The sequence below is a fragment of the Lepidochelys kempii genome, chromosome 5 (genome assembly GCF_965140285.1).
Source record: "Lepidochelys kempii isolate rLepKem1 chromosome 5, rLepKem1.hap1, whole genome shotgun sequence".
Classification (NCBI taxonomy): domain Eukaryota; kingdom Metazoa; phylum Chordata; order Testudines; family Cheloniidae; genus Lepidochelys; species Lepidochelys kempii.
In genome coordinates this window covers 103,396,974-103,461,272 of record NC_136384.1, presented here as the reverse complement: position 1 = coordinate 103,461,272, position 64,299 = coordinate 103,396,974, and the positions used below count along the sequence as shown (strand labels likewise).

Here is a 64,299-nt window from a genome sequence, read left to right as displayed (position 1 = left end):
GTATTCTGCTGTTAAATTGGTCAGGAGTCCTCAAGGGGTGGAGGACGGGACAGAAGATGTTTAAACACTGTTTTTGGTTCTGTTTCTCCCCATTGGTCTGAATTATCCATGACATTCATACTACATCACATCAAATCCAAATCATTAGAGGAATGCCTCTGCTTGCACTGACAAGAGGATGTTTGGATTCTGATGTCAGCCCAGTTCTGCTGGGTATCAGGTATCAGGTGTTGTCCCCAGTGTACTTAGAATTCTTCTTTGCAGCCAAACTAGTCTAACATGCATTTTGCTAACTGGAACTGGAGCAGCAAAACAAAGAAAACAAATGCCTCATTTTCTAGCTTTGTAGGTGAGAGAACTATAAGTGAAGATTATAATGCTGGACACTAACGATTTTAAACCAGCTGCCTCAGGAATCTGCCAAGAACTTTGCTGAATATATGTTCCTCATCTTAGCAACGGAGCTAAGACTTATCACACATCTGCCCACCTTTATTCGAATGATGCTCCTTCTGATCTGACAGCTCAGGCATTATCAGTTTCATCTAGAACAATTTACAAACTTGGAACCTAATCCTGTAAACCCTTCATCATTTGATCAATCCCACTGAAGACAATGGGATTATTTGCATGTATGGACCACTTTTGTGGTAAGAGTTTCAGGAGTCTGTTCTGTTCCTATAAAGGAAGTTGAATTCCCCATTGAAATGCAGTATTTGGGTACAGTACCATAACGCAGTTTAGGATACGGTTCTACTTAAAATTTGTCTTTTAGTAAGTTATACATATTCGGAAATGGCTCCTCGCCCAACTCCCTTATTCTATATAGACTGAAATATTACATATTTTGGGGGAAAGTGAGTAGTTAAGCATGTTAATATTTGTATATACAAACACCCATTTCATCATTGTACTGGAAAATATAGCTGACCTTAATTTCCTATGGAATTTGAAGACAGTTTAACAGCCCCAATTGTTTTCTGTGTTAATTAGTGTGAACCTGAAAAAATTACATGCCTTCTAAGAGAAAAGAATCAGTCCACACTTACTGAAAAAAAAATTCCTTCCAACTGGTGTTCAGAAGAGTGTTACAAGACACATACATAACTCATGAGCAGAGGGTGGAGAGAAGACCCCCTCCCACATTATAACGAGCAAAATAATAATAATAAAATCTCAAAGAGGGAGAGGTTCACAGGTTTGCAAACCTAAAAACCTGTGTTATGCTTTAAACCACCTCAGCACATAACTTTTTAATGTTCATAAACGTGGTAACTGCAAAGGAACACTGAAGGCCATTAACCTGAATGTGTGCCAGCCAATATGTCCTCACTGACTAAAGGGGCAGTCACACCTGAACAGCTGAAAATTAACCATGCCCTTTTAAGCTAAATGGAGTCATGCCACTGGCTCCATCTCTGTTGTTACATAACAGATAATAAAACTCCAGTGAGGCATGGTGCTGGCACATAGGGTCTCAGGAATGTGGTGTGATTTTTCAGAATCTCTTTTGGGAATAGTCATATAGGTGAAATGATTATGATTATGCTATTTCTATGATTGTATATTCAGCTTGGTATCTGAAGTTATGAATATTAGCTATGTTTACTACATGCTTGCTGCTGTGGTAACTCCCACAAGGTATTTAGCCAGCACATGAAGGGATAAGTCAAGTTGAATGGCCCATTACGGAACACTTAGCTCACAATGGACTCTCAGAAACACCTGTCTACACTTCATGGACTTTTTGTGAACGGTTTAACTAGAATATGGGTGGAGGTGATGGACATGTAACTTGCCCATGTGACTCCAAACACCATCTTTCACAGTAAGAACAGATTTCCCTTTACTTGGCACTTGGCAGAAACTAAAATGCCCTGGCCTGGAAACGTCCATTTTGCCTCTTTCCTGCTCCAGCCTCTGGACTATGAACATATATTGATGGGAGCATTCTAACCAAGGGACTGAGGACTTTACGGTAATCTGGAGCCTTCATATTTCCTTAATCCTTTTCAGATGGATTTATGAGTTGGATATGGTACAGAGACTATATTCTAGCCTCATTGATTGCTGATTTCTCCCTTGCAATGGACAAAGATCAGATGGCTGCTGACTTTCTCACATGAGTCAACAGCCTTTGATACCTGTAGTATAAGCAACATAGCCCTTGCTTGAGTAGTTTTGTTCTTTCCTCGCCAAATGTCAAAGCCTGTTCCCATTGAACTCAATAGCAAAACTCCTTTTGATTTCAATGGGAACAGGATTTGGCCCCGAGAGATCAGAGTATGTGATTTTGATCAATTGCTTATCTGTCCAGAGACAGTTCTCATGCACGTTCTGCCAGGCCGATTTTGATTGCCCCTCCTGTATGTCATGCTGAGGAAAATAATAAAACAATTTGGGCTGTAGTTCTATCATGCTGCACATGGCACACACCGTTCTGTGCCTCTTTTCCATCAAACCCCGATGGCGCAGCATCTTTGCTTTCCTAGTGCCTGGCAGAGAGCAATACTTAGATAAAGGCAAGCTGGCAGAAGCTTAGTCTGGACATAAGGGAGGCATTGATAGGGTGTTAAGGGAAAGTGGGGTGATTGTCCTTCCTATCCTTCTTTCATTTAAGACACTTTCAATTTGGGGTGCTGCTGGATCCTCAAAGTACAGGTGGCACCAGGGGCCCAAAGCATCATTTTACAACTGCATCTGTTTAACAGATGCAGTTGTAAAATTTTAGACAGGTAAGGGGGTGTCAGAGGAGACAGGGAGAGTGTGGGGCCCCCGGACTGGGGGAGGAGTCACATGGAGGGTCACGTGCCCTCCCTTGTGTCCCTTCCATGAGTGCAGTACCAACAAGAAATTATTTCTACTTGTACCACTGTTTAGGATGCGGGTACAAAGCACTGTTCACTCAAGTGAGTACAGATAAGAACGGTTACTTTGGGAGGCAGCACTAGTATTATGTTAGCGGCCAGATCCCGCGCTCTCAGGAGTCAATAGGGACGTTAAAACAGGAGCAGAACCTAAGCGGTAAGTCTTTATCAGCTAGTTATAGGGGTTTTTGAGTCACATGACATTAAAACCAATGGAAGTCATGGCTCAAAACATCAGGCACTACTCTGAGGTCTTACTTCTGAGCTGATATAGTCTTTATTCAGGACACACGCCCATCGACTGCGATAACAGTCATGCTCAAATAAGGAGAACTGGGCTGGGCTTTCACCATGCATCTCTCACATGGTTTAGAAGATCATCCTTTTTAAAAAATAATTGATATAAAGAAACAGAACGACATTCCTAACCATACAGTACTGCTAGGTCTGCTCACTTAACTACCTTACTTGGGTTCCAAATTCAACTTTGCCAGCTTTTTACATTGTAAATATAGAGCCATATTCTGAGATCTTTACTCAGGAAAAACCCTTTGACTTCATTGGTGGGGTTTAGGGACCTGCATCAAAATGGGTGGCCATAACACGCCATCAATTTTTAAACAGAACTGCTCATTGTAATGGCCATTATAAGGACTTCTGGATTTGCCCATTAGTAAGCAATTTGTTTTTCTTGCACCCTCTTGAAATCCCAAAGCATCAATTGGTGACACAATCCCTTTTCTTCACTGCGTTAGATGAGTGTGTATCTATCTGAAGCACAGATCCCTCCCTTTCACTTTCTCCCTTATTTTCCCAGTGGAGAAAAGGGACTCTCTAACATAGTGGAGAAAGTCATAAAAAAAATCAATGGCTGGAAACTGAAGCTAGACACATGCAAATTGGAAAGCAGGCACAAATTTGTAACATTGGAACAAACTACCAAAGGAAGTGGTGGATTTGCCATGTCTTCCCATCAAGACTGGGTGCCTTTCTGAAAGATGTGTATTAGCCAAACAAAAGTTGTTTGGCTCACTACAGAGGTAAGTGGGTGAAATGCAATGGTTTGTGATATACAGGAGGTTAGACTAGGGGATCTAATGAATATATATTAATCTATTAATTCAAACTGATGAATGTAGGGAAACATGAGATGGAAAAGGTGATATGTATCCCAAAATAGGAAGACAGAGATATCTAGGTGACATTTTGTTAGGAGATCCTCCTGTCTGATGACACAAACATTGGATGAAAGTCACATGGATGGAGAAGATCAGGGGAAGGTCCTCTGAACCACTTAAGATCTGCCTAAAGGTTATACAGGGCGTCTGCTGCCTGAATGGCCATGCAGGGGAAGCTGTGCACATTGGCCAGTGCAGAAGTCCATGTAAGGGAAAGGACAGGGTGGGCCGGGGAATGGCTGCACATTTGTTTTACATGATCCAGTTGCCCTGTGCCCCATGTGACTGAGGTGGAAGCTGCTATTGTTGCCCATATGCTGCAGGCTTGAGGGGCTGCACACCATCCTGGCCATGGGTTGGGCATGGCTTTCATCTCAGTGTGAGTTTTGCCCAAGGAAAGACTTCAGGATTTAGTCCTTTAAGTTTATGTAAGGCTGCATGAATTATATAGCAAAGGAAGCTGACAACAAATGAGAGGCGAAGAAAACCAGAAGATGGAAATAAGCCACTGGAATTCTTCCTTAAAGGGACATTGCATTAATTCAGATTTCATTATGGGTAGTAAGAACATAAGAACAGCTAGTATAGTCAGACCAATGGTTTCTCTAGCCCCATATCCTGTCTTCTGACCGTGGCCAGGGCCAAGTGCTTCAAAGATAATGACAGAACAGGTAATCATCATTCCCGGTCATCCACTCCCAGCTTCTGGCAGTCAAAGGCTAGGGACACCCAGAGCATGGGGCTGTATCTCTGAGCATCTTGGCTAATAGCCATTGGCGGACCTGTCCTCCATGAACTTACCTAATTCTTTTTTGAACCGAGTTATAGTTTTGGCTTTCACAACATCCCCTAGCAATGAGTTCCACAGGTTGACTGTGAGTTGTGTGAAAAGCACTTCCTTTTGTTTGTTTTAAACCTGCTGCCTATTAATTTCATTGGGTGATCCCTGGTTCTTGTATTATGTGAAGGAGTTAATAACTCTTCCTTATTCACTTTCTCCATACCATTTATGATTTTGTAGACCTCTGTAATATCCTCCCTTAAATGTCTTTTCCAAGTTGAACAGTCCCAGTCTTTTTTATCTTGTCCCATGAAAGGATAGTGAGGAAAGTCTTGGCACTGGACTGAGAGTCAGAAGACCTGGGTTCTATTCCCAATTCTAACCACTATCTTCCTGTGTCCTTGAGCAAGTCACTTCACCATTTTGTGCCTCCATTTCCCCACTGTAAAGCAGGGATAACGGCCCCATCCAAGCAACGTGCTTTGAGATATAAGGATGAAATGCACTAAATACAAGCTAAGTATTTTATTACATGTATGCATATGACATACCTCTGCTACGACAACCTCTTTAGGATAATATGCTGTATCTAAGAGTTGGAAAAAATGCAATGAGCAGCTCATTGATTAATATTGTTATTGCCTTGGGAACAAATCTGATAAAGGACTTTATTAAAGCTTTAATATCTTTTAGAAGGAGAGTGTTTGTACAAATACTTCACATTAGGCCTTTCTCCAGCAGCTGGAAAATTACCCAGTGAAAAAAGTGAAAAAACATAAGTTAGTAGGAATTTTGATCTCTGCCTGTATTTCCCTTTAATATTTTTGAACAAACAAAAGAGTCAGTGAGTCATATTTTACTCACCAAATTGCTCAACCACATTTCAATGTAAATCTGGGGGCTATGTTGTACAGTCTTAGGTCCAGAGATAGTCAGTTTTGTATGTCTTGTTATGTGTGATGCTAGGCTTAATCTTCAGGCCTTAAATTAATCAATGTATAATGTTTAAGTGAGCAAGCCAAACAGATGTAGGTTTACTCTTTATCTGAACTCAGAAGCTGATAGAAAGAACCACAACCACTTCATCAGCTATTCTTCATTCTATTCTTCATGCCATGGGACCAAAGCAAGCCCCTGCTCTGAACATTCCCAAACTTTGTGGCTTTGGCCCATCATATCTACTTCATCCACACATGGAATAAGAAGTTAGTAGGGGCTGTATTTGCCTTTTGTTATTTATCCCTTAAGGGCATGATCTTGCAAGATGCTGCACACTTTCTGGGAGTGGCTGAGCGCCTCCACCTCCCCAAAGGTGCACAGCAAATTGCTGGCTTGGTCCCTAATTTAGAATCTAAAAGTCATTAAAATATCAGCCTTTTTCCTATACATTCATAATGGAAGGAAAACAAAACCTGAACTTTGGGGATTTGGATAAAATGGAACTTGGATCCAAATGGACCTGCGTTTGGTTTTGCAGAACCCAAACATGACTTCCTCAGCCCATCTCTGTTTTTAATTCATAGAATATTACTTACAGAAAGCTAGGAAAAGGTCACAGTAAGGGATTGATCTTGTTCCAATTAACTTCAATGGGCATTTTACCATTGACAGGGAAATGTATATAAATCAGAAATTGGGAATTGTAGAAAACTGATAAAGGAAGCAAAACTTACTAAACTTAGACATTTTTAAATTAGCTAGTATGGATAACTTGCACCCAAGTGTTTTAAAAGAGCTAGCTGAGGAGCTCTCTGGAACATTAACATTAATGGTCAATAACTCTTGGAACAGTGGACAAATTTCAGAAGTCTAGAAGAAAGCTAATGTGACCATATTTAAATGGGTGAACGGGCCAACGTGGGTAATTTTAGGCCTGTCAGCCTAACATCAAGCCTGGGAGAAATAATGGAATGGCTGATCAGGTAATCAGATAATAAAATGAAGGTGACAGCTAGAGGCGTTCTGTTATTTTCTTTGTTGGGCCTGTCCTGGAGTAGGTAACTTCTGGGTACTCTTCTGGCTCTGTCAGTCTGTTTCTTCACTTCAGCTGGTGGGTATTGTAGTTGTAAGAACTCTTGATAGAGATCTTGCAGGTGTTTGTCTCTGTCTGAGGGGTTGGAGCAAATGCGGTTGTATCGGAGAGCTTGTCTGTAGACAATGGATCGTGTGGTGTGGTCTGGATGAAAGCTGGAGACATGTAGCTAAGTATAGCGGTCAGTAGGTTTCCGGTATAGGGTGGTGTTTATGTGACCATCGCTTATTAGCACTGTAGTGTCCAGGAAGTGGATCTCTTGTGTGGACTGGTCCAGGCTAGGTTGATGGTGGGATGGGAAAGTAATATAATTAATGCCAATCAACAACGGTTTAGGAAAATAGATCCTATCAGTCTAACTTGCTTTATTTATTTTTGTACGAGACTACAAGTTTGGTTGATAAAGATAATTGTCATTGATATAATATATTTAGACTTCTGTAAGGCATCGACTTGGTACTATCCAACATTTAGATTAAGAAATTAGAATAATATAAAATTAACATAACACATATTAAATGGATTAAAAACTGGCTAACTGACGGGTCTTGAAGAGTAAATGGGGAATCATCACTGAATGGGTATGTTTTTAGTGGGGTCCCACAGGAATCAGTTCTGGGCCTTTGTTATGTAAACATTTTTATCAATGACCTGGAAGAAAACACAAAATCACCACAGATAAAGTTTACAGATGACACAATAATTGAGGGAGTGATAAATAATGAAGAGGACAGAGCGATCTGGATTTCTTGCTAAGCTGGGCACAGCAAACAATATGCATTTTAATATGGCCAAATGGAACATTATACATCTAGGAACATAATAGGTATGTCATATTTACAGGACAGGGAACTCTGTCCCGGGAAACAATGAGTCCAAAAAAGATTTGGGCGTCATCACGGACAGTCAGTTAAACATGAACTCCCAGTGCAACACTGTGGCCAGAAAGGCTAAAGTGATCCTCGGAAGAACAACCAGGTGAATCTTCAGTAGGAGAAGGGAGGTTGTATTACCTCTGTATTTGGCAATGGTGCAACTGCTACAGAATACTGTGTCCAGTTCAATTCAACAGGAATGTTGATAAATTGGAAGAGCTTCAGAGAAAAGTAATGAGAATGATTAAAAGATTGGAAAACACATCTGCAAATAATGGCATGGAGGAGCTCAATCTGTTAGCTTTAACCAAGAGACAGTAAAGGGGTGACTTGATCATGGTTTATAAATCCCTATACAGGGAACAACATTTTGATAATGGACTCTTCAATCTAGCAGACAAAAGTCTAACAAGATCTGATAGCTGGATTTTGAAAGCGAGACACATTCAAACTAGAAATATGATGAACATTTTTTAACAGTAAGGGTTCTTAACTACTGGAACAATTTACCCAGGGTTGTGATGGATTCTCCATAATCTGATAATTTTTAAATCAGGACTGGATGTTTTTCTAAGAGAGATGTTCTAGCTGAAATAGAAATTAATTATGAGAAGTCCTATGGGCTCTGTAGTACAAGAGGTCAGACTAGATGATCTCAACGATCCTTTTGGGTTTTATAATCTGTGAAGATCAGGATGCACATATTTTAGCTAACTTAATGACAATCCCTTGAATGTGTTTTTGAATGGGACAGATGTGGCACAAATTCTAACCTTAGCCTCTGTAGGACTCGTTTACTTTGAAAATATATGACATATCCATTCTGTGCGAAAAATCAAAAGGTGAAAACTGTGCTAAAATGCTCATTTCTAATACCCACTCAGGCATGAACTGTAACTGAGTCGCTCAGATCCTGTGTTCAGTGTTAGTAGAAACTTTTCCCCTGACAAACATTCTGACTGTGTAGTCACACTTACATATAAGCAAATCCTGCAGCCCTAAGTCAAGCAAAGCTTTGTTTGGACCTACTGAATTCAGATGCCTTCAAGAGTGTCTAAAACAGAAACAAGTTGGCTGTACTTTTTTTAAACTTAAGTGAAGCAAAAATCAAATCAAATCAACCAATCAATCCAAACTATTGCACACGTCTCTGCCTGCAGCATTCTGGGAAGTATTTTACACCTAATCCAGATCGCATTTACAGACTAATGGAGACCCTCTGTCCTGAACATGGTAACGAATGACCCTTCAGAACTGCAGTCTGACCTGATGGAATGCATTAGCTTGCTAAAACAAAAGGATTTTCCCTTATAGAGGGAGGCCAAAGGAGCTTTATTAGCATTTAAGTGCAGAGTGACTGCAGGGTAGAGGTAGAGTGTGAAGCAATACAAAAAATAAATCTAAAGGGCTATCCTGCTCCTCCCGTCATGGGAAATTTGCCATGGATTTCATTTCTAGAATACTGTTACCTTCTGCACAGTTGGCAAACACAAGTGACCAACTGAGCTCACCCACATTATTGTGTCAAATGGAACACGTTGCATATATATCATGAAGGTTATTAAAATTAAGGCCCTGATCCTACAGGACGGAGGGGCCTATATTTACAGCCTGCAACAGTGAGCGCACATTGGCGTACATGCCTTCCACATTTGGTGCATGAACAGTACTGTCATGGTGCCACTAAAACTCTGGTTACAAGATACAAGCTTGCAGAGAATTTAAGACTTGGACTGAGAGTCAGCAATCTTGCGTGTAAGCAGCAGGAGGGCAAATGGTACAATCGCTCCAGCTTGCTTCCTGGGACTTAGTAAAGGCCAAGTCCTGAACCCAACACGTAGCCAGTATAAGAAGGTTCTGCACTGGGAGAATCAGAGATGGAAGCCTCCCCCACAGACTACTACTGCAGCCTCAAAGCTGCAATAGCCTCAACAGCCACTGGGCTCTCCACTGCAGTTCACAGTCTTAAATCACCCGCTGTCCACCACAAAAAACACTTCTCTGCTGCCCCCAACCTCCCACCAGCGTCAATGCTCTGTGATACACAGGGAAAGCAAATCTGTGCAGTACTTTGCTGTATTCAGAAGCATTTCAGTCCTGGGAGAGAGAGTAAAGTTTGCACCCCCTATATCATGTCTAATTTAATTAGAGTGGAGCCCTCTCTTATAGCACAATCACTTTCCCCCCTTCACTATACTTGGAGGAAAAAGAAAAGGAGTACTTGTGGCACCTTAGAGACTAACCAATTTATTTGAGCATGAGCTTTCGTGAGCTACAGCTCACTTCATCGGATGCATACCGTGGAAACTGCAGCAGACTTTATATACACACAGAGAATATGAAACAATACCTCCTCCCACCACACTGTCCTGCTGGTAATAGCTTATCTAAAGTGATCATCAGGTTGGGCCATTTCCAGCACAAATCCAGGTTTTCTCACCCTCCACCCCCCCACACAAATTCACTCTCCTGCTGGTAATAGCCCATCCAAAGTGACAACTCTTTACACAATGTGCATGATAATCAAGTTGGGCCATTTCCTGCACAAATCCAGGTTCTCTCACCCCCCTCCCAAAAACCACACACACAAACTCACTATCCTGCTGGTAATAGCTCATCCAAAATGACCACTCTCCCTACAATGTGCATGATAATCAAGTTGGGCCATTTCCAGCACAAATCCAGGTTTTCTCACCCCCACCCCCACCCCAATACACACACAAACTCACTCTCCTGCTGGTAATAGCTCATCCAAACTGACCACTCTCCAAGTTTAAATCCAAGTTAAACCAGAACATCTGGGGCGGGGGGGGGGGGGGGTAGGAAAAAACAAGGGGAAATAGGCTACCTTGCATAATGACTTAGCCACTCCCAGTCTCTATTTAAGCCTAAATTAATAGTATCCAATTTGCAAATGAATTCCAATTCAGCAGTTTCTCGCTGGAGTCTGGATTTGAAGTTTTTTTGTTTTAAGATAGCGACCTTCATGTCTGTGATTGCGTGACCAGAGAGATTGAAGTGTTCTCCGACTGGTTTATGAATGTTATAATTCTTGACATCTGATTTGTGTCCATTTATTCTTTTATGTAGAGACTGTCCAGTTTGACCAATGTACATGGCAGAGGGGCATTGCTGGCACATGATGGCATATATCACATTGGTGGATGTGCAGGTGAACGAGCCTCTGATAGTGTGGCTGATGTTATTAGGCCCTGTGATGGTGTCCCCTGAATAGATATGTGGGCACAATTGGCAACGGGCTTTGTTGCAAGGATAAGTTAGTGGTTCTGTTGTGTGGTATGTGGTTGTTGGTGAGTATTTGCTTCAGGTTGCGTGGCTGTCTGTAGGCAAGGACTGGCCTGTCTCCCAAGATTTGTGAGAGTGTTGGGTCATCCTTTAGGATAGGTTGTAGATCCTTAATAATGCGTTGGAGGGGTTTTAGTTGGGGGCTGAAGGTGACGGCTAGTGGTGTTCTGTTATTTTCTTTGTTAGGCCTGTCCTGTAGTAGGAGGATTACTCTAGCTGGAAGTACAGTTTGCATAATATGGCACATGGAAACAATTTGTGACAGTAATTCTACACTTCATTACACATGGAGCATTGCCATAGCAAAGCGCAGCATAAGCAGGTCATGCGCATGTGTGTTTTTTCCTAAATATACTAAAAATTCTCTTTAGATTTGCAAAACTACTTCACAGGGATTGCCATACAGAATCAGACAGAGTGCAAGAACTTTAAAGCAATGCATCATGAAAGCTGATGCAAACTTGCAGATCTCATCATTTGTAAGCACAGAAATATGTCTCAGTGCCTTGAAATTAAGTTCACTTGCCTCTAGCATCAATTGGGGTAGGGTTGAATGTCTTGTCTTTGACAGGTTTCTTGAGACCTCTATGTCACTAGTTTGAGTTATATACATTCACAGTCTACAGTGGCTTGGATCCAAGCAGCTGCACCTTCTGTGTTCCCAGGAGTCAGGACACAATTTCATGTGGATGCTAGTGCTTGGCCTTTATCTCCTCCATGGTCCTCTGGCCCCGTCTAGCTACCCAAGAGGGCAGTCTGCTTTTCCATCGGAGGGCACAATATAGCTCCATGTGCAGTAGTCACAGCAGCCTTGTCTGCTAGAGGGAATTAACTCAGTGACAAAGAGTTGTCTTTGGAAGTTTCATTGTCATATTTTTCCAAAGCATGAAGGTAAAACCAACCTGCAAAATAAACACCACCACCTCTAAACGCCCCCGGCCACCAACATTCTAAGGCCCCTGCCAAGTGATGCAGGTTATGGAGCTGGAAAACTGCAACAAAAAATTCTTAAAATATTCATTCTTTCATGCAAAAATGTATGTGACACTTACCTTCTCCATCATGTCATATGCAACCACAAGCTGGTACAATAGGCAATCTTCCAATTTCTTTAATGCAACAAGGGCCAGCACTTCAGAGACAGGCATGCACAAATATCTATATGCATGACTAATGTATCTGCACAAATACCAGATGTATGTGTGCCAATCAGATATTTGTGACACACGTAGCCAGTCAAGCAGATAACTGGAAGTTATTTATACACACAGACCTATTTTACTGGCATATGGTAGGTATAGGCTCATGTTCTTTATTTGGCAAATTGGGCCATTAAAATTCTTATTCAACTTAAAATTCACATATAGGTTGGTGGGTGAAAACCAACCATGGACACTAGAGATTTGAAGCGGTTACCACCTACTGGACTGAGGCTTCAGGCACTTGCTGGAACCAATTAAGGCAGACAGGCTAATTAGGACACCTGGAGCCAATTAAGAAGCACCTAGAATCAATTAAGACAGGCAGGCTAATCAGGGCACCTGATTTAAAAAGGACGTCACTCCAGTTAGTGAGGTGCGCGCAAGGAGCTGAGAGTGAGAAGGCGTGCTTCTGGAGGACTGAGGAGTACAAATGCTATCTGGCATCAGGAGAAAGGTCCTTGATAAGGATACAAAAGGTGTTGGGAGGAGGCCATGGGGAAGTAGCCCAGGAAATTGTAGCTGTCACACAGGTGTTACATGAAATAGTGTAGACTGCTGTGATCCACAGGGCCCTGGACTGGAACCCGGAATAGAGGGCGGGCCTGGGTTCCCCCCATCTCCCTATTGGATACAGGAGGTGTTGACCTGGACTGTGGAGCCCATCAGAGGGGAAGGTCCCTGGCCTGTCCCCCGACCCACTACGTGGACCAGCAGAGAGTGTGGGGATTGTTCTCCTTCCTTTTCCCCATGCTGGCCAGTGATGAGGTTAGCTGAGTGAATAGCAGGTTTGAGCCACTAGCAAAAGTGGCCAAAGTGAGGGCCACCATGAATCTCTGAGGCGAGCAAATCCGTCAAGAAGCGCAGGACAGAGGAGGAACTTTGTCACAGCATACAACTTGAATTATCATTACTCCATGGAAGTGGTCCATCAGAAGTGAGGCAGATTGCCTTCCCACAGCTCATGCTATGCCTGGTCTATGTATAAACAGGAATCTGATCTGTAGAGCTGCCAAATCAACACCATTCACATAAGCGCTAAAATCAATTTTAATAAAGTTCTTACCAGAGTGCCCTGGAGAACTGGTGCTTCTTCTTCAAAGATTGGCCGATCTGTGAAACTGCCTAGCCTTTTTTCTACCCTATTTTATTTCCCTTTAAAGCAATGAGCAAATGAGAGTCATTGTAAACATTCCACTGTCAAGCTGCACAAACCAGTTGTTTTGTCTGGGTGGGGTTATGGGCTAACACTCTAATGCTACGGTTTGGTTGAGCGCAGGACACTTTATGACATAATTACTTCACTGCTTAGGAATCTGCTGCCTGGTCAACTTGTGGCACACCATGTTTGCGGAGAGTAATTTTCAACATCTTCTAAAAATCGTTGTTGTAACCATCCAAAATCTTTATTCAGGTGGATTCCAGAAGCCTGAGTATCACTCCAAATTAGTAACTTAACTAGGGTTGGATCTGTACTTTTACTCCTATTAATCACATCTTGTACATTTAAACTTCTAGATCATTGGTCCCCTGTGTTTAAGCAGTCATCCCAAATATAGTACCTTCAGTATAAATGGATGGTAGCTTATCAAAGAATCCACTTCAAAGGAGGACATTTATTTTCCCGCAAAACTTCAGACATGTTATTGGTTTGTATTATAAATTTTTTTGTATAAACTGCACATTGTTGTTCTTTTACTAAGGTAAATTAAAACAAACATACTGGTAAATCAGTACACCTTATTTACAGTCTAGTACTTACAGGTTAGAAGAGATTAAAACCCAAGTTTCCAAAAAAAGACATGCCACACATAATTTGGGTGTGTATCTCATAGTAGCTGGGTATGGAGATAAAGAGATATAGGGGGCTTGCAGCACTCACTTGCTACCCTCAACTCCCTTATAGGGCCATCCCACCATGTGACATAGGTGAACAAATGAAGACTGGGAGAGATAAAGATGATGCATATATTTTAAAAAAAATCTGGGTATAATTTACCAATACCCGGCTGACTGGGTGCTAACCCTGTCACAGAGGATACATACAGCAGCAAGGAGTGGAATGTACAGAGAATATTCCCAGCCAGCACTTTGGAATAAAGTAAGAGCTGCTCCAAACAAGCCACACAGCCTTGACACCAAATTCAGTGCATACTAGGACAGGATTTTGGGAGTTTAGGGTCTGATCCTGTCTCTGCTGAAGTCAATGTGGAAGCTTCGTTGATTTCAGTGGTGCAGGACAAGACCTTTAGTCCATAATCTGTGGCTACCCATGCAAGGCAGACAATCAGATAAATACTTCATGGTGCAGTCTCAGTGCTTTGATTCAATGAATTGAAATAAACTGGGGCATAAGAGCATTGGGCACACAATACTTACAAAAGAGAGATATCAATAATGTCTGATCGTGCTCTCTGAAACTTTCAGGGAGGCAAATCAGGTTAGAACCAACAAACTCACTAACATTAAAGGAAGAAGACAGGGAGTCTTGTAACTGTTTGCATAAGTAGGAAGGATTAATCATGCTGACAAAAACAGTATTTACCAGACTTATGATGTCTGAATAACTATAGTCCTGCTATGTGTTTTTCAGAATCAATTTTTTATTCACAATGAAACCAAGAGCTTCCCACTACTTACCTGTATCAAGCAAAATGAGCAATGTACTCTTCTACTTAGACTGTCCCCCCCCACCCAGTAATTCCAAGTAATTTCAGGGCTGTACTCTCTACTAGTAAGTTTTTCAATATATTCAAAAGTGACAGTCTGGGCGGCATATATCTCATTGTGGATGCCATTTTCATTAGGGGGAGGAGTGGCAAGCCCACAGCACCTTGAGATGAGAATATCTCGTGTCTTCCCCAGAGGCAAAAATGATAATATGTAACCATTATATAGCTGTTCAAGATGTTACACAAGTAATCAAAAGCCATGAGATGGGTGCATATTTAGGTTTTACAGATGGAGACTGTTTTTGCCCAAAGCTACACAGCAAGCCTGTAGCAGAGCTGGGACTAGTCTTTTGGAGTTCCAGATTCTAGTGTTCATTGAATTAGACTTGCCATCTCTTAATTAACCAAAAAGTTACTACCTGGCAGTTTAAAACACACAACATAGAACTCTAGTGCCCCATCAAGGTTCTGAAGAGTAAGGACACAATTCCACATAATAAATTACACAGCCCAGCAATAAAACGTTGAGTTACATGATTTACGTCATGTGACACACGCTGCAGCATTTTGTGACATGTCCTGAATATCAATGAAGGCATGAAATGCTTTTCAGATATAGTAATATCAACAAGGCTGTGCCATGGCGTACACTACATCTCAGCTCCCTTCACTGATGTGCATGACAGGGTACAAAATATTACAGCTTTATGCATCCAATGAAGTGAACTGTAGCTCACGAAAGCTTATGCTCAAATAAATTGGTTAGTCTCTAAGGTGCCACAAGTACTCCTTTTCTTTTTGCGAATACAGACTAACACAGCTGTTACTCTGAAACCTGTCACTTTTCACAGTAATTTCTACACATTGTATTAAAAAAACAGAAGAAAAAGTCACCCCTATTTTGCTCTTCCCAGAAGTTTTCCAAGGTGATAATTATCGCATTCATATCAGTTTAGAGGAGCGGTTTATCTTTTGAAAATTCAGGGTGCTAGTCTGGGGAAAACAAAATTTAAAAGGGGGAAAAAAGCCTCATTTAGAAAAATCAATGCAATTTTATTTTTCTAAATAAATGTGTAGGCAGATTGCTACAAAAAACACAATTTCAAGTGCAGTACATAATGAGTATTGTTGCCTCCAATAATTTACAGCACACTATTAATCATATACCTAGCCTTCCGTTGAATTCCTATGTGGGTCCAACATGAACCTATCATGTTACAGATGCATTTCTTACAATGGTAATGGATAAGGATGTATTCTCATGATCTTCTAACGGTGTAATACTATATCAATCACAGCATATTGCATCAATATAGTTTATAAAGGATTATGACCATTGTAACAGCCAGTGGTTGTTTTGAAATAGTTTTATTTTAAATTAGTCATCCTCATTGGTTGTCATTCTGAGGAAAACTACTTCAATTTGTGGCCATGTGCTTACTACTTTTTCCTTGTATAAGAGCAGTCCAATACTAAACTAACATATGTGCATTAGCATCTACCACTTACCTCTGGTGTGTGAAAAAAATCTTTCCTGATGGGATATTTCATCATTTGGAAATTTGAAAGATACCCAACAAACATTAAAAAAGGAACCCCAACCAAACTCCTCACCCACAAAGATTGCCGCCACACACGACAATACCCAGATGTGATACATTTAGTCCACCAAAACTCTGTGGCTATGCAATTGTGTTGCCACCTTTCCCAAATGATCAGAACAGTCCTGTTTTGGAGTGTTTGGAATACTGGATAAGCAAACAAACCCACACAATTTTTCTAACAGTAAAATAAAGGATCTGAAATAAAACAATTTACAAATCAGACACCTAGTCAAAAGATCTCTCGCCCCCCCCACACACACCTCCGGGAGCAAGAAAGTTGAACTACATCAGTATAGGCAAACATCTTTTTACATATTCCAATTTTTAAAAAAGTTTAATGGCAAATATTTCTTCTATATCCCCACGCCAGGAGTTCACTGAGCTTGAACAAAGTCCATAACATCAGTAAGAGATTTTCCACTGTCTTATGGTCCTTATCTAATGCCCACTCAAGATTCAGACCTTGATCCTGCAAACACTTATGTACACACTTGACCTCATAAATGCAAACAGTTTCAGGAAGGGCCATGCAACTACTCATATGCATAACATTACGTACGTAAGTGTTTTCAGTATTGAGGCCTTTGACAAATTCTGTATATGTACAACTTAAAAACAACTATTGTTCTAGTTTGAGTTCAGTTTATTTCAATGTTGGTATTTCTTTGATGGGGCTCTGTAATCCCCCCCGCCCCATACACATTCTGACAAATTATTTGCTCTGCAATTCTCTTTTTGGTCATCTTTGTTAAGGTCTCCTTCCTTAACTCCTCCATAAAAAGGTAAAACTGTCAATACTTTTAAAGACAGTTGCATACAGCAACCACCACATTAGTCTGGGGGGAAAGAAGGAGAAGAGGTCCAACCATCTTCTATGCACGATGCTAAACTACATCTCTGCTGTACTCGTTTTGACGTCAAATTTTCGTAAAAGCTGCGGATGTTTCATCATTTGATTGTCTTGCTAAGGTTGGAAAATCCAATGCCAACACATGTCATTAAGACTTTCTCTCCACCCTGGAGCTCTTCGTGAGATGGCTTGGTTTCTATTTTGAACATAATCTGGAAGAAGCTTCTCAAATGTCGCAGAAACTCAATTCTGAAAAGGAGAGGGGACAAGTGAGTTTTTTCTCTCTGTTTTTTTTTTTATTAAAAGAAAAGAAGTGATCTTCAACAAATCAGTTACTCATCTGGTTAACACAGCGGTCTTGTCCTGTAAGTAGAGCACAGACTAACATTCAATGAGATATGCAATGTAGTTGAAGCTGTGTCTGTCCCAGGATTTTAGAGAGACAAGGTGGGTGAGGTAATATCTATTATTGGACCAACTTCTGTTGGTCAGAGAGACAAGCTTTTGAGGTCTGTGTGGCTTGAAAGCTTCTCTCACATTCTGGCTACTTGGTACAGTGGTAGGAAAATGGGTGTTTGGGTTTGAAAAAAATTGTATTCGTATTATAGCAATGCCGAGATAAAGGCTCCAACTGAGCCTGGAGCTGCAAAAAAAGATGAAAAGACAGTCTTTGCCATGAAGGGTTAATAATCTAAATAGACCACACAAAGAGTGGGAGAGGAAACTGAGACACAGAGGTGGCATAACCTGACCGTGGTCACACAGCAGGTCAGTGGCATAATCAGAACAGAATCCAGTTCCCATGTCTCCCAATCTAGTTCCCCATCTATTCTGCCCCCCCAAAAATGTTCAGTGCTAAACTTTACCGGAATTTCTGAAAAATACTTTTGAGGGTAGCTAAGGAAATTCAAAATGTTTTGTGGGAGGAAATATAGCAAACAGATTCAAAAGCACAAAGCTGATCAGTTTTACAAGCTCCCCACTGCTAAAATACACACATCTTTAGAATCTAACAGTATCGCTTAAAAAAAAGAAAAAAGAAAAAAAGAATTCAGATTCTGGACTTCTTTTGGAAAAATGTGTTTACACCTGAAAATCTATTTTTTCAAGTGTACAGGTCTGAAGAGACTTCTCTATGGAAGAGACACAAAACAGATTAAACAAAGCAGCTCTAAAGAGGAGACAAACTGGAGTGGATATGACAGAAAAAATAATGAATGGTACAAAGAAGGTAAATGGGATGCGCCTTGGGGATAGTCAATGAAACTGAAGGGCAACAAAATGGAAAATTGATAATTGCTCACTATGCAATGCTTGCCCTCTTTTCTGAAGCTGGTACCAACCACTGTTAGAGAGAGACAGGATACCAAAGTGGATGAATCGCTGGTTTAATCCACAGGACAACTGCTAGGTTCCCAAGATTCTCCTCTCAGATAAGCTTAGCCTTTGGAAAGAGGAGACCTGCACCACTCCTGAGCCTTCTTTTGGCAGGTAGCCTAGAAAATGCCATTGTCCTAAGAGCTTTAATACTATATTGATCACACTTTTGAGATCAAATTCCTTTTCAGTTCTGTGTCCCCTGATGCTATTTTAAGAAATAGTTCCTGACACAGAGGCAGCACGAGGCAAGAGAGACACAATCACTGCCGAAGCACCACAAGACCTAAGAAAGTCCCAAGGCACTCCCCCAATAGCGAGATGGTCCAGAAATGGTGGCAGCACTGGGAGCACATTGTGGGGGAATGGAGGAGACAGAGCAGAGTAGGCCATTCTTCAATACAAGAAACTTCCGAGAGCAGTGAAAGCAAACAGAATTTGGCAGGAAACGGCAGAGAACTGTGGTCTTCCTTTGGGACAGTGTTTACTAATCCTCTGCTGTCTTGTCATGTAAGTACGAGGGGTGGAAATTAGGGAAAAGAGGGAGGAGGAGAGGCTGCCAGTGTCCACATGCACTTGCAGTTCCTCAGGCATGAAAGCCACCTCCAGGCGCAGCCTCGTCAGTCTGCAAGGGGGAGCAGAGTGCAGCCTGGTGTGCAGCATTCCACTTCTCCCCAAACTTCAAACAAAAGCCACTGCCTTGAACGAAACAACAAGTGTTTACAGAAGCAGTGTCTTTCCAGGAGGCTGCAAAGTGAAATGACGTGAGATACATCAATTGCACATGCACTTAAAAGTGTTTTATGGGCAAAGCAGCTTGTTCTGTAGTTCACTAAATTATCGCTGCCACAGAAGTCATTTCACTGACAGTCATTTCTGCTTGAAGTGTAAAAGTTAGGCCTACTTTACACTTAAAAGGTTAGCTCGACCTTGTATGTGGCTCAAAGCTGTGAAAATTCCATGCCCTGAGCACCGTAGCAAGGTCGACCTAACCCTTGGTGTAGACAGCTATACCTATGGAAGAATTCTTACGTCAACCTAGCTACCACTTCTTGGGGATTAACTACATAGACAGAAAAACCCTTTCCATCCACTGTAGCAGCTGTAGTGTAGACATACCCTTAGATGCCAAATGACACGCTGTCCTAAGGCTAGCTAAAGGGGCCTAACCCATTAGAAGTGTTGGTATATTGCACAAACACAGCTTCTATCCAACCATTGCCTTCATAAGAAGGCAGCTCTATTACAGAACTTGCTGTCACATCTTTTCACTCCAGGCTGAGTTACTCCCCAATACCACAACTATGAGGACAAGAGTCTGTTCAACATTTAAATGTCTATATATACACATTTCCCAGACATCAGCCAGCCAATTACAGTTTATGTTCCCTTGTGCATATTACGGAGCCATTAGACAATCACACCCTCCTATTTTTTGAGGCTGTTCTGGTTAAAACATGATGCCAAATCCCAAACAATGAGACGATCTCAGGAAGTGGTTTTCCCCCCACCAAAAAATGCAGATTAGGGTCGACTGAAACATTTTGTGAATTTGTGTTGATTTTGTCATTGTTTCAGCTGACATTTTGATTAAAAATAGAATATAAAATTAATAAGGCATGCATTAAATGGATCAAAAACTGGCTAACTGATAGGTCTCACAATGTAACTGTAAACAGGGAATTGTCCTCGAGAGACTCCGTTTCCAGTGGGGATCAGTTTTGGACCCAGGCTATTTAATGTTTTTATCAATGACCACGATGAAAACAAAATCAGCACTAAAAGTTTGAAGAGGACATAAATATTGGGGGAGTGGTAAATAATGAAGAGGACAGGTTACTGATTCAGAGCGATCTGGATTGCTTGGTAAACTGGGCACAAGCAAACAATATGCGTTTTAATATGGCTATGTGTATAGGTATACATCTGGGAACAAAGAATGTAGGCCATATTTACAGGATGAGGAACTCTATCCTGGGGAAGAATGACTCTGACAAAGGTTGGGGGTCATGGTGGATAATAGCTGAATGTGAGCTTTCAGTACGATGCTGTGTCCAGAAGAGCTAATGAGATCCTGGGATGCACAAATGGGGGAATCTCAAGTAGGAGTAGAGAGGTTATTTTACCTCTGTACCAAGCTCTGGTGAGACTGCCGATTTAATTCTGTGTCTAGTCCTGGTACCCGCAACTCAAGAAGAATGCTGATAAATTGGAGAGGGTTCAAAGAAGATCCACAAGAATGAGTTCAGGATTAGAAAACATGCTTTACAGTGACAGACTCAAGAAGCTCAATCTATTTAGCTGAGGGGTCAGCAACCTTTCAGAAGTGGTGTGCCAAGTCTTCATTTTTTCCCCTCTAATTTAAGGTTTCGCATGCCAGTAATACATTTTAACGTTTTTAGAAGGTCCTTCTCTATAAATCTATATTATGTAACTAAACTATTGTTGTATATAAAGTAAACAAGGTTTTAAAAATGTTTAAGAAGCTTCATTTAAAATTAAATTAAAATGCAGATCTATCAGTTTAGTGTAGTGGTTCTTAACCTGGGGTCCGAGATGCCCTTTCTGGGGGTGCGAGACATGCGAGATTTTTTTAGAAGGTAAATCATCGAAAACACAAATTAAGCATAGGCACCTAAGTACAACTACTTTGTTTCATCAACCCTATGTATTTCTTAACATTATACATTTTTTAACAATTACTGTAATATACAAAGTTTTCACGTTTTCAAGTTTTTAAGCTAATTGTAGTGTAATTTTTGATAAGGGGTGAGAGAACTTATTTTAACAACTCCAGACCATCAGCGGGCTGAGCGGGGCCAGGTGTAGTGTATTAAATTGCTCCCCGCAGGAATGTGCTACTTACAGTGTACTACTTACGGCTCAGTCCTGGTGCTCCTCAAGTAGTACATTCCTACGAGGAGAAATTTAATACACTGCACCAGTGGACAGAACTGCAGGCCGGCAGCAGGCTGAGCAGGGGCAGTGGCCAGGACTCCAGCTGGCAGCAGCATGCCAGTAAAATCAGCTTGCGTGCTGCCTTTGGCATGCGTGCCGCCGGTTGCCAACCCCTGATTTAGCTTAACAAAGAGAAGGTTAAGGGGTGACTTGATTACAGTCTATAGGTACCTACATGGGGAACACCTATTTGATAATGGGCTTTTTGTTGTAACAGAGAAAAAGTATAACACAATCCAGTGGCTGGAAGCTGAACCTAGATAAACTCAAGACTGGAAACAAGGCGTACATTTTTAACAGTGAGTGTAATTAACCACTGGAACAATTAAGCAAGGTTGTGATGGATTTTCCATCGGTGACAACTTTTAAATAACTGAGCCAGAGTTTAGGGGTCTATCACAAGAGTGGGTAGGTGAGGTCCTATGGCCTGCAATGTACAGGAGGTCAGACTAGACGATCATGGTGGTCCCTTCTGGTTTTAAAGTCTATGAATCCTCCCCAGAGTGAATGATAAATTCCCCTTTCCTTTTCCCAATGGCCATTTCCGGCAGGAGTAAGACTTCCCTTTCCCTCTCTCCTCTTGGTCTCCTGAGCTGTTTCACTGTGTGCTGTGGTTGCCACCTCCTCCCCATGACACAACTGTATGCTGAATAGCGTATGCTAAATTGTGAAAACATCCTAACCTTGTATGATCTGGGATTCACAGATTCATAGATACTAAGGTCAGAAGTGACCATTATGATCACCTAGTCCGACCTCCTGCACAACGCAGGCCACAGAATCTCACCCACCCACTCCTGTGAAAAACCCCTCACCTATGTCTGAGCTATTGAAGTCCTCAAATTGTGGTTTAAAGACTTCAAGGAGCAGAGAATCCTCCAGCAAGTGACCCATGCCCCATGCTACAGAGCAAGGCGAAAAACCTCCAGGGCCTCTTCCAATGTGCCCTGGAGGAAAATGCCTTCCCGACCCCAAATATGGCGATCAGCTAAACCCTGAGCATGTGGGCAAGACTCACCAGCCAGACACCCAGGAAAGAATTTGCTGTAGTAACTCAGATCCCACCCCATCTAATATCCCACTATTGCACACACCTAAATCCGTGGTATGGCAGCAGCAGTGCCCCACTTCTGATTTTAAAGTTGTCTTGGCAAAGGGAAAGGCTCCTAGACTCTGTGGAATCTGGACTATGAATGTGGAGGAAGGATCTATATGGCTCTATGCCAATGTATCTTTTCTTCAGCCCATTTTACTTAGGAGAACCACGTCAGTAACTGAGCCAGAGGTGGCATGCCTGGCATGTGAGCACCCCTCCCCCCAATTAACCTGGTAGAGTCCTCCTTCACATGGGGTCAGGGGAAGGGACCTATTCCAAGGCATTGTTCTCATTCCCAACACCATAATCCACCAGCTGCACTGCACTAGACAAGGGAACTATACTGTAAATATCATTTATCAAATACGTAGCTTGGGATTTTTCAGTGTGAAGGTGCTAAATTCAAGACGCGACTAACATAGCAGCAATCAGTTGGACGGGGACATGCGGGGTGGGGAAATGGAGCGGAACTCAATAGCGTTTTGCTTCTCAGCGTTATTTTTTAAAATGTCTCATGCATCTATGCTCAGTAGCTGTGGAGACTGATTTCTCAACCCTTAGATGGTAGCAGCACAGAAGTTGCAGACAGAAAAAAGAAACCTCACATGATCTCACATGAAACGTGCTGATCTCAATAGAAATCCTCCTCCGCTGCCAAAACTCTGCACTACCGTTACAAGAGCTAAAGTAGCTGAAATCAGTCCACTTAAAAATTACTGCTTTACAAACTTTGTGGTTTAAAAAACTGTAAAACATCAGATTATTACACTCTAATCACCGATGTTGGATGATATTACGGAACACTAAGTAGATACTCACCTTGTGATGGTCTACTTCACCCCTTCCATAAAGATAATCCTCCATTGCTCCCCTCAAAATCCATACAAACGCCCTTCCACACAACTCTGGTGGATCTGTTGGTTTCTGAGGTATCAGGGTTTGCTAGCAGTTATGCAGTTTGTAGTTCTCATGTGATGGCACCATCATTCTTCAGTTATCACAGTACTGTACCTTTCACATATACAGCACCGGTACCATGATAACCGAAAAAGGACAGTTCATGTTCTAATTGTTTGATATCATCCCCGCACATACACATCTCTCCCCTTCCCCTTAAAGAGGCACAGTTTGATCAATTCAATCTCTGGTAACTGCTTTGGTCTAGTCAATTGTTCATCAGCCAACTATGGTAATAGGAAAGCAGCATGCCTTTTGCCCTTCTGTGTCCCAACCAACATTGGGGGAAAACACAGCACTTCTCTCTCTTCAGACTGGTAACTGCCACAGACCTTGAAAAACTGTGAGAAAAAAGGCCAAAGCAAAAATAAAATGCAATCCATAACAGTTCTGAGATCCCAGGGTCCCAAGTGTCTCAATGAGATACATCCTTGAGCTGTTTCTCTTTGACACTCATGCCATGAACTGGATACGATCTTGGTGTTAGTCAGCCATTCAGAATACATTCCATTATGTGCACAGCTACAACACAGGTCATTAGGCAAAACAAGACAGCTTATGCTAGGTAACAAAAATGTAATTGACGTGTATACAATCCAAGACCAAGAACCAACAACAAACTGGTCTCTGAAAGTTTAATTCTCTTGGAATCTGAGGGAAAATAGGAAAGTAAGGAAGTCTTCTTCCAGTGTGTAAAAATAAACATTAAGTAACTTATGATGTGCTGATCATAAAATGATCAGCACACATATGTCTGTTCATAGCCACAAATGAAGTGTTCTGCACAAAAATACCTATTATTCTATTAATTGCAAATTAAACAAGATTTGGTATTTAAATTAAAGAGAACAACTTACGTGTACGGAGACAGAGGTCCTAGTAGGACTTTGGAAACATCAGGCTGTCCAAGGGTCATGAGGAGCAGAACTAGGCTCTGGTTTGTTGAATCCACACAGCCTCCCTGTAAACACAAACATTTTAATTATTAATCTTTATACAAACCAGAAAATAGGAAAAAAGATGGAGGAATGTTTACTTAAAACACAGAACTATCACAGCTCTCACATTTCAAGGGTCAAAAGATAAAATCCAGATTTTGTAATAGTAACTAACTTCACAGGGCATATTTGGAAAGGGACTTGAGTTAAAAAGCATAGTAAGGAAATTATTTTTCTAATACTATTGATTATGAAAACCCAAAGAATCTCTAAAATTTAACAAACAATGTAAATAGAGGAAAAATATATTGGTTTTGCATTTCACTCATTTTGGTCAAGTGAAAATAGACTAGTCTCTGTCAGGTGCATGTGCACTAATAGATTACTGAAATGCTTGGGTTATAGCTCTTTAGGTAAATGTTTAAAATGGGACACAACCTTGAAAGCTATTCAACTTCAAAAAAGTTAGTTAAAAGTAGTTTCAGGTATTACATCTGCCCAACCCCCGGCTGCCAATTATTGTGGTTGTGCAGACACATTTTCCTGTTTTCAAAGAACATTTCTCCCTCCTGGTGTTGCTATGTGAAAAATCCACACAACTACAAGTAACACAGACTACGTAGAATGACACAAAGCGCTATCAAATGTGCAAAACAAAAGCCCTGTGGGAAAATAATATTTTGCTCCCAGGCTCAGCCTCTCAAATTACACCCTGGCAGCTTTACTTAGGGCAGAAATAGGGGAGTGCGCTGTTTTGAGTGAAGCATAATGCCTTTATATTGAATTATTGGCTGAGCATTCAGCATATGAATCTACAGCATCATCCAAGGTTATGTCTGGGAGAACAGCTGAGCAGTACACAACCCCTAGAGTTCCTCTGGCTTTTGAAAGTCCATTGTTCTCGCCATTCCTTGGGCTTGTTGCAACTTGACCTGGCTAGGAATGTAGGCAAGAGTGTGGAATCTCCATTAAATTTAGAGCAGAAGATATCTGCAAACAACTGGGCATGGCAGTTGCTCCCTTGGCTTTCTTATTCAAAGAGCAGACATAGTTTGGAGAAATATTTGGATATTTTGAACAAAAGTATGTCAAGGAGGGCATTTATGAGACTGTTTTCAAACTATGAAGCTAACGTGTTTGGGAGAAAGGAGTTTTGCCCATGCAGGTCTAGCTAAGTTGAAGATCTACCACACTACTTACTTTCTGGTAACTTGTTCAGTTACCTGAGAAACAAAGGTCTAGCCCCATTTCTGGCTCAGATGCCTGCACTGGCTCAAAAGCAAGAATACTTGTGACAATGTTTCTATTATAAGCGGGTTGCCCTATTTGCCTGTTTTAGCAGTCAACCAAGTATATGAAAGAGAGACTCCTTATGACCTAAATGAAATACTGCATTTCTAACCCTTGTTAGTTTATTTTTGTATAATGTTGCAGGGACTGTGACTTTAAAGTTGTAACTGATTCTGAGGCAAGGCTGAACTTGTGTTTTTTGTTTTTGTATTTTTAAAGAACTTGTATTAATTTTATTGAGTTGTGTTGATTTTAAAACTCGTATTTATCTTAGATGTATTGTACTGTGTGCTATGTTCTAAGGCTAAGAGGCTATATTAATATAATTTAACTTTATATTTGTCTCCCGTATCTTTCAGTTACTATAAAAAAAAAAGTAAAAATGTTTCAGACAGCAGTGTCATTTTGACATTGACACTGCCCCTTTAACATCCAAACAAAAAATTGATTGGACATTTTGGGAGAGTCTTTAAAGACTTGGGTTTACAAAATTCTGTTTTCTTTATTATTAATAAATAATAAATAATAATAATAATAATTAAATAACCTAAATTTTGTTCCCAAACTAGTTAATAGTATCCCTTTAATCAAGGGAGTCTAGATGGCTTGGAAATAATTGCAGCCTTTAAACTTTACTTCGGAAAAACTCTTTCTTTTGATAATTAGAAGCAGGGAGCATGGTTCTGGATACACGCCAAACCAGATTACACAGTAAAACCCCATTTATCCTAATCTCACATTTCCTCCTAGCATGAGCAGTTTATCCAGAAATTGCAAACTGACTGTTCATCCCTTACTTTTTGATGGCCCTGAAATGTTTCTAACAAACAGGGTTGAACTATAATGAATACATAGCAACAAGCCATTCCTGCAACTGCTTGCAGCGTTCTGCATTTGAGCAAGGGGATACATTTTATCTTCTCGCTTAGTTGGAAACGAGACTAGCTTTTTTATTACCAAATACAGCTAGTCAAACAAATGCAAGAGAAAAATCTGGCATAAAATTAAATTTGGACTCTCTCATAGATAGTCTGATCGAAAACTCACATCCATCAGTGGATGGACTCCTACTGACTTCAGCGGGTTTTGGATCAGATCCTTAATAGGCTCTCCAAAATGTTTTTTTGAGGAAACCAAATTAACCATTTCAAAAACTTTGTACATGCAATTACATACTAGAGCTATTACCGTTCAGCCACATGGCAAGCAACATCTGCTCCTTTTATTTTATTTTTCTAAGAGAGTATTTTACCACCACCATCCAATTAAAAATTCCCAAAGTAGAAAACAGTAACGAATGGGATGACTTCAGTGCTGAATTGGCTTCGTCAAAATGACAGGGTGGAAGGAAGGACCCTTACAAACCTTTTGGGAAAACAGTTACTAAAAGTTTATTGTTCGACAACACTGTACCATCTCTACCCCACAGAGGGAGGATGTGGGTGTGGAGGAAGAGGCGAGATGCAGTACCATAGAGGGCTGCAAACATCAGCACAGATTTGGATTCTGTACTGAAAGGAAATGCAAAGAAAGCAGGACACTGGGACAACGTGATCATGGACAGCTGTTTGATTTGGAGATTTTGAGGGTGTAACTTCATTTGTATACTAGACTCCTTCCATTAACACTCCTTCCAACCCCTCCCCCCAAGTTCTGCTGACATTACTTATTCCTCTGCCCTACACTTGGGGTGCTGAACCCCCCACAGCTAGCTGGGCATTGGACTTTTGGGCTCTTGAGCATGTGTGTCAAGAAGGCTGCACACTGACCCTTCCAAAATGGCTTTGTAAGGAGCTCTGAAATTGCCCTGCACTGACCCTGGCAGTTTGCGATTACATCAGCGTTTACAACTAATTTGAATGTGAAATGGAGAAACAATGAAATGATGCTCCTTTCACTTCAGGGTTTACAGCCCAACTCCTCTATCTACATTAGCTTTTGCCTGTGAATGATTTCTCAAAACAGTGAACGTTTCTGACCTTACCTTCACTGACTTCTGTCCAACCTCTGCTGACCAATGCACTCGGTTTTGTTTATTGGTAACTTTTTGAAGTGGATTTATTCAGCCCGGAGAGTACAAAGGTAACATGAAACAGCAAAAAGGCCAAGCGCCTGCAGTTCAATTATTGCAGTTACAGAATGGTACAGAAATAACGAAGTGCAGGCTGGATGACTAAAAGGGTAAAGAGTACATGGCATTTGTCTCACACCATTTATTTTCAAATAATTGCCAGATGTTCCGTCTATATTTGATTGACTATCGTTATTTAAGCTTTTTAAAAAAATACTAGTCTATTCAGCAACAATTTGATTGTTAGTCACTGATCTGAATGATGTAAGTGGTATAGCTAGCAAAACAATTAGCCAAAAGTCATGTAGTTTTTCTCTTGTTAAATGTACAAGCAGGGTTAGCCAACTTTACTAAATAGATACCTGATCTCCACACACAGAAAAAAACTACGACTTTCCCCCTCAACTGGTTCAACTCTTAGCTGTGTACAAGAGCTGCTCAGACAGAACAAGATGGCGTATTATCTCCCCATTAACATTTGCTTTAGAAACAATCTGTGCAGCAGAAGAGGGCTTCAATACAGCATGAGCCTTACATAATTGTTGGGATGTATATTTTGGAGGGCACATGGGGGTGTATATTTAAGGCTCTCTTTCCTCAGCTCATTCCTCTTCCTCTCCATAGAGAATGCTGTTTGCTCTCTACATACTTGTTGCTACAGCTATGCTCAACATGGGAATATGTCTTCCAATCATTGATTTTTCTACCTTGACTGGCTGATGAAATTTTATGCCACGTTCCTACACTTCAATGGCCATGACTACTCTAGTTCCCCTCTTTAACCACTTGAATATGGATCTACATTCAAGAGAGATCTTTTCTGTTGAAAATTTCAGATTAAATCCAAACTCTCCCAAAAATAATGGGGAAAGTGATAAGATCCCTACTAAAGGCCACCAAGATCACTGTTGCTCATTATTTGTATTATGGTACCATTTAAAGCCTCAACTTAAATTAGGGGCCCGCTGTACTACATGCCAGATAGACACAGTGAGAGAGTGTTCCTGTGCCGAAGAGCTTACAAACTATATAGACAAGATGGACAAAGGATGGAAGGGGAAACAGAAGCACAGGGAGGTGAACTGATCTGCCTGCACCACAAAAGCAGCAAAGCTGGCCTAGAACTTCTTCCTCCAGAGTCCCAGTCCAGGGCCCTGTCTACTGATGAAACTTCCACCACTTTAAGAAACCCAAACAAGCAGGGGAAAAGCAGCTGTCAGGAGTACTGTCTATTGATGAAACTTTTCAATTATTACTCCTATGAAGTACTCTGTCCAATGGTGCTAAAGTCACAGAAGACAGGGTTTTATGTTTTTAAAACAGCTTCTGAAAATTGCTCGAGTCTAGAGGCTCGGTTCAACCCTAATCAAGCAGGATGCATGCATCGGGGGCAGAGAGGAAAAAAATTTCTCACTCAGAAAAGGGCAGAGTGTTTGCACTGCTGCCTTTCCTGAGTGTGGGCAGCTTTAGAGTGTAGCTGGGGCTGCATAAGAATCCTGCCACCCCCAGGTGGGTGATAAGGTATGCATTCAGTGTGCTGCCTACCAGGTACCAACCACTCCTTGGACTGAGCGAGCCGAGGGCCCCCAGAGAAGGGCTGTGCCACTGGAGCCCCTCTTATGGCTTTCTGCCATATCCCTGGGTTACGAAGGCCCAGGCCAGAGTAACTCAGGGATGAGTCTTGCCCTGGGTCAGGACCTGGTCTTAAAAGATTCCCTAGAACTGTGCCCCATTCACACTGGTGGCATAACTAGGTTAGAAAACAGAATTTTAAAGCTGCTTTAGCTAACAGCCCCATAGCTTAGACCATGCCAGAATTAGCCACTTCACCCACAGCTCACATCAGCCCTTTAATGGGTAAAAGGACAAAGGGGTCACCTGACCCACCAACAATCCCTATTCCTCTCTCAAACACTGCTTTGGACCTCAGACCAGTGCCACCACACACAGACATCTGATCTGCTGCTCTGCTCTGAGAGCCTTGCTACCTTCCTGCTCTGCCTTATGGCATTGCCTCTTTCTTAAGGCATAGCTGGCAATCAGCTAAGTTATTAGAACATACAATTTTCGGGCCAGCCCGTCTCCACTTATTTTGCAAGGAACATGGTACATTATTGGGTGCTTAACAAAAAAAAAAGGGGGGGGGTATAATGATTAACAGAGCAGTCTCCCTAGTGACTGGATAACATGTAGTTTTAATTTACAAAGCGCTAGGTGGTTTTATTTGCTTTTTAAGTAAAAAAAATAGCCACTGCTGCTGGGAAGCCATGTGGAAATAAGGGTTTGATAGGAAATTGGATTTCTGATTCTTCCTATCATCTGAAGGGTTCTAGGGTGTTTCCATGGTGCAGCAGACTCAAAGTGGGGGTTTTAAGAATTTAAACAGAGGAATAAGATTTGCAATTCAGCTTTTGTAAATAAAGTACTAGAAGTAGCTGTTGCTGTAGGTAATGCTGTTGCTGTAGGCTTTGGCCTCCCCCCGTCCCCAACATGCCCTGTGTCCCCCTCCCACCCTGCAACACACTTACAAAGCCCCAAGCTTTCAAATATGAATGGCCTTAGCTGCACTCTCAAAAATATGTACACTCAGATCAGTATGTTGTAGGCTAGCACCCAGTTTGCGCACTCAGTAGAAACATGCCAATACTGTAACAGTGCCTGGTACCCCAATGACTGCCTGGCTCATAACATCCCTCAAAAGACCATCACTGTTTGGAGATAGAGACTGCATATTGCCCCTTGCATCTAAGCCATTAGGAATAAAGTACAGAAACTACTCGAGAGTTCTGAGCCTGATTCAGTGGAGTGGACAGGCAAGCAGACTCAGACACGCCCCCATACAAGTGAAGTCCAATCTTCTGCATTTCTGGCATGGGTTCCCAGCGTCTAGCCAACACTGTGTTTAGTGTTACTGGTAACTGCCCATGCTAGGTAAATGTGAAAAACCAGTTAGTCCTTTCCTCCTCAGCTATCTGTTAATATTTTGAGCTCTCAAGTATGTGCTAGGTACCTCACAGAAACAGGGACAAGAAATATCATTTTTGATGCACTGGAAGGGGATAAGGTGAAGAATCAGAAGACCGAAGCAGAAGAGTCTGTAGGAGAAAAGACAAAATATGATAGGGGTGCTGATGAGAGATTTACCGTAGGCATGGACACAAAGGACCAGATTTTTTAAAACACTGTGGAAAAGCAGCAATGGGATTAAATTGCTGTCTGGATTTGAAGGGAGGAGTCACGGATGACCTTCTGAATACAGATCTAGGTGATAAGGGTAACAGTGGTGCGATCAACAGCATACAATACTGAGTGATTTCCTCATTGTGCACTAGCCAGAGGTTAAGGCTGCACATTTTACAGTTCGGTCACATGAAGAGAACAGTTAAGGTATTATGTTAAAACTGAAAATAAGTTTTGCCCATTTGCCTAACTCATATGGATTAACAGATTCTTCACAAACTTAAACAACCCTCCAAAAAACAAAAAACAAAAAAACCTTTTAGCTGAGACCAAGTATGGAAGATTTCAGCCCAAAAGGAGATACTTGAGAAAGTTATAAGCAAGTTAAACATTGAAATGCATAGCCTAAGGTGAGTTGCAATATATTCAAGAAACAGTTTACTGAGTTATCACCACAGCAACTATACTTCAATCTAATCTGGCAGCTCTCACAGTGACATTAGTTTTCTCTATTTCCAATTAAATTAAATTTTCAGCACTAAATACACTCTGTACATGCATGCCTCATAAGAGCTGGCTACCTTTGGTCAACACCAGTAGTTTCTTCTCTCATTTCAGAGTGCATTTGAAGTACTTAAAATGGATAAGCACTCTTTGTTAATCAGAAACTATAAATAAGAGGGCAATTGCTGAATCATTTGTAAGACTGAAAGCCTATTATCCACGTGAGAATTCAGCACAGTTGAACAGTAGTCATTTAAAATCAGTTTAACACACACAAGGTTTTTCTAGAGTGAATACAAAAAGTATGCTTGTGGTAGATTGAAATACATGCAATTTACTTACTCAAATGCTGCCTTGGCTACTTTCTAATACATAATTCCATCCCGTACACGTACCAAATGAGAGGTTTTGTAAACTCATTTCCTCCCCCAAAAACCATATTGACTAAAGCAGATAGTGATAAGATATTATCTTACTTTAGGCAGATATAACAAAGTTCCTCCTGTATTTTGTATAGAGGATCCTTTCAACTCGAATAGATAAAGAGCACACTTAGAGGGCTATCCTCTCTAAAACAGCGATTTCCTTCCTAGTACCATGCAAAAAACCCCAAACAAACAGAGAGAGACAAGACAGTGTGACGCTCTGCACCTCAGTGGGACACCCTACACCCCCATGTTCATCTTTATAAAATGATTGCGTGGTATCCAATGCAAAGTGTGTCATGCTGGGTATCTTCAGAAGGCTCATGATGCACTGAGCATGGCTGTTATAATGTTGTTATAGTAATTGTTACAGTAATGATATAGTAAGGTTGTAGGTTATAATTTCATGTATATAGTTATGGGGCTGAAAATGTACCCTCCTAGCTTAAAACAAGCTCAGGCAAAAACTCTCCAAGAACAGGGAGGCAGTTCACACCTATTCAGGGCATGGATGTGACAAACCCAGCCCAGCCTCACAGGAACAATGGACACTGGCCTAGGCAGCAACAAAAGAATCTGTTAGACCCTGGAGGAAGTCACCCCCTTCCTTTGGGCAGTTTGGGACTGCAATGAGGTAATGCTCACAGGACTCTGAAAGGGGGCGGAGGGGGGGCGGGAGGCCAAAGCCAAGAGGAAAGAAAGCACATAATAAACAGCAGAGACATTTTGCCATGCTCTCTCTCTTCCGCCTACATCTACAGACACCACCACCCAGCGACTGAACCACTGGTCAAAGGGGAGAGCCTGGCTGAAGAGCAACTAGCCAGCCTGTGGTGAGAAGCATCTAAGTTTGTAAGGACATTGAAAGTGTTAAGATCAGCTTAGAATGCATTTTACTTTTATTTCATTTGACCAAATCTGATTTATTATGCTTTGACTTATAATCTAGTTAATAAATCTGTTTGTTTATTCTACCTGAAGCAGTGTGTTTGGTTTGCAGTGTGTCAGAGACTCCCTTTGGGAGAACAAGCCTGGTACATATCAATTTCTTTGTTAAATTGATGAACTTATATATGCTTGCAGCATCCAGTGGGCATAACTGGACACTGCAAGATGGAGGTTCCTAGGGTTGTGTCTGGAACCAGAGATACTGGCGAGTGTCATTAGATTGCAAGTAGCTGGGAGCAGCTTACACGCCTGAGGCTGTGCGTGAACGGCCCAGGAGTGGGGGTTCTCACAGCACAGCAGGGTAAGGCTGGCTCCGAGAGTCAAGGACCGGGGAGGCCTAGCAGATCACCGGTCCAGATAACACCAGAAGGGAACGTCACAGACAGCAAGATACAGTATCTGCCCCTTATGATCCAGACACTCAAAACTATTCATACACATAATGCTCTGCATGACTAAAATGCTGCCGTACAGTGCACAAGCCAATTCTGATGACAGGTGTGCAGTGCCATTTATTACACTGGTGAAGCCTCACTGAACTAGTGACTAGAACTGAAATCTAGAGCAGAGATTCTCAACGTTTTTCTTTCTGAAGGCTCCCCATGCTATAAAAATGCCAGGGCCCAGCAGAGGGGGTGGGCCCTCAGGGTTTCAGCTGGAGGGTGCTCAGGGCTTCAGCCGTGGGGTAGGAGCAGGGAGTCTGGGGCTCTAAGCTTTCTGCCCTGGGCCACAGTCAGTCTAATGCCCTGCTTTGTGGCCCCCCTGAAAGCGGCTTGTGGCCCCCCAGTTGAGAACCATAGGCCCCCAGTTGAGAACTGCTGATCTAGATATTCCAAATGAGGCTTTCATGTACACCCTTGCACTCCTCCTCTTCACTTATTTTGCTGATATTAACCACAAATCAGACCCATCATTCAGACAGTCTACTATAAACACATTATACATGCTGTATCTTCTTCCTATTATCTTGGGCCCAAGAGGCTGAGGGAGCTAGATAACCAATGCCTCCAGTCCAGCTGAAGAGAGGAAGCCCTGACACTGCTGCTCCCTCAGCTGGAAGACATGCACTAGGCCACCAACCCAATGGCCCTGAAGTCCTCTTTCAGTCTGGCATAGCTATGTCTCAAAAGCATCACACGAAGTGCTTCCTAGGCTTTTTTCAAACAGGTTCCCTGAGCACAGGAAGGGAAAACATGAATCCCCGCACAAAGCAGTCCAGGGAGGCTTTCTGCTGTGCCTGATATGACTTCAATTTTGTGCAGTAAGGCAGCATCTCAGATGTCATCCTTTGGCCTAATCACTATGGTTATTTTGGGCAAGTCGACAACTGCTAAGCAACCAATTTTATTTTTTTTAAAGCAAAATACAGATGGATTTTCAAATACAGCATGTAGTAGTTCTGCTGGGATGCACATTACAACTCTCTTGTATCTCTGGTAACATTTCACACTTAAAAGACTTTCCTTTTCTGTTTCTGGGCATTGACCCTGCAGCAATCTCATTCTCTTAATAAAAAGAATTATTACATTTGCTCATGACAACATAACAGAGACAAAGAGCTTTTTACAGCCAGTCCAATGAAAATGGCCCAGTTATTTATAGACAGAGGTGGAGAGTACTTGGGGCCCTGCAGTCAGAAAGTTGTGTCCTCCAAATGACTCAGGGTGGTACACATTCTAAATATGGGACATCTCACAGTATAGTCAATATTGTGGCAAGTCATTTACTTTTAATGGTGTCCACCACAGGATGAGGAGGACAAGATCCACCAACAACGTTCTTCACAATTGATTAAGACAGTCACAGGTCACTTCTTTGGCTGGATTCAAAGCAGGCAGCTCTATATCTGATTACCAACTACGTGAATCAGCCACTGCCCCATGTTTATGTACACCATCTTTGTATATGTTGGTGTACATAAACATGGGACAGTGGCTGATTCAGGTAGTTGGTAATCAGATATAGAGCTGCCTGCTTTGAATCCAGCCAAAGTGACCTGTGATTGTCACTTTCTTAATCAATGTGTGAAGAACGTTGCTGGTGGACCTTGTGGATCTTGGAGAAAATGGCTGTCTAAATGCAGTTTAATATACTTCCTATATTAACTAAGCTTATTATTCTAGAAAAATAAAACCCTCAATTGGGTTTTAAAAGAGCAGTAAACTGGTACTTGAAGCCCAACAAAAGGCTAGACGTGACAGAAACATGCTTCAAATGAAAGCAATTCTCCTTGCACGCTACCTTTCCTCCAGCTACATCCACAGGACAGCGAAAGAGAGAATACTTTGGATACTTACTCTGTAAATCTCCTCAAGCAGCAGCTTTGCACAGTTCAGGCCGAGTTCTTCTGGGAGTACAGCAGTTCCCTGGCCCTGGGGATTAGATGCCAGTTCAGCACTCAGAAAAGTGCCATTTGTGGTTTCTGCGACAAGGGACAGGCCAAAACCTGGAGACCTGAAAGACAATGACAGAACTGAAAGGTGTATTTGATTACAGTATGTGAAGAGCTAAAAGGAAGAAACTAGTTCATTCTAACCTTCTCATACAGGTCTCCAACAGTGCTCTCTGCTAGGAGGCTACTTGACTTGCACTGAATAATTGGTTACTCTAACAGCATTTCAGGATTAAACCAAGCCAAACGCTGCCTGCTATTATGGGGGTTATATTTCTGCCATTCCCAAGCCTAACATGAACAGTCTTTATATGTTCATTTCATCTCTCTGATTACTGTTGCTTCCACCTCATTTAAAATAAAAAACAAAACAAACATTCCCTAAGGAGCCAAACTCCCTTTGGAAGGATACTTCTACATTTGGCAAGATCAGAATACAAATGTGGCACCAGATGCACGTAATTAATGCTTTACTCCTGTATTAGTCACCAGCTCTCCTTGATTGTTTCCACTTTAAGCCAACAGGTCAAAGAGTCACTTCTCTAGAAGAATTCCGTAACACCTATTCTGTGGAAGAATCGCCTTACCACAAAGGCCAGAATAATGCCAATATACAATGCTACCTTATTTTACTGCAGGTGTGAAGATGAGGTTTGTCTTACCAGAAAGCCTGAAGAAGAGCTCTGTGTGGCTCAAAAGCCTGTCCCCATCACCAGCAGAAGTTGGTCCAATAAAAGATATTACCCCACCCACTGTGTCTCAGAAATCCAGAGATAGCTGAGCAGTTTACTGAGAAGTCCAGACAATATCCTTTGTCTTTTATTCATACAGTTGTCTCATTTTAAGCTTCAGAAAAAAACTGGCAATTGGCTATTAAACTAAAGTTAACTTAACTCTCCTCAAATGTGTAAGTTTTCATACAACACATGAACTAGGGCAAGTGCCACTGGACTCCCTCTCCCCTACTCAGGCCTTTTCATCAGAATGGTCTAAATCTAAATTCTTTATTACTGACCTAACAGCAAGGGACACCTCCATACCGAACACAGAGCATGAGAGCTATGCAGCCGAACCATACCTTGTGCACCTCCTCAATGCTTCTAATGCCCCTGAGGTTTATTATGGCTCCTGAATGCCTTACAAGATCTAGTTCTGCTGGGATAAGAAAGCACCCTTGACTGCTGTAGGACAGTCAAAACATGTAGTTCATTCACAAAAATGGCACTAAGGAGGATTTTGCACCCAGAACTTCCAGGGCTCAGAATGAAGAAGTTATTGTTTCAGAAGAATATGCATGATCTACAACAAATGCCCCATACATCACGATGGAGAATTCTAGCAGCAAACTCACCCAAAAGTGCATTGTCTAGAACAGTGTTTCTCACCTGGTGGGTTGCAACTTCAGGGGTGGAGAGGAGTCATGAAGGGCTATCTGGGGGGTCAGGAGGCATTGAAATTTGTATTGCAACCTCAAGCAAAGACAATCTCGATCCCTCACTCCTTGCACACCCTTCCCCTTGAAGGTCAAGTGTTCTCTGTCTATGACTTGAAACACACATACAACTAATTATATACGTTGCTGTCACTGATATATTTACTATAAACTAAGAGGGTTGTGAAAATGTTTGTCTTTGAATAAGGGATCACCAATCTGAAAAGGCTGAGAAATGCTGATGTACATGAATGCACAGCTACCTGACATCACCAATAGCAACTTCCTAAGAATCCCGAAGTATATGCGTTCACAGAGTGACAAATGAAGCAGCATTCTCTGACGCTGACCAGCACATCATAGCTTTTGTTCTGCTCAGAGTTTGGAGAGAGTTTTCTGTATCACTTTAAGGGTTTGAAAACTAGAACTTTTGCCTTGTTCTCAGTTTCTAATGGCTCACATATGACAAGCAAGATGAACTCACAAGCTACAAGTCTCCAGTTGCTAATTCACTAGTCACAAGACTGAGAGAAAGCTCATGAACACAGACACAAAAAAGACCTTGTGCTACAGCATCTCACATATGAGACACAAAAATTAAAGCCTGCCTCTTTTGCCATGAATGCCATTTGCTTTAACTGTTATCTCAAAAGATGATCTTGAGGGTGGGAGGTACTGAAAAAGGTAAATGATCGCTCAAAGGAGGGATACAACAAGACAAATCAAATGACTAACAGTTTAATCTTTTCTGAATTCAGTTTGAGTAAATTACATGCCATTCAATCCTAATGGCTGCAGACAATTATGCCACAACCTGGCACGATTTCTCAGTGGCAATCTCTGCTCAAGAAAGGCCCCCTTATGGAGACTGGCTGGCAAAGTGTCAATGAGGAAAGGGTTCTCCTGTATGAATGGGAGTTCAGTTTTAATTGTCTGTCTGGGGTGTGAGGGAAGGGAGAGAGATTATGTTCGAATTTCCTTCAACTACAGGAGTCAATTAGGAAACTCAAATTCCTCCTACAGTTAAGTAATCCATGCTTCCACCTCTCATTTGCTCCCCATGACCTCTACATTTTACACTCTGGATTTTTGACACACCTCCTTTGCCCCCATTTCACCTCACTCACTCCCCTTTTTCCCCGCTGGGTGTGAGGGGACTGTTCTTTGACAGGAAGGAGTAAATGAAGGGTCCTGTCAGAGACCCTGCATCACTCTAGTAATCCCTTCAATTGAGAAGGACAAGGTGCGGTTTCCTCAAGAACTCGTGGAGGATTCAGGCGGCCATAGCACAAGAGGACAGGTCCCTAAAGAGCACAATGAGGTGCTGCCAGCTCATGCTGACCCATGCAAAGCAGTAAAGTCAGCCCCATTCAACCATGCACTGCTGCTGAACCACTACTGCAGCTTCTCCACACCAGCCCCTCTCACCCCAGGAGAAAGCACTTATATTGCTTTCTCCCCACCCACAACCCCACACATCACATGCCCCAGCAGCAGGCCAGGTAGAGTTAAACCGATGCACCTCTTGGCCAGTTGAATAAAGCTCATTACAACTACAAAGGAAGTGCTACACACTGAAGCTGCACAAATACATTCTCTGGTTGTTGCTAGTTAGGGGGCTTATGCAGCATGACACTCTGCTCCTAATTCTCTCCACCCAGTCAAATGGAGAAGGTCCATTTCTTTCTATGGCAGCTTACTTGCTGCAGAACAGCTTCACCTAGATCCTCCCAAAAACGGAGTTTTCAAGAGTGTGTGGAATGCACAAGGAACAGCAGGGATCCCACCCATATCTAACCGCCTGTGTTTGCAGAGCAATGTGGGAAGTATATTAAGACATGTCCTTTCTTCTTGCCCTCCTACTTGGAACAGAGACAGAAAGAGCATCTGGAAAGTAAGATGGGAACAATGCCAAAGGACGTCATTTCTTGGTGGCTAGCAACCACGACAATGCTCTGTTAGTAAACATGCTCTCTCGCTTTCACAAATCAGCAAAACCTACACATGGTGACAATGGATTTGGCTCACACAAATGAAGATCTAATTCCACCTGCAGTTGCAAAGGGCATCTGCTACCATTTGCACTGATGAACTTTCTGGTGCAAGTCCCCAGACATATAAAGAGAGAAATACAACTCAGAATTTCTCGCTCCCCTTTTCAGAGGTGCTTTAGGGGTTGTGAAAGATGCTAAAATGATAGATTTCCTGAAGATGCTGGCATAGAGGAAGGGACTCTGCAATCCTTTTTTACTTGGAAGTCAAAATCCAGGATGGTGCACATGTGCTTGATTAGTCATTGCTAATCCTATTTATCCACAAGACAAGGACAACGCTGGAAATGACAGGGCAGGCTTCCACATGCTACCTTGCTAATTTGTGCCAACCAAGACCGAGGAACCAATTGTAAGAATGAGGGGAGTTCAGTCTCCAGGTCCATTAAGTCCTTAGTCCATCTCTGCAAAGGCTGCCAAGCCAGGTGCCAAATGCCATAGTATTTTACAATGCAGACATGTCTAAAAGGAGTTTGTCTCAGTTCACTTCTTTTTACCACTTGGCTGTCAGGTAAAATCATGCCCCAGAAGTGAAAGGGTTCATAACCTTGGCTTACTGTTAATAACCTTGAGCCACAATACTTAGTCTCCAGAAGTGTTAGGTGAAGTGTGGTGAAATGACAGAAAAGAAGATAGTTTCTAAGAAACGGTCTGAAACAAGCACTCATTTCATATAAAGTAGCTTACAGTCAACAACAATTCTGTGCAGATTTTTAGACTTGCAAACATAACCAGCTACAGGGTAACACTTTCCAAATCACTTATATTCCATTTTCAGAGGTGACTTAGCAGCCTAACTCATTAGAAGCACCTTGTTAGATGCTTCTGAATTTTTATCCATAATCTAACAAAGCGCTTTGAGCTGTTCTGACTCAAAGGCACCGTAAGTACAAAGGACTTCACTTTTCAGCTGCTGAGCCCTTGGCAGTTCCCAACGGCTATGACTGAAGTTGTGGATATTCAACATTTCTGAAAATCCAACACAAAGTATTTGATTTACATGTAGTTTACAAGTACAAGGTGTCAAACGGAAGGTAAAATGCACCCAGAATGCTAGGCACTTATATGGCCCTCATCACCACAATATCTAAGTGCTTCAAAACGATTTATGGATTTTATCCTCAACACACTTATGAACTAGGGAAGTATTACCCTCATTCTACAGGTGGGGAACTGAGGCACAGAATGGATTAAATGACTTGCCCAAGATCACACAGGGTGTCTTGTGGCTGAGCTGAAGCAGAGCCCACTTCTCTTAAGTCCCAACCCAATGCCCCATCCACTAAGCCACCCTTCCTACCCACAACTTGTCAGACTCTGGGCCCAAAAGCACTTGCAATAGAAGACTCAGAGAGAAATCACAGAAGAGAGCAAATTGTGGGCTCATGGAGCTGGACAGAGTTTTCTGAGGTGGAGTGGGAAGGTACTTAGCAAACATTAAATGGGAAGCAGTTCTAAGAATGCAAGCTCTGGCAAGAAAGTAGGCAAAAGAGACAAAGGGAGCCACTACAAGACAGACCTGGTGGTTAAGGAAGAGATGCATGCAGGGCACACTGACTACGGTATTAAGTATATTATTGTGATGATGCTATTTTACCAGCTACAAATCCATACTGAAGAACAGGTATGAGGGCCATGTTGTGCCCTTGGATACATGCACAGGGCTCCCTTAGACTTCAGCACGGCTCCTGGGCATGCATACAAGAACATGGCACAGTCTTCATGATGTACAATAGGCGTCAGCACTAAAACAAAATTTCAAGTGTCCTTCACAATATTTACAACACATTGGCCTTTTGAATCTTTTGGAGAAACAGTTTTGCAGGTGATCATTCATGCCACCACATAACCATGCACAATACCCTTTTATTCCTTTGTCTTCCAATTACAGCACTTCCCTTTCCCCACCAACAAAAAACAAAAAAACAAACATACATACAAAAAAGAGTGCATTGTTTAAGCAAGTGAAAGACAAAATGACTGGAACAGTGTTTGTTCAGGGTGTTGTGCATATTAGAAACTGGAAAAGCTAAAGACAGTTATTCAAGGTTTCCTTCACCTTCACCCACAAATGACAAGTTACTGGAATTTGGTAGGTCTTAACAAAACAGTCCCTCAGTTTATCATACTATGTCAGAACTACAATATCTCCACCTTGCTTCACTTTCACATTTTGCTAATGAACCAGATCAATAACATGTATTAGTATAATGACTTTTACTAATGCTCTCACTCATTCAGTTGGAAGCCTAACACTGACCTAGGCATCAGACTTCACGATTGAAGTGTGTGGGGGGAAAAAAAGTTACCACATATAGGTCAGTAATGAGTTTTGCTATATTTAAATTGTTTGGTCTCACCCTGCAGGTAGCACCATTTCCAATAAGAAGGCTATAATCAGGTTCGAATCGGAGCCTTCACACCATACCTACTCCACTCACTGAACTTTTGCCGCACCTTATACGCAGTGCTAGACTAAAACAATTAAACACTGAAGAAAGCACTCAAGGAAATGTTACCTTCAGCGGATGTACTGTAATGTTAAGTTGCATAGTTAAGAAGCACACTACATAAATCTAGACACAATATTTTGAGGACATGCACAATCAAGTATTTCATTTTTCTTGTAAAGACTCATTCATTAAACAGCAGAACAGATGACCAGGTCCTGAAGATTAAATGCACTATCAAACTTGATCGCATACTTTAGTCCAAAATATCAAACTTAAAAAAAACCATTAGTATGATTTTATGTTAGATTCCTTGGAATCCTTGATACTTACTTTCCAGAACTGGTCCCCTTCATGTGATCTGTGTAGATATAAATATCTGGTATAAACTTATTTAGGATGCTTCTTGCTGAATCCACGATTCTGTTTGCTATCTGTGGTGACACTCTGACAGAATACCTATGTTATGAAGTCAAGGAATTTATTATGATAGGGAGGTACTTTAAACCAGAAAGATGGGTAGTGCACAAAGAGGTTTCAATACATTCTTTGGGATATTTCATTTTGCAATCTGTCCATTCATGGATGCCAGCCCATCTTTCAACCTGAATTTATACTTTTCTATAGCTGCATGCATTCTTATTATTTTCTACACATCTTTTTATCATTCTGATTTGGACAGTGAAGCCTGTACAAAAGACCACACTATATAACTAAGCAAACTCCTGTCTTAAAAGATGACCTTCAAAGAATATTTTTTTAAAAGGGCTGCATTACCTTTTGCTTTTTGTGTGTGTGCAGGCCTGAATGGTTGTGGTTTTGTCCTACCCTTTTAAAGGACTGGTGGAGCGAGTGGGATTCTTCTTGTTTCTGTGTCTTGGAAATATCAACAATATGAACTCTGGTCTTCCTGAGCTTTGCTGGAGGACCTCCTGTAGAGGAGAGGGTTTCAGATCTCTCTCACCTTTGCAGAAGAAGCGGGGTACCAAATCTTTAAACAAAGACATCCTCTCTCCAAAATGATCCCTAGCTGTGGAAGTGGGGTTTATCTCCAATGGCCTCCTTCCACACTTTTTAAAATACTTCAGATTTTTCAATTAGAAGCAGTAACAATTGTTGCTCTATCCATAGTTTCAAGGCAGCAATATTGCCCCTCTGTGTGTTGGGGAGAAACCCATGTTCAAAAGCCCAGAATATTCATGCTCTTCCTGACGGATAGAAAGCAAAATGCCTGAGAAACAGCTACTCACTACACGATATTGCTTTTCATCTGGCTTGCCAGAGGCAACACAATGCCACTGAGTCTGATAAGAGTGAGCAAGCTCAGGGAAACAAAAAAAGAAAGGCCATATTTAAAAAGGGGATGGCCAATTCCAGCATAGTTGACCTGTGATGGTGCACTGAAACATGGGCAAGAAAGGAAAAGGGGATGTTAAGATTATGACCACGTATCTGTGTGTGAATTGACAAAACAACATATAAATATACAGGGTGGAAGCGAGAGAGGCATGCAGAAGCTGTTCTCTTCATTCAAGTCACAGTTCTGGAAAGACTGTGACAAAGAGTGGAATGCAATCAAACACCTAGCTGCATCCTTGTTGATCTTACAGTATATGACTGAATCAACAGACTCTTTTAGTCTGGTGACAATGTACTAATCCCAACACTACAATCTGAGATTCTGGACAGAGTGATCCATTCTCATGCATATCACAAGGGAGATAATGAGAAAGTGCCACAAGTAAAAGGTGAATGCACTGTAAGTCAATGCCTCTGGCAAGAATCCAGGCTCTGCTCCAGCTTTCCCTTCAGGCTGATGGAAACTGGACTGCTTGGGACTTTTTTTTTTTTTTTTTTAAAGTTTATAGTTACAAACTGAACTACAAGTTACACAGTGCTCAATGACAGGTTTCAGAGTAACAGCCGTGTTAGTCTGTATTCGCAAAAAGAAAAGGAGTACTTGTGGCACCTTAGAGACTAACCAATTTATTTGAGCATAAGCTTTCGTGAGCTACAGCTCACTTCATCGGATGCATACTGTGGAAAGTTCAGAAGATCTTATTATATACACACAAAGCATGAAAAAATACCTCCTCCCACCCCACTCTCCTGCTGGTAATAGCTTATCTAAAGTGATCACTCTCCTTACAATGTGTATGATAATCACGTTGGGCCATTTCCAACACAAATCCAGGTTTTCTCACACACCCCCCCACCCACACACAAACCCACTCTCCTGCTGGTAATAGCTTATCTAAAGTGACCACTCTCCTTACAATGTGTATGATAATCAAGGTGGGCCATTTCCAGCACAAATCCAGAGTTTAACAAGAACATCTGAGGGAGGGTGGGGTAGGAAAAAACAAGGGGAAATAGGTTACCTTGCATAATGACTTAGCCACTCCCAGTCTCTATTCAAGCCTAAGTTAATTGTATCCAATTTGCAAATGAATTCCAATTCAACAGTTTCTCGCTGGAGTCTGGATTTGAAGGTTTTTTTTTTGTAATATAGCAACGTTCATGTCTGTAATCGCGTGACCAGAGAGATTGAAGTGTTCTCCGACTGGAGAGTGGGTTTGTGTGTGTGTGTGTGTGGGGTGGGGGGGGAGGGTGAGAAAACCTGGATTTGTGCTGGAAATGGCCCACCTTGATTATCATACACATTGTAAGGAGAGTGGTCACTTTAGATAAGCTATTACCAGAAGGAGAGTGGGGTGGGAGGAGGTATTTTTTCATGCTTTGTGTGTATATAAAAAGATCTTCTACACTTTCCACAGTATGCATCCGATGAAGTGAGCTGTAGCTCACGAAAGCTTATGCTCAAATAAATTGGTTAGTCTCTAAGGTGCCACAAGTACTCCTTTTCTTTTTACAATGCTCAATGGGAGCAGGAGCTCATGGGTGCTGAACTCCAACACTGTTTCCCCCACAGGGAAGAGAATAACTGCACTTCTGATTGAGTAACTTTCTTATTGTCTTAATACGATGGGAACAGAAGGTTTGAGGAAGATACACTGTGAAAAACAAGAGGAAAGAACACACTAAACATCAAGGTCTGTTCCATATGCTTGTGCAGTATGAGCTTGTATTTTGCCATAGTGTTCCATTTTCCTTGCATTACACATCATCCACTTCCGTCCCTGACTGTACTATTGGAGATCTAAGAGCTAACAGATTATACTAGTAACACAGAAGAGGCATAAATGCATGTGTGGGCTGTGCAGTACAAACTGAGCTTAAATTTAGGCTCTCACCGGACATACATTTAGTATAATCACTATTAAATGAAAGGAGCCTAACAGGTCAACCTATAATAAATCAACTCAAGGTTTTAAAGAAAATAAACCAACCTAATAGTGAGATTCTCTTTTTGGTGTTGCTACATGACACAGAATCATACAGATGTAGAGCTGGAAGGGACCTTGAGAAGTCATCTAGTCCAGGCCTCCACACTGAAGCAGGAGTAAGTGATAGGAAAGCATTTCTATTTTCCTTGCTACTTAAGCATTTCTGGTAAAAAAACAAAACAAGCAAAAAAAAAAAACAAAAAACCCTTCATCTGTTTTTCATTTTTTTTATTTACTTGTTTCCTGTTGTGTTTTGGATAAGGACTTCATACTGTTATGCTGCAATCCAATAACCTGTGTGATAAGCACCACAATACGTATCTATATTACTCTGGTGTACACTGAACCACATGATAAATTGCTATCCGCAGACGGTTAATGAAAAGAAACACATGGGGGGGGGGAAAAAAAGATACGCTGTTCCTCTGATCCGTTTGATTTTGCCAGGGTCTGTGAACTGAATGGGTCGCAAGACTTTCCTAACTGGACAGGCAAATATCACCTCCCCACCTCCTTTGGGGGGCATTCCTCTTCTCGTTATCTGGACACCACAGTAAAAAAGGAGAAAACAGGTTAGCAAACAAATGAAAGACTACATCTACAAATTCAAATGGATGACTTTTATTCCACTTATACTAGAACAGTAACAATAGAGGCCAGTGTCACATGAATACAGGAAAGGCAATGCTAGAGCTAATTTACACCAAGAGGTAAAGATCATTCTCTATCTAATTTAAACTAGGATGGGCAATGCCTACCACTGAAAAATCTCCATTGAAGATTAAGTCAAAGGGATAATAAAAACTGGAAAAATGACTTGCTTCTGAAGGAATTTCATGAAGATTCTCAAATGCTTAGCACGCAAAGGACTAAATCAAATCTCCAACTCATCCTCATAAACCAAAAGGAAAGCAACAAGGATACAGATCTTTCAGCCTGTCAGAAACAGCAAATATTTTAAATAATTAACCTGTGTGCACACTAAGTAGGTATTAAAAAAAAAAAAAAGGCAGGCAACAGTTAGGAACTCCTGTCTGGTAGGAAACTGAGGAAGGGTTTTGTTTTGTTTTTTTTTAAATAAGGTTAAGTTTGGAGAGACCACAATTTCTTCTCCACATCCAACCCCTGACCCAGCTCAGACCCACATTTTGGGATATGCCAAAGGCACAATTATTAGTGGATTGTGGGAGAGAAGCCTCCCCAAATTGGAGGAAGCCCTGAATTTGCATAAGATTGTAGATTCAGTGGCTGTCTGGCTGAACCAGTGGTAAGGGATGGGGGAAGAGAGAGACGATCCCACTAACAGTACCTAGGGGTGGGAAGTGTAAGCAAAGGAAGATGGAAACTGAAAGGACTGAAGAGAAGGAAATGATGCCGACCTTTTTTGGGAGAGGCAGGAGAACCTGGAGAGGAAGGAGAATGACTATTCTTGCCATCTTCCAACCTCTCCCACTCAATAATCTTGGCATTTCTCCCCTACCCTAAAAGGCCAACAAGAAGGGCAAAGAATTTTTAGTAGCACATTTAATAAAACCTAGTGATGAGAGTACATCTCCTAGAGACAGAAGAGGGCAGGAAACACGTAGCTCTGTGTGAACCAGGGCAAAATGTCATTTCAGACAACGCTAAATGGAAATAATTAAAAATTATTACCTTTAGTTCAAAACCTTCACCATCGATTCCAAATTTTTTCAGCAAGGGCAGAGCTGTTGCCTTAAGTACATCCACCTACAGTAAAGGACAAAAAGTCAGCCTCTTTACTACCATGAGATAAAACAGGCAATATTTATGTTCAAAGAAAGTTAAAGAATCATGTAAAGGGTTTTAAAGGATAGTCAATTATGAGCAGTCTAACGGTTCAGTCTGGGCCCTCCAGACTAAACAATACATACATATTATAGACACAGCTGATAGTGCTACCTACTATTAAGGTTGCCTGAAACTTCTCATTATAAGACCGTGTTTTCAGTTGCTTATAACTTTGCCCAAACTTTAACTGTTTGGACTGAAATTTCCCACACTGGATGTGTGCACTTTCAATTGTTTGAAAGTTGCAGCAAAAACAATGCAGCTGCTTTTCAGAATGAGGTTAAAGAAAAACACGTTTTGTCCACGTTAAATTCTTACAACCATTTCTTTGAGACACCCTAGCACCTCCAGACTTTGGAGCAGGGACTTGAAATAAGGCAGGGGGAGGATGACAGGGAGCTCACCCTGGTGCCAGGGATGCTCCTTTTGCTGGTTCTGTGGGAAAACACCCCCCAAATTTGGCCAAGTTGCGAGCCTGGGAATAGTTTCAGTTTGGATATGTTCAGTAGAGACTTGAGAGTCTGATAGTCCTCTGAACAGTCCGTCTGCACTGGGCATGCTCCAAGTCGAGGGCTGAGCAGGACCTTCCCTGCAACTGCTGCTCTTGGCTGCTATGGGTAGCTGTGGCGCTGGGCACCAGAATTGAGAGCAGGGAGACCATCTGTTCTTCACTCTCAAAGCTCCTCCTGCTGGTGCCCAGGCAGCACTGAGGAAGCTACCTGAATGGAATGAGAGAGGACAAGAGCCAAACCTGGGAGAGCGGCAGAGAGAATGACCAGAGATGGATGAGGGAAGACTGGAATTCAGACAGGAAGCCCCCACAGGGAAAGTGGGACTGTCTGGGTAAAGAGAGTGACATTGGGATTGGAAGAGACAAGACTAGATATAGGCCAGGTGGTCTGTGACCACTAGAACCCACTCCCCTCCAGAATCTGCAATGGAACCCAAGATTCCAGAGTCTTACCATTCCTTGGCTGAGAGCAAATATCTGTGAAATCCACTAGCAAAAAAGCACCCACCCCATCTCCAGCTAGTAGCTGGTCCACATAGATGACTGCAACCTACTTTTGCTATCAGTTATTCTGCTAGCTCAAATGGCAGACATTTTCAACGTGGATCTAAAGGTTCAAATCCTATTTCTGAGCAATGTGGGTGTTGATATGATGCCACAAGATGGAATTTGTTTTTGAGTTTTGTTTTTTAAAAACCTGGGACGTTACACATGAAAAACTATAATAAAAGAATATTAGACTTGCAGAGTCGAGGACTAAAGTTAGGAAATTACATAATTAAGGTTGCCTGTGCACCCTTAATTCAGCCCCCTTGTGCATGAACATCATGATACAGATAATCAAATATGATTCTTTTAGCATAATTTTGTTTATTTATACACACACGGGTGCCTAAAGTTTTGAAAGTCCTCTTTAAATCCTGACAAGTTATCAGAGTTACACAATGCTTCTCTCTCTCTCTCTCTTTTAAGAAAGTGTTCTAGTTCTGGTAAAAAACAGTCCTACTGTGCAAGTTAGGAAATCCCCTTTTGCAATCCACTGGGTTCAAAATACTCCTGGAGGAGGTATCTATGGGGAAAGCATGTTATGACCATACCATGGGACCAGACCAGCTTAAAGTCCAAGTTTGTCTTCAACAACTGCAAGACATTGTAACACTGTAGTTCCCAAACAAGATCAGGATTGTACTGGGCACGGTACAGACATATAATATAGACTGTCCTTCTCCCAAAGCGTTTACAATCTAAATAGAAAAGACAAGTGATGGGGTCCAAAGAAGGACTATTATTCCCATGATACAGACAGATTAAGGGTTTTGCCCAAGGTCACACAAGTCTGAGCAAAGCCGAGAGTTGAACTCAGATCTTCTAAATCCCTGTCTAGTGCCTTAATCACACAACCATCCCTCCTCCAGAGCCTCAGTTGTAAACCACAATATACTGTCAAACTCTACCAAGGTTTGGCAGCCATAACAAAACTCAGGACTGCATTACAAAAATGCTGCCAGAATTAATCTCTCTGTCCAGTGGTTACACTTATAAAGGTTAGCGTTTGTGACCAAATGTATCCTTGTTTTTCTTTTTATTGTATTAAGAAAACAAAATCATTTTAAAAAGCTATTCACTTGCCAAGAAACATTTAAAAAACCATTTTAATGAGATGACAACCAAAATGAACCCTAACAATAGGTGATCCTCCTTCTCCTAGATAGCCATTAGTTAAAACTCTCCTCAACACAGCGCCTATCCCTGTTAACACAGATAATGCTGGCATGTTGGCAGAGTCTCAGATTGGCTCCTGCAGTAATAGAAACACAGGAAAGCAGGATTTAGAAAACAGAAAAGGACAAAAAGTCAGCAGGGAAAAATTTTGTTTTCATGTTTTTAAGACGGGATTACAAACAGCTGTTGAATTTAAACAGATTATTGGAGAGTTTGCTTTTTAATTGCTCCCCAGCTAGAACCCTGTATAATCAACTTCATGCCAGTGTGAACAACATTTCAATTATAAAGTCCTGGAACCCAAATCTTATCATGTTAGCACTCAAGAGCCAAGATGAGGTTAAGGAACTGTTACGGGTATATATTTTAAAATCAGATTACTGCAGCCACGATACATTTGCAGTATGTCATGATAATCCCAATCTGTTTTCCCCTTGTTTGCATGTTATATTGGTGAGATGAAATCCCCTCCACTTCATAAAGAGAAAAGTTGCCCATAGGCATAGGGGTATTTTGAGTGGTCTGTAGCTACACCAACTCTGGATGTGAGTTTGGTAAATCTCACAAGATAAGGGGCAGGCCTGGTCAGACCATCATGAAAAATCTAGAGTATTGTAGAGCATGGCCTGGGTGACCCAGGAGAGGAGGTGGGCAGGGAAATTCTGCCATCCTAGTCTCTTCTCTGTGAATACTCCAGCATGGTGTTAGGTGCATGCTGCAGCTAGGGATGCTGTCTTTCTGGCAACTGAAGTAAAACTCTCAGTCACTGAAGTCATGTCACTTGCAACAGTGGGGGCGTCAATATCTCGGTTCAGCATCCATCCAGTCTGGAACATTTTCCCTGCAGTTCAATTGGCTTCAGTATCTTCCACTTCCTGCCAACGGTTACACGGTGTTGCTGCCTGCTGCTAAACAACAGTTTGTTTCACCCCAATGGGTATGTGTGCACGCACAGTCAGAAAGATGCTTTTGCATCCAAGGCACTATGGGCCAGACCCACAGCCCAGGGGAGTCTTTCCACAAGTCCTCCACTTATGGAAGTTTCACCTCTCCTCCCCTCTGCTCCACCGGTAGCACCTTCCCTGGCAGGAGGAGGGGTTTCTACTGTACCCCTTCTCCCCTTGCTTAGGGAAACTTATTGGATAGGGTGAGCTCTTTGGCACTTCCTTGGAGGGGGATAAGAAGTCAGGCATCTGCTGCTCCCGTTTCTAGGCCAAGGGAAAAAACAGCTAGAGCTCAGCAAGAGGCTGCAGCTGGAGTCAGCCATGGAAGGCAACCAAAAGGTATCCAGAGCAGGAATGCTCCTGGGCCAACCAATGTGAAGATAGCAAGGGGCAGGGAGGGAACAAGCCTGGCCCAGGAGAGGTGAACCAGACGAGCAAACAATCTTCATTCTCCTTGTTCACCAGCCCAGTGTAGAGAGCAGGAGGAATTAGCAGGGACTGTTGCAGCTACTCCTCCGACCCACTTGCTCTGCAGCTCACCTGAGGCAGAATGAGTGGGCCCGACAGTGTAACAGCAGCAACTGTCCTTGCCACAACAGTGACCTTTGGTTAACGTCTTAAGGTTTTCTTCACAGCTGTAAAGGCTGGGATCAAGGAGTTTGGGGGTTTGCTTTTCACAACGAAAGCTTAGATTCTGTAGGTGAGGATGAGATTGGTTATACTCACTTGGGGAAGCTTCCCACTCAGCTCAGGCCAGCCAACCCTAGCATAAAGATGTTACATCACAAAAAACGATAACGTCCTATTGATGACTACAAAGGAAAAAGCTTCCTCAGCACACAGAGGCTGCTCTCTTTCTTGTCCACATATTAAACTGTGATGGAGAGATTCTCTTCTCGTGCTAATTACAGTGGGGAAAAGCATTTTTTTTGAAGCAATCATTTTAGTTAAACGAGTGAAAATATGGATGAAAATGCTGAGGTAATGTCCATTTACAAGCTACTGGCTGTTAGAGAACTGCTGTTTTCTTTCAGATGTACGTTGGGGACTTAGGCCTTGTCTGTATGTAGATGTTACACCAGTTCAACTAAAGTTGGTCTAAAAATCCAAGTGCTAGTTAAACCCATGCAAACCCCCTGCATGGACACTCTTGCATTGGTCAACTTACTGGCATAAGCCATGTTTAAGAGTGTCTATGCAAGGTTTTTCACTTGTTTAACTAAAATGATTTAAAAATACACTTCTTATCACACCAATGCAATTGTGTGTGTAGACTAGGACTTAAACACGTGCTTCAATGCTGTCCTGAATAGAGGTTCTTGTGGGTAAATATAGTTTTAGTCTTAAATGGACTTGGTTTTTGATTATTTTATAAGCAGATGGTGCCCTGGAGCTGTGCGTGGAAAAGCTACAGCAATTTGTCCAAAAAATTGTGTTCTAGTTTATCCATCTGTATATCTGGCTCCAAGATCCAGGCAGTTTATTAAAAAGAGCAAATTAACTTTAACATATTATGGATAGTTTAAAATTGGCTTTAAAAAAAAATGCTTTTCCCCACTGTAATTAGCATGAGAAGAGAATCTCTCCATCACAGTTTAATGTGGACAAGAAAGAGAGCAGCCTCTGTGTATTGAGGAAGCTTTTTCCTTTGTAGTCGTCAATAGGACGTTATCGTTTTTTGTGATGTAACATCTTTATGCTAGGGTTGGCTGGCCTGAGCTGAGTGGGAAGCTTCCCCAAGTGAGTATAACCAATCTCATCCTCATCTGCAGAATCTAAGCTAACCTTGCATAGACACTTTTAAACCTGGCTTATGCCAGTAAGTTGACCAATGCAAGAGTGTCCATGCAGGGGGTTTGCATGGGTTTAACTAGCACTTGGATTTTTAGACCAACTTCAGTTGAACTGGTGCAACATCTACATACAGACAAGGCCTAAGTCCCGTCTCAACAAGGATGTGTTTTCCTGAATCAAGCCTAAATGTTTAGATATATGTCAAAGCTTACTTGAAAACAGCATTCAAGTTGGGGTGCTTTTGCCCACTGAATTTTACAGGGAAGATTTTCTCCATCACCATTAAAGAGAGGCAATTTAAAATAAAATTGCCTTTGATTTTTTTTTTTAAACATTATTGGTTCAATGAATATCTAAAATAGCAGTAAATGAATGATGAGAGAAAAACATTTCTTTTTTCAATTTAATTCCATGCCATTTGACAGCCCTTTGTGTATAACTAGTAACGCTCTCTGGAAATTCTATGATAGAACGTTTTTTCCGTCCAAGAATGCCAAATTGTCAAAATTAAAACGTTTTGTGGAAACTGTGTGATTCTGCCAGAGTTACAATGTTCCAGGTTTCCTGGCAGCTCACCCGCCTGGCAGCCTTCCATGTTCTTGGCTCTTCAGCAGCAAATCTGGTGTCCTGACAGGGAGCCGGGAACAACTGGCTCCCAAAGACCACAGCTCCTCGGTAGACTGGGTCTGCCAGGGTCTGTGGCAGCACGCCAAGTGGACTGTCTCAGACCAGGTATTCCATTCTCCTTCACAGAGAAGTTCAATTTCTTTTTTCCCATTCCAAATGGGATTTAAAAAAAAAAAAATTTTAAATCCTCCGTGAAATGGAATTACCTTTCTCCACACAACTCTAATACCCAGTTTCCATTTCCCCTCCCATTTGTGTGGATGCTTACAAAGGAAATCGGAAGAGAAAACATTTTTTTAAAACAACAAGAAAATGTAGTTGTAAACCACAAATACTGGCTGAGGGACTGAAGGGCCAGTCTAATAGCTGCAACTGTACACAGTGCATTTTTAAACTGGTTAGATTTCCATCTGAAAGCATCCCTTTAATCTAATCACAGGAAGGATGGCAGTCTCCAACGTACATCTGAAAGAAAACACCAGTTCTCTAACAGCCAATAGCTTTTAAATGGACATTACCTCAGCATTTTCACCCATATGTTTTCCTCACCCCCTTCCGTAATAAGACTACCGTTTTTAGATTGAGCACTGAACTGTCACTAACACAATTCATGGCAACTGTGGCTAAGTTCAAAGAGCCATTTGAACTTGTGTTCTTATTAGCTTCTTTCTGAACAATCAGGCTGCTTCCTTTCTGCAAGCTGGCTTGTAACTGTACAGCAGCTGAGTAAATTATGTACAGCGCTTTTCCTACTGTAACTGAATTAGTGTTGCATGATCTTTGTTTCAAATGAACTGTGGGCTTTATTTTAGCATCAGTATAATCATGCACAATGGAAACAATAAGAAGCATTCCTACTTCACAGAAAAAGCCCCTCAGAACTTCAGAGACAACTTCCTCTTTTCATAGTACTCTGGAGAATCAACCTCTCCCATCCTTAAGATTAGGAAAAGCAAACTTGGTGTGAGGGACAAATGTGTGCAATGTGAAGCCTAGAAGGATTGCCCAGGAAAGGATGAGAAGCAGCAGAGAACTGAAGTCAGAAACTGGGTTAGAAGCTAGCAATGGGACCAGGATGCAGGGGTAGGGGGAGATGCAGAGAGGGGCTGAAATGGAAAGTGTCATAACTGAAATAATCTGAAGGGAGCCATACGGGCAGAAACATTCATAGATATTTTGGCATCAGATGTTCTATAAACAGCTGTCCTGTCTACCTTGCTTTGATTCTTCCATCTTTCACTTTTTTTTTTTTTTGCCTTTTGCTGTATTTTGGTCTCTCTGTCTTTCAGTGGGCTTTTCCTTCATTTTACACTTGTCTGCAGTGTTATCTCATCACCCACCAACCCTTATTTCTCAGCGTTGTATTCTCCCTTCTTCCTCATCTTGTCATGTTCCCCTGCTCGTGTCTGCTCTACTTCCCTTTGTGACATTATTCTTTCCCTCTTGGTTTCTCCTTGCATTTTTTTCTAAATCCACAGAAGTTAAGCACTGAGGCACTTATGAAAATCTCACTTGGGACCTATCTGCATATTTAAAATCTGGCCCTATGATCTTGTCACAGGTGGCACACACAACCCCATATTCAGGGCAGGCCTAAAAGTCTCACTGCCAGAAACCAGGAGGTGAAAACAAGGGTGGATCACTCCAGCTGCCCTGTTCTGTACTCTCCCCCTGAAGTTCTGATTCTGGCCACTGTGGGAAACAAGATACCGGCCAAGACCATGGTCTCACCCAGTATGGCAGCTATTGTGTTCTTTTGGTCTTGGAAAGAGCTGTTGAGCCCAGCAAGGGGCTGAAAGAACTGTGGAGTGGGGGAAAGATTTATTTTGATTTACGCTAATATCTGAACTATGATGTTTCTTAAATACACGAGACCCCCAAAAACTGGGGATAGTTCACTTGCAATTGGCTGGGTGTAGTTTTTGAGAAGCCCCCATAAGGGAAACCTAGGGCAGTGGCAGGGTGTGACGCTGGATCAGTAAGACCCTGGTGCAGATCTAAAAAGTCTCTTATGCGTCTAGCTTCTCTGATCCCGATTTTATTTTGTCTAAATGCTGAAGGAGAGTACACTGACTGAAATGTGGTGTTTACTTCCTGATTAACCTGATGGCTCCCGAGACAAAGTAGCACAGAGCATGGTGAATCCTACTTAAAAATACAGTGGGGTTTTTTGTCGATGGGGAGGGAAGAAGAAAAGAGTTGTCAGGGCACTTAATGAAGTTTCGTTACTTACTGAAGGGTCTACTTGATCGTTTGTTACTCCCCTGAGGATGATTCTTAATGGATGTTTCATGAAAGGTGCCAAGCAGAGCAGACTTTCCAAATAATAGCCAATACTACGGTGGGGGCTGCAGTCGTGTTCCAACACCCCCCCGGACAGAAGACCAGGCTGATAATATAGGGTGGTACCTTTAGAGAGTGAAGAAAAACAACTGTCATTACCACACTAGAAACTAAGGAAGTGTAACACTCTGATACACAATGATGTCCACAGTGGGTCAATTCCTGGACAGAGAGGAATTTACAACAGAGGCAGGCAGCACTTCCAATGCACTACTCCCAACCCCACTTACCTCAGCAACTCACTCTGCAGGGCTTCTCTCCATTAGAGATTTCTGTACCTGGGCACATGCATCAGTGCAGATGCCCAATACTGATGTTAAATGGGGCTTACGCTGTACAACTTACCTCAGTTTTTCTATACTGGGGGAGCAAGAGGAAACTGCACTGGAGCCTTTATTTTTATTTAAAGTTAATTTTAGTGATGTTATATTACACCATAGAGGGCTCACCTCGGGAGGCTACAGTCTTGAGTTCAACAGAGCTATCTCATCTCAACTAAAATAACTGGAAATAGCACCCAGTGCAGCAATTCCTAATGCAGGCAACCCATCAGAAGGGCCACCACCACCTAGTGAATCACTGCTACTAATTCAAGTTGTGACACAAACCAAGAATTCTCCTCCCAGAAAATTCCAAGTTACGACTGATTCATATTTCTCTGAGCCACAGCATTATAGCAGAAAGCAAACTTAATAGAATATGAATCACTGTTTTAGAACTTCCTGGCTTTGGCTCGTTCTGATTCATCTCAGAGCATTTGTGTATTTAACACTTGGTCCTCTGGAAACAGACCACCATCTAACCTGTCTACCTCCAGCAAAGAGGTCCCTTCTCCCAGCTCCAAGTGACATACCATGGAAGAAAGGAACAGAGAAGAAGAGATAGTTACCTGTTTGGTTTATCTCAATCCTAGAGCCATTGGTCACTTTGTCAATCAGTCGTATAAAACTTGCTTCAAAATCTGTTGGGGGTGGAAAAAGGGTTGATTTTAAATTATTTTCTTTAGGAAGTTATTCCTGGAAAAGTATTCAGCATTCATGAGACACATGTCAATAAAGCTCTCTCTCCTCTCAATACCCCTGGGAGGATGAAGATAGACGGCTGGCTACTATTACTCCCAATTTTAGATATGGGGAAATAGAGGCACAGAAAGGTTGAGCGACTTGCCCAAGGACATGGAGGAAGTCAACATCAGGGTTGGGACTACAACTCAAGAGTTCATTGCTACTTGGAGTTAGGGACCTCCTCTCTCTTTCTGCATATGGATACTGGTAAGAGAAATATTCCTAATAGGTTTATCAAATGGGTTGTTCTCCAGAAATGGCATAATTCTGAATTTACACAAAACCACCAATGAACCCTCTTTCACGAAGACTCCATGAAAAAACCATGACTGAAGACACTGGAAAATGCTTAGAGCAGAGCAAAACAAAAGAGTACACGTGTCCACGTGAGAGAGTGGGAAAGGCGGAGTCTAGGCAGCTGAGCTGAGCTGAGCTTGCTGCTTTTTTACAGTAATCATTTCACTGTTACCTTGGCCTCCTCCACTCTTCACCAGTTTGCTGTCTCCCAATACTTCGATTGCAAGCTATTTGGGACAATGGCCATGTCTGCATTACTTGTACAGGTGCAACATCTAACACAATGGGGCCCTGACCAGGACACGTACATGTTACAAGTTAATAACCACCAACAGTTTTTTCCTGTAATTATAAGTTCTCTTTTTAAAGGATTTTTAAGCCTTTTGTTACAGAAGATGACTTCCAAATGCAAAGTGCTGCTGCTAAAGAGCTGTTAAATAGACACCGTCAAAAATCCCGGCTGGAAAGTTTTTATCTGCGGTTTCTACAAACAACACCTGAAGTGACAATAATAAAGATTAGAGAAAAATATTTATTTTTCCCACCTACTTTCCATTTGTTTACTCTGTGCATTACAGCACTTTGCACAGACTTAGTTGCTCAATTTTCCAGTTGTGGACTCTCTTAAACAGCAACAAGAAAGAAGTGTTTTTAAAGTGAATATAGCCAATCCACCCCATATGAAGGGAGACTCAGGAGCAAGTATAGAACCTGAAACTATGTAGAAAACTTAAAATCCAGTCAGTTTTAAAAAGTAAAACCATCCTCTTGTGAGCAGGCTGTGCAACTCTAGCTAATAAGTCATTAAATTAATATAGCTCCTTTTTAAACTGTGACCATGTTTTGCTTTTTACTGAATTACTTAATCTACTGATCGAAATGGTTGCATAAACCATTAACTATTTGCCACAACTACTGTTCCAATTATTCACTATTCATTAATCAATATGTACATGCTGTAGATGGTTGCTATCACATGGTGTTGGTTCCACTCTCAGCTTTGATGACTCTTACACTCACAAAGCTTTCAAGATGGCACTGTGGTGATTTCCAGGGCGAATGTGTGCTTACGGGAATATTTACAATCTTTTCTGAGAACAGCCTTGCAGACAAGATTTCACTTGCACAAATATTCAGTCATGAAAATCAAATAAAAGGGGTTGCAAATACCAATGCAAATTCATTGTTTTTCATTTGAAAACTTTTCTTGCATTAATCACAATTCAAGTATTAATCCACCTTGGCCAAAAATAAATAAATAAATGCTGTATCTTGTTAAAAAGGAGTGGTAAAAGCTACATCCTCTACATCAGTGGTTCTCAATCAGAGGTCCGGGGACCCCTGGGGGGGCCATGAGCAGGTTTCAGGGTGTCTGCCAAGCAGGGCTGGAATTAGACTAGCTGAGGCCCAGGGCAGAAAGCCGAAGCCCCACCTCATGGGGCTGAAGCCTGGGGCCCAGAGGCCAAGGACTGAAGCTGAAGCCTAAGCAACTTAATGACAGGTTTCAGAGTAGCAGCCATGTTAGCCTGTATCTGCAAAAAGAAAAGGAGTACTTGTGGCACCTTAGAGACTAACAAATTTATTTGAGCATAAGCTTCATCGGATGCATGCAGTGGAAAATACAGTGGGGAGATTTTATATACACAGAGAACATGAAATAATGGGTGTTACCATACACACTGTCTCCTGCTGGTAATAGCTCACCTTACCTGATCACTCTCGTTACAGTGTGTATGGTAACACCCATTGTTTCATGTTCTCTGTGTATATAAAATCTCCCCACTGTATTTTCCACTGCATGAATCCGATGAAGTGAGCTGTAGCTTACGAAAGCTTATGCTCAAATAAATTTGTTAGTCTCTAAGGAGCCACAAGTCCTCCTTTTCTCTAAGCAACTTAGCTTCATAGGGCCCTCTGTGGCATGAGGCCCCGGGCAGTTGTCTTGCTTGCTACCCCTTAATGCTGGTCCTGGCTTTTATATGCAGAAAAACAGCTGTGGTACAAGTGGGCCAGGGAGTTTCTATAGCATCGAAAATGGTTGAGAACCCCTGCTCTACCTCCTACCAACCATGTGACTGGGGCAATAACATAGTTAAATAGTATCACAGCATTCAACCTGAGTAATAATCTTTGAGAATTTGGTGGTTTTGAGAGATACTGTTGGAGCCAAGACATAAGTGGCTGCGTACAGTGGTTGGAGCAGGAATCAAGCCAAGGGTCAGAGCCAGTGACAAGGGGCAAGGATCAGGAACAAGGCAGGAAGTCAGACCAGACCAATGTAGCAACCAGGTACAGCTCAGTTGTGCCAACAACTTCCTGGGCCTCTCTTTGGGTTTAAATAATTAGTCCTGACCAATCAGAGGTCCCGGAGTTCCTCCACTCAGGACCCAGGAAAGGCCTCCCAGAGGAGCTTCAGGTTTCATGATCTCTCCATGCAGCCAATCAGTAGTGAGCTGCTGAGTGGAAGTAGGGAGCCAACAGTTGACTGGGAACTGAATTGACCCAGGTTTAAGACCTGTTGGTCACGACAGGTACAGACTTAACCACCCTGTAGACTGAAGTTTTCTACCTGTCAGGCACAGCCGTGGCTGTGCAGGCCTCCCCACACAGCTCTGCCATGTACTTGAACCCTGACACTCGAGGAACTGAGTTTGTGGGAGAGGGGGTAGCCTACTCTTGATGAACATTCATTCATTCATTGAACAAGGGTGTTAAATAGCTACGATGGTGTCTATTGTAACAACTATGATGGTGATAACTATGATAACAACAACTATGATGGTGTCTATTGTAATTTACACCCAGAACTAGACTGAAAAACTCTCCAACAAACTCATTTCTCAGGGACTGCCCATGCAAAGAAATCCTAAGACACTCAAATGGAATTAGATTTTTTTTTTTAAAAAATTCATTTCTACAGTGCCATAGATGTACATAGTGCTGTACAAAAATGGAGAGGGGTTCCTGCCCTAACCAGCTCAGGATTCGCTCTTAAAGCTATACACATTGTGGGAAGTTCTTTGAAATCTTTAGTAGATGGATTTATTTCCATTATCTTCACAGCTAGCTGCAGCTATTTGGCCTGAGGGAAGATGACAGCAAACAGTGAAAGAGGACCAATTAAAATGGTTGAGAATGGGAAGCAGACACACAGCCTGAACAAGCAATAGGCATGCAGGACGAGGTGCTGGCACCAGCAGTCAATGAGTGGGACCATTTGATCCAGAATCTGAATGGTTCCTGGAGCGCTCAGTCCTACTTAGAGGCAACCCATCCCCAGATCTGGCAATTCTAGCGAGCAAGGTCTGTGTACTGTTTAATCAGGGGGTTAGAATCACCCATGCCACTTCATTCTTGGCATCTTCTCCTTTCCTCTACAGTATCAATTGATCTCTCTGCAGCTGCAAAAGCCACAGAACAGACAGAATGATCTTCCATTGCCTAGATGAGCAGAGCTAACCAATGGCCCAGAGGAGAGGGCAGTGAGATAGAGCGAACAGGGTCACTGGGAGGGGTAACCTGGCTCCAGTTTGGTCTATGACTGAAGATGCTGGGAAGATGACAGAGGATTCTGACGGCAATCTGATGAAGTCTGAGTGACCAAAAGGACTAATTCATTAGAAGAGGGGGGCCCATATATCATGAGGGTCAAATTCTACCCCACTGAAGAACGTAAAGGCTTTTAAATTCATTGCACAATCACACGGAATTCCCCACTTCAAGGCCATCTATGACAATTCTCATGATAAGAAGAGAGACAAGGAAATGGGGGTCCACTGCATCCCACGGAAGCCCTCTGATTCTTCCCCTCTCCCCATTTTCTCCTGCTTTGTCACCACACAATGCACAGCACCTCTAAAACATCTCTTAGGGCTTGCTTCACTACAAAATTAAGCTGACTTAATTTAGATGGACCTACAGCCACAGTTAGACAATCTAGATGGATCTAATCTAACATAGTTAGATGAGGTAAACTACCTTAAGTCAACCTAACTCTGTAGTGTAGACCAAACCTGACTTTGGTCCCTTTCATCTCTTCTGTATCTTTTTTGAGTTAAGGGGACCAGAACTGAACGCAGTATTCAAAGTGGCAGCCATCCACTGATTTAGGACAGGACTTTCAAAGAAACCTAAGGGACCTAGATGCTCTAATTGCAGTGAATTTCAGTTGAAGTTGGACACCTTGGTATTTTAGACTCCTACAAAAAATCCCAGCCTTATTCAATAGCAGTATACTATTTTCTGGATTACTTCCTACCTCATTTTAAATGCAACTTAATGCTGGTGGGGGGCGGGGAGAGCGGGGTGTTTGAGCACTGCTAGTTGTTTTCCTTGAACTGTGCACAGTGACACCCAGCTCTCTTAACCCCTTGTGTTAAGAGTTAATTCAAAACTCAGCAATGTATAATGCACCATCACTAACAGGTCCCTGGTCATAACAAAGCACTCTCCCTTGGTGTGCAAATAACTGCAGTTCAGCTCTAGAAATGACATTGGCAGAAGTCAAGAGGTTTAGATTGATGAGGAGAACTGCCAGCCAAATAATTTACATTGAGCTCTTTCAGATTAACAGATCAGGAAACACCGCAAGATAAGCTGCTGCCAAAAATACAAGACCAGCGACAAGCGTGCACCCTCTATTCCTGGAGAGAAGTCCAAGAGAAGATGCATAAGATTTAAGGGTCAAATTCCTTATATTTGTACCAAATAGAATCATATCGGGGAATAAGCTTTATAAACAAAAATACTGAACACATGATTAAGAGTCTTTAATATTTCACATCATTAGTAAAATGCCTTTGTCCCTTACAAGTAGCCATGATGCCTGCATCTGTTTCCTGTGACTTACACTGTGTTTCAGAGCAGCTGCATCTCAATTCACTAATTCGTTAAAACATTTCACAAGAGACAAACTGCAGTGCATGGGGCCAGAGAAAGTACATCCATCAATGCCCACCGTTACACCGTACCGATAAAGGGACTGGACATATAGCTGGTCCATCCAGACCCACCAGTTCAGAAATGGGCCTGCTTGGCTTGCCAAACCTTGCTCCAATCAAGCTGTTAGTAGTTTCCTTGACAATCTTATTTCAAACTTTAATACAATTTTCACTTTGGGATCTGCAATAAACCCTGGGAACATACTCCTGTTATTCACAGGTACAGCACTAGGAGAGCAGTTCAATTCAAAGAACTTCACTGGCACAGCAAGAAATGGAATTGCTGCCAAGGCGTTTTCTTTTCTTTTTCTCTACGTACTCTTAGGACTCTGTCAAAGGTAGATACCGTACATCAAGCATGCTCTCGGTGGGAAACGGCTTCAGAGTGTAACTGGGGGCAAGTCCTTTAGGGGAACCAACAACATGGGATTCAGCTCCAGCTCCAAGGACACCAGGCAAATCTCTGACAGAGTGGTGAGGTGACAGCGACCCATGCTCCCTGCCTGGAGGAAGAACCCACATCTGCTCCCCCCACCCCAAGCGAGTTATGAACGAAAACAAACCGCACTTCGGATTTAGTGCCTCCTTTAAAAACAACAGCTCCTTCCCCCAACACCGACCCCAGATTCAGATTGTTTCCATCACACAAACCCGTCCCACCCTCCCCCAAATCACTGCCCCGCCCCAAGCCCCCCACTCCCGAAAAAAACCCTCCTCTCCCGCCCAACCCCTCTGCATGCCACCCCCATGCACGCCCTCCCTAGCCCAGGCAAGCCGCCCGCTACCTCTGAGGCCGGGGTTCTCCTCCTTCGCCCGGATCTTGCGGATTTTCACCGGCCTCCCGCTCAGCGTGGACAGCACCAGCCGCTGCCGCAAAAAGTTGCACCCCACGTAGCTGAGAGAGTGCGGCTGGCTCGCCATGCTGCCGCCCGGCCACCCCCTCGGCGCTGCTGCGATCGCGGCGCCGCTGATACCCCGCGGCAGTGCCCAGCGCGCCCACGTGGTTTGGAACAGGAAGACGGAACGCTGAGACATCTGGGTCAAAGGGGAAGGGGGCGGAGCCTCACTCTCTGAGAGGCAGAGGGGCTGAGTTGGAAAGTCCCTGGTGGGGATGAGGCTCAGCGCTGGTAGTGGGCAAGATAACAGCAGCAGTGCGGTGGCAATGACGGGGATAGCAGGACGGGTGTTAGTAGCCAGAACAGCAAGAGCCAGACTGGCAACAGCCCCATACCAGTAATAATACCAGAAGCAACAGCAGCAGGAAAAGCAGTAATCGGAGCAAAAATAGCAACAGCAGTAGTCAGGATGCAGCCGCAGAAGCCATACCAACAGTTAATTTCAGCAGTAGCAATAATCATTAGCGGCAATGGATCAATACTAGTAATAACAGAGAAACAGGCATCGTTGCCACAGTATTAGGAATAAAGGCCCTGATTCAGGAAAGTTCTTAAGCACAGGTTTCAGAGTAGCCGCGGTTTTCGCAAAAAGAACAGGAGGACTTGTGGCACCTTAGAGACTAACCAATTTATTTGAGCATGAGCTTTCGTGGGCTACAGCTTAACTTTGGGCATACCTAAGCACCCTTCCTAAATAGGGATGTTTTCCTGAATCAAGACCAAAAACAGCATAACAATAGTAATAGTAGTAAAAGCACCAATCTGTAGCCATAGTGAACCATCAAATCAGTCAGACGCAACTGCAAAGGCAGGATATGAGAAAAAGCTTAAACTTTGTTTTAATGTATTTAAATCCTTTCTCTGAATTGGTAATAATAAAACAGAATGTACCATTATGTTACATCTTCACAGTAACAAACTAATGTAACTAATAATCAATGCTACATTATTAAGAGTCATTTATCCACATTCTACATTATTATTGCTATTACACATTATGGGTTAGATCTTCTTTTATACTCCCGTGATGGCTACCCAAATCTTGGGTCCAGATACACAGGGAGGGAGGCGCTGTATGCTCACTACTCCCCTTTATTCCCAACATAGGTGGGCAGGCAGGCAGGGATAGAGTGAGCCTTGGCTCTGCTCCTAGTGTGCCAGCCAACAAAGCTAAAACAGGGTGGGACTGTGGTGTAGTATATGTATCATATGACTTCTAAAAACAAACTTTGTATTTGTGGATAATCTAAGTACTATACCCAGATGTACAGACACTCTCTTCTCAACCTGTGTTTTACATAATTTTAACATTCACTTTAATAAAATTGCAGCAAACTACTATCTCCTTGGACAAGAGGCTGGGCAGAAAGGGGACTGTGGCTCCTGAACTACAGTTCCGGGAGTGGTGTAGCGTTCACCACCCCTTATTTGCAGCTGTCCTTGTGGCACAGTCTAACCCTATTAAAAATTATCTAATGGCTGCATAGATCTGAACTTGGGTACTAAGTTTGTAAGGCACTAAGGGTGAGATACTGGGAGGGAATGGCTAGTGTTGCTTGCTTGAACTGCACTCATGACTGTATCTTTAATAGTAATCATGACAAAGATGGTCTTTAGTGGAACTACGTGTCCAGGAAAGTATGGTCACATGAGTAAAAGTTGCAGTATCAAGCCCCTTAATAGTGACATGAGTCTTCTAATATAGGGGAGCAAGTACACTGTCATCACATGGAACCCCCTATCAGTAGCAAAAAGCTAAGCTAAAGTAGACAAAATGCAAAACAAACAGGATCTCAAGTTCTCATCATAAACAGTGAAAGACAAATACACCAGAAGAAGTCCTCCAAGGGGATTATTTTCAGGGCCAACATCACAAACCCTAGCACTGGGTCAGCTTTCAAGGTGCTGCACCTCAATATTGAGGGAATCTCAGTGACCAAGAGGTATATCCTCCTCCAGTTGGTCAGAGAACATGAAGCACACATCATCTTACCTCAGGAAATAAACTCTACTACTGACATTCAACTATCAATTCTTGGTTTGCTGTTGTGTCTTTTCTCCATCATAGGCAACATAGGATGGCATCCTACATCATGGAACATATTCCAGCAACTCCAGTTTAATCATTAGGTCTAAATGATGTAACTGAATGGTAGGCTATAAAAGTGAAAGACATTACACTTATTGGTGTCTATAAATCTCCATCTGCCAACTGACCAACTCCTCTTCTGTCCACCTTCTCAGGACCTTCAGTCTACTGTGACGATTTTAATTCACATTGTTCCCACTGTGGAGTAAGGCTAGAGGAGTGGATGTCAATAGTTGACTTGCAGCTTCTATATGATCCTATTGACTCAAGCAATTAGCCTATATCTGGGGTCTTGAAGGCTTTTACCAATAGGAGAAATTGGTGATGGAGTCAGTTATTTCTTTGATGCACTCCTGTTTATTTACAAACAATGTACATAAAGTCCTGTTGCCCTGAGTACAGCAGGAATCAAAGAGCAGGAGACAGTTTCTTTGCTGACAATTCCAAGCCTCTTTCAGCCAGCACTCTACTATAAAAAATCTC

At 42.1% G+C, this 64,299-nt stretch overlaps 1 protein-coding gene across 4 annotated transcripts; it reads right to left on the bottom strand.

Annotated features, from left to right (window-relative positions):
* Positions 1-4,843: 4,843 nt before the first annotated feature.
* On the bottom strand, positions 4,844-61,843 carry RCL1 (RNA terminal phosphate cyclase like 1). 4 transcript variants are annotated; one of them, XM_073345256.2, is made up of 9 exons: positions 61,617-61,831; positions 55,420-55,491; positions 54,421-54,596; positions 46,434-46,508; positions 45,197-45,321; positions 41,767-41,892; positions 35,406-35,562; positions 24,610-24,713; positions 4,844-7,136 (listed from the first exon to the last, which is right to left on the bottom strand). In XM_073345256.2, exons 1-9 carry the CDS (start codon positions 61,750-61,752, stop codon positions 7,028-7,030), a joined length of 1,080 nt encoding a protein of 359 aa, XP_073201357.1. In that variant the 5' UTR covers positions 61,753-61,831; the 3' UTR covers positions 4,844-7,027. The 4 variants fall into 4 exon arrangements, with proteins under 4 accessions (XP_073201357.1, XP_073201358.1, XP_073201356.1 ...); XM_073345257.1 differs by lacking the exon at positions 4,844-7,136 and adding an exon at positions 7,151-7,952; XM_073345255.1 differs by lacking the exon at positions 4,844-7,136 and adding an exon at positions 16,263-17,613 and having other exon boundaries at positions 61,617-61,843.
* Positions 61,844-64,299: the final 2,456 nt, after the last annotated feature.

What these genes read in the sequence shown, in the direction of transcription:
- RCL1 (XM_073345255.1), bottom strand. Translation starts at nt 61,752, where the DNA reads ATGGCGAGCCAGCCGCACTCTCTCAGCTACGTGGGGTGCAACTTTTTG. An exon ending in GATTGAGATAAACCAAACAG is followed by an intron (nt 54,597 to 55,419) that starts GTAACTATCTCT and finishes CACTCTCTAAAG; the next exon opens with GTACCACCCTATATTATCAG. An exon ending in TGCTTGAGGAGATTTACAGA is followed by an intron (nt 24,714 to 35,405) that starts GTAAGTATCCAA and finishes TTGTGTTTACAG; the next exon opens with GGAGGCTGTGTGGATTCAAC.